Source organism: Lepus europaeus, chromosome 10 (genome assembly GCF_033115175.1).
Source record: "Lepus europaeus isolate LE1 chromosome 10, mLepTim1.pri, whole genome shotgun sequence".
Taxonomy (NCBI): Eukaryota; Metazoa; Chordata; class Mammalia; order Lagomorpha; family Leporidae; genus Lepus; species Lepus europaeus.
Window position 1 is genome coordinate 52,447,243 of NC_084836.1, and position 71,532 is coordinate 52,518,774.

Genomic DNA, 71,532 nt, shown 5'->3' on the forward strand with positions numbered 1-71,532 from the left:
CACCAGAATTCAAGCCTGTGAGGACACGCATTTGTGTCCGTTTGGTTCACGCCTGTATCTCTGTGCCTGACATGTAGTGGATGCTCAGGATACAAGCATTCATTAAATCAGTAATGGCTGATAGTGGGGATTCAATAAACATTTGTTGAATGAATGAATGATGGTGTTAATCAGGGTGTGTTCTTGGATGCCTTGATCTGGCAGCACGATGCAGAGTTCCAGGATTAGTCTGTGTTCAATTGTGGACATTGGATTTCTCAGCTGTGTGGCCTTAAGTGAGTTACTTAACCTCTCTGTGCCTCCAGTCCCTCTTCTGTAAAATAAAATGACAGACTTTACCTCACAGAGCTGCTGTGAGAATTAAATGAGCTAATACAATACATACAAAATGTTTCTAACAGTACCTGGCCAAAAATAAGTATTTATTGTCATTTAAAAAAATCAATTTTATTTATTGATAGTTGGTAAATATGCTATTTATATATATTATATAGTGCCTTTACATATATTTATGTTTCTTATATATGTGAATATACTTTATTTATATTCACATATACTATATGGCCTGTTTCTCTGTATATAGTCACTTATGTAACAGACCAGTACACTCTGACAGAACTTTACGGAACTCCGACCCAGGGATATATCCACTCTTTGCATGTGCCCTAAGAGGGGGAGAGAGAGAAGTGAAGGGAAACAGAATGACAAGCAGAATTCTGGAGTGGGCGGCTGAATTCGACCTTCCGTGTATGACTTCATTTCTTGATTTGCAATAACACGGAGGAGAATGGGCACACCCAGAGCCCGGCACAAAGGCGGACTCCACTGTCGGAGGCAGTCTAGATGATTAACCGCACCTCGACTTTCTCCCTGCAGACACCTGACTGAAAATCCAAGGCTTCCAGCCCTTTATTCATTCAACAAATATTACTTAAGCCCACTACCTGCAAGGAACAGTGTCCTAAATTAGTTTTTATAAGGGAAAACGCTACCTACTCCTTAAGAAAATCCAAGAGTGTTCATGGTACAGAAAGAAAACCCATTTCCTTAGCTCATATTCATATTTTCTAAAATGTGAAAGACTCTAGTGTGGAAAGATCGAGTAAAAGACTAAAAATAACTCCTCCAACTCAATTGAGGCTGTGCAGTAGTTAGTGTGAAATTCGAATGAGGTAATAAGTGTGACAGTTTTGGGAACCATGGGAGATCATGCATTTCATTTTGAAAAGGATACGTGACTGGCGAAGTGTTCCCAATGATCCAATAAATTGACAAGTTCACCATGAAAGCTATTACTCCAGACAGCAGCACCATAACCTACAAAGAAACCGAAAAGATCACTAAAGCAAGGCACTGCGGTTATCACAGTCACCATACAGACACACATTTCATCAGGCATTTTTAAAACCCAGACATAGGCCGGCGCCGCGGCTCACTAGGCTAATCCTCTGCCTTGCGGCGCCGGCACACCGGGTTCTAGTCCCGGTCGGGGCACCGATCCTGTCCCGGTTGCCCCTCTTCAAGGCCAGCTCTCTGCTGTGGCCAGGGAGTGCAGTGGAGGATGGCCCAAGTGCTTGGGCCCTGCACCCCATGGGAGACCAGGAGAAGCACCTGGCTCCTGCCATCGGATCAGCGTGGTGCGCCGGCCGCAGCGCGCTACCGCGGCGGCCATTGGAGGGTGAACCAACGGCAAAAGGAAGACCTTTCTCTCTGTCTCTCTCTCACTGTCCACTCTGCCTGTCAAAAAAAAAAAAAAAAAAAAAAAAAAAAAAAAAAAAAACCCAGACATCAACCATTAAAAACAAGATTAGAAAAAGAAAGGATCAATTTGTGAGGCAGCAAGAAATTTGGGAGTAAAAGAACAGAATGGATAGTGTTTAGAAATTAATTTTGTCCACAAAAGTCAATAGAAAATTCTACAACAATATCCTGTCTCTGTATGTGAATTTCTAGATTCATTTTTCTTATCCACCTAAAGCAAAAATATTCTGCAATGATTTCTTTCATTTTTTAAGATTTATTTATTGGGGCTGGTGCTGTGGTGTAGCCGGTAAAGCCACTGTCTGCAGTGCCAGCATCCCATATGGGCGATACTTTGTGTCTGTCTCTCTTTCTCTGCCTCTGCCTCTCCCTCTTTGTAACTCTGCCTTTCAAAATAAAGAATAATAATAAATTTATTTTGAAAGGCAGAGTTACAAAGAGGGAGGGAAGGAGAGAAAGAGAGAGAGAGAGATAGAATCTCCCATCTGCTGGTTCACTCCCTAGACAGCTATATTGGCCAGGGTTGGCCCAGCCTGAAGCTAGGAGCCAGGAGCTTCATCCAGATGTGCTACATGGGTGGCAGGGGCCCAAACACTTGAGCCATCTTCCAAGGCTTTTTTCAGGTCACCAGCAGGGAGCTGGATCGAAGTAGAGCAGCTGGGACATGAACCAGTGCCCATATGGGATGCCAGTGTTGCAGGCAGCAGCTTTACCCTCTATGCCACGACACCAGTCCCACTAATTTCTTATCAAAAAAATGCAATACATTGACCAGCGCCGTGGCTCAGTAGGCTAATCCTCCGCCTGCGGCGCCGGCACACCGGGTTCTAGTCCTGGTCGGGGCGCCAGATTCTGTCCCGGTTGCCCCTCTTCCAGCCCAGCTCTCTGCTATGGCCCGGGAGTGCAGTGGAGGATGGCCCAAGTACTTGGGCCCTGAACCCCATGGGAGACCAGGATAAGCACCTGGCTCCTGCCTTCAGATCAGCGCGGTGCGCCGGCCACAGTGGCCATTGGAGGGTGAACCAACGGCAAAGGAAGACCTTTCTCTCTGTCTCTCTCACTGTCCACTCTGCCTATCAAAAAAAAAAAAAAAAAAAAAAAAGAATGCAATACATAGGGCCAGCACCGTGGCTCAATAGGCTAATCCTCCGCCTGTGGCGCCGGCACCCCAGGTTCTAGTCCCGGTTGGGGCACCGGATTCTGTCCTGGTTGCTCCTCTTCCAGTCCAGTTTTCTGGATTCTGTCCTGGTTGCTCCTCTTCCAGTCCAGCTCTGTGCTGTGGCCCAGGAGTGCAGTGGAGGATGGCCCAAGTGCTTGGGCCGTGCACCTGCATGGGAGACCAGGAGGAAGCACCTGGCTCCTGGCTTCAGATCGGTGCAGTGCGCCGGCCATAGTGGCCATCTGGGGGTGAACCAATGGAAAAAGGAAGACCTTTCTCTCTGTTTCTCTCTCTGTCTAACTCTGCCTGTCAAAAAAAAAAAAAAAAGAAAAATGCAATACATAGACATTATGGAAAAAACAGAAAATAAAGATAAGCAAAAGTGTCTAAGGACTTATTTTTATTATTATTAAGCCGTTGTTTACTCCTCAATGCCCACAGTGGCTGGGGCTGGGCCAAGAACAAGGCTGAGAGTTGGGAACGCAATCCGTGTGTCCCATGTGGGTGGCAGGAACCCAATTACTCGGGCTATCACTGCTGCCCCTCAGGTTGCACATTAGTAGGAAGCTGGGGACAGGTGCGAGGGCTGGGTATTGAACCTATGTACTCTGATGTGGTGCGCAGGTGTCTTAAGTGCTAAACATCTTCCCAGGAATTCCTAAAATCTCAGCTACCCCCATTTGCTAACCTCTTGGGATATAGCCCTCTAGATTTTTCTCTATTGAATTGCTCGTTTTTATTCTTATTTAAATTAAATAAGCATTCATTAGATGTCTACAAAACTGGGCCAAGCATTGTGAGAAACAAAATATGTACAAAGTTCCTGCCCTCAAAGACTTTAGAGACCACTTGAGGCTCTAATAGAAATTCTAATAATCAAGGCATCCACTTGCCTAACACTATATTAGTCTCAGTGTTTTACCTGTATTAATCCCGTTTAACCCTCACACACACCCATGAATTAGGTGTAAAAACGTTGGCCGGCGCTGTGGCTTAACAGGCTAATCCTCTGCCTTGTGGCGCCGGCACACCGGGTTCTAGTCCCGGTTGGGGCACCGGATTCTATCCTGGTTGCCCCTCTTCCAGGCCAGCTCTCTGCTATGGCCCGGGAAGGCAGTGGAGGATGGCCCAAGTCCTTGGGCCCTGCACTCGCATGGGAGACCAGGAGAAGCACCTGGCTCCTGGCTTCAGATCAGCACGATAAGCCGGCTGCTGCGGCCATTGGAGGGTGAACCAACGGCAAAAAGGAAGACCTTGCTCTCTCTCTCTCTCACTATCCACTCTGCCTGTCAAAAAAAAAAAAGAAAAAGAAAAACGTTACTGCTTTTTACAGAAAGGTGACCTCATTTGCCTGAGTAAAACCCCACAGCCTCTAAGTGGCAGCGCTGAGACTCAGCCCCAGGCTGTCTGCTGGTGGAGTCTTGCTCTTCCCCCACTCTGCTAAGCTGCTCCAAGGCACCTGAAAATGAGAGTGCAACGCGAGATTTTCAGCTGGAAAAACGAGACTTGAGTTGTACCTCAGAAACAGGCAAACAGATGATAGCTTTGATATGAGTGACCACACAGAAGAGATCATTTTAGCACAACTAGATTCAAGAAAGGAGGTAGGGGACAGCACAGGTCAAGGGTGGAGGCACAGAAGCACAGGTGCATTCATGGGTCACTGAACAAACCAATACGTGGAGGTCAGGGGTCAACGGGCTGCACCACTGTGCGCACACACACACACACACACACCAGTGTGCTCACACAGATCCCATGTTATTTAAAGCCAACGCCTGCCGTGCCGGCATCCCATACGGGTGCCAGTTTGAGTCCCAGCTGCTCCACTTCCGATCCAGCTCTCTGCCATGGCCTGGGAAAGCACCAGAAGATGGCCCAAGTCCTTGGGCCCCTGCATCCACATGGGAGACCCAGAAGAAGCTCCTGGTTCCTGGCTTCGATCGATGCAGCTCTGACCACTGCAGCCATTTGGGGAGTGAACCAGCAGATGGAAGACCTCTCTCTTTCTACCTTTTTGTAACTCTGCCTTTCAAATAAATAAATAAATCTTTAAATAAAACACTGGGAAATAATTTTCTATCTTTGAAATGAATTTAGACAAAGTGTTTGTTATGGTTTAAACCAAATTTATGTTCCCAAAGAAAACATGTCATTTTTGAAGACATTTTCTATTCCATGTTGGTTTTACCAGTTTGCTTGTTTAAAGATTGATTGATTGACTGATTTGAAAGGCAGAGTGACAGAGACACAGACAGTGAGAGATCTTCCATCTGCTGGTTAACTCCTCAGTGGTTGCAATGACCAGGGCTGGGCCAGGCTGAAGTCGGAGCCAGGGGTTTCTTCTGAGTCTCCCATGTGGGTGCAGGGACCCAAGTACTTGACTTATCTTTCACTGCTATTCCAGGCACATTAGCAGGGAGCTGGATCAGAAGTGGAGCAGCTGGGACTTGACCTGGTGCCCGTAAGGGATGCTGGCATCGTAGGCAGCAGCTTAACCCGTTACACCACAGTGCTAGGCCCTGGTTTTACGAGTTTTTAAGTCAGCGTAGTCTTAAGAGGACTGCAGGAGTTGGACCTGCTTCATATTTGGGTAAACACGGTAATTCCACGTTTTATTCGTAACAGTGAAGGTCACAAAATATTCAGCGAGTGTTTAATTAGTACATAGGTGTATATGTGTGTGCGTATGTGTCTGTGTTTGTATGGGTATACCTGTTTATAGCATGAAAAAAGATGGAAGAAGGAGCGTGAGAGCGTTAACAGGACTTGCTGCAGGGGCAGGGTGGGGTAACAGGGCGGTCAAGGGTGTGAGAGCAGGAGGGCTGGGGAAGGGAATCCAGGGTAAGAGCAGCGCACAGGCTGTGATTCCACGGCAAAAGCCACACACACGTCCCTGCGTGCAGAAAAACAGGCCCATGAAACGGTCATCAGCAACATGGGATAGGTAATGACCTTGCCGTGGGAGTTTCCAAGGGGCCTTCATTTTCTATGTTTATGTAGGTTCAAAATCTATACAATGAGCGTGTACTATCTATATTACAAGAACACAATACAAACATAAAGTGTCTAAGTTATGTGTGGGCCCTAGCTTGGCACGGCGAGGATAGTCAGCCGGCACTGGAAGATCTGCGGTGGCTTTGCCACTGCCTAGTTGTTCCACCTGGGCAAATCCCTTCGATTTCTGTGCCTCTCTGAAGATCAGACGTGAGCGTGGGTCTGAGATGGGGCGACGAAAACCAGAAACGGCACGAACGATGGAGGAACCAGTAACGCAGAGCTTCTTAGGGACCAAAGCACACAGAACTTACCAAAGCAGAAACTGACCACGGGCCAAATATTCCCCCTTCTCCCAACACTGGCTCAAAGCAGGGCACGGCCACCAGCAACATGGCCGAGGACATCGGAGCCTGGTAGTAGAGCAGCTGCATTGAGTTGACTTGTAATTCATGCTGCTTGGCTCCGACCCACTGAAAAGTACAAGATAAAACCAGTCAGGCACGAAAGAAACACTAGCTCCTGAGCAAAGATGCCATTCCCGCCACAAACACGGAGATACGGGGTGCAGGCTGGGGGAAGAGGGGATGCCTAAGTATTCTCCAAAATGTCCAAGGTCAACCAGCCAGATGCATGCCTTGCAAGCACGGGGCATGACGGGAGCTCTTGAAATTCCATCTTTGCTCATCTGTTTCCCTCTTCATTCCTTAGAGGGGGACAAAAAAAATTCTCTCTTGCCTCCTGAGCCCTCCAAACTGGGGAAAGTAAATGCCTCCAAGGACCCACAAGCATCAGCGATGTTGGGAAAACCAGGCAGGAATGGGGATCTAGGGGATAGGTCGCAAGACAGATGCAGTGCTAGCCTTCAATTCGTTCTAAAAGCAAGACCGGGGGTGGGGCAAGCTAGTGATGGATGACTGACAGACAGAAACCCTGGTTTTACTGCAGGGTGGCTGCCAATGTGTGTGGCTTGAAAGGTGTGTGGTCTTTCCAGGATCTTTAGAGAGCCCAATGGATGCAAGAAGAAACTCTCCTCTCTTCTCTCTGTGGATGTCTTTATTTATTTATTTATTTATTTGTGGGTGGCACTCTCTGTGCCCCACCAACATACCCTGATACACTGGAGAGCCACAGACTCTGAAAGACTGTATCCTGCAGACCTCCAGATACACTGGTGCAGGCCTGGAAGCAGGCTGGGAAGCGTGCTGACAGGTCTGTGTGAGCCGACCTAGCGCAGAACAGCACTGCCAGCTTCTCCTGCGGCCCCCTTGACCTGCGGGCCGAGTATCCTGGGACACACACTCCATGCCTGTGGACTTTAACCCAGCCAAGACCAGCGCAGCAGGCCCCTGGAACCACACTCCTGCCCATCTGGCCCAAGAGTCTTCTGTGACTAGGAAGGACAAAGAACTGATTCTTCCGCTGCCTGCTCCTGGGACACAGCAGGGAGTGGACTCGGATGCAGGTCAGCTCGCCCGCCTCCCCTTCCTCAGCCTGTGCAGGCGGCGGGGGCCTCCACCTGTCCCTGCGGGACAGCCTGGCCTTGGTCTGCCTCCCCCAAATGCTCTCCTAAAGGCACCATCGCCTCCAACGGCCACATCCACAGAACATTCCTGGCTCTCTCTTGCTGTGTGTTTTTGCACAGCCTGCAAATTTCTCTTGCAAGAACCTGCCTTCTTCTTCTTTTTAAGATTTATTTATTTATTTGAATTTGTACTCTTCCCTCGTATGTCATTTTTTTTCTAAAAAAATTTTTCTTTATTTTTAGGAAGAGACACACACAGAGAGCACGATCACCCATTGGCCGGTTCCCTCCCCAAATGGCCGTTATGGTTACAGCTGGGTCAGGGTGAAGCCAGGAGCCTGGAACTCTGGGTCTCCCACGTGGAGGCAGGGGCTCAAGCACTTGGGCCATCTTCCACTGCTTTCCCAGGCACAGGAGCAGGAAGCCGGATCAGAAATGGGGTAGCCAGGCTATGGATGCCGGTGTCTTCACCACTGGCCTGGGCGCTGGCCCCTTGCGTGCTATTTGTGAGTGGCCGCCTGGCCTTCCTTCTTCACCTCTCCATCTCTGAGTGCCCTCACTGCGTAGCTTCCCGGCCCTCCTCCCTGAGAGAGCCTGCCGGGACATGTGTAAACTCAACACTTGCCCTCTTCCCACAGATGGGCTCAGTAGGTAAGGACAGGCCCCGGCCCAGGGGTAGGGCTCCTTTCTTTCCGAAGCTCAGGAGTCAGGGCCTCCTCTAATTCTTCTCCCCCAAACATCTCCACAGTGCCCCACCTCCCCAAGTCCACACCTGCGGCCTGGCCCAGGCCCCCTGTCCGTCCCCTGAGGCGTGGAGAGGCTCCTAACTGCTCTGTTGCCCTGCCGCCCCGCTCTCACTCACACTTCATGGCTACCAGGGTTCTTTTTCTTAAATACAGGCAATGAGCAGGTCCCTCTCCTATCTAAACTCCTTCCCAGTGCCTGCAGAATGCAGACACCGTTCCCTGGAGTGGGTGTTGGGGCTCAGTGGTTAAGCTGCCACCTGGGACTTCAGCATGCCATATCCAAGTACCCAGGTTCAAGTCCCACTTCTGCTTCTTACCCAGCTCCCTGCTAATGCACCCTGGAAAGCAGCAGGTGATGGCTCAAGTACTCGGGCCCCTGCCGCCCACACGTGGGAGACTCAGATGAGGTAGCCTACTGTGCCTTACCATGTCTACACTCGCTTCTACAGTGCTGTATTACAGCTCCTTTTGGTCTTCGTATTCCCAAGACTGAGAATAGAGCAAAAGAGCTGTTTCATGAATGAAAAAGCCAACCGTCTCCCTACATCTAAAGCTAACAGCTCTTTTAACTGCTTTTAATATCCCCACCACTCTAAGAAGAAAGATCTTAGAAACCACATTCAGATACCATGGGCAGATAGCCCACAACCATTCCTCTGTCCTTCTCACTTCAAAATACGGACCTGGGGGACGCAAATCCTCTGCAACAATTTCGAGACCTGTGTGAACAAGGCGGCGCTTATGGTGCAGCAGGGTAAGCTGCCACATGCAAAGACGGCTTCCCATAGGGGAGCTCCAGTTCGAGTCCCTGCTGTTCTGCTTTTAACCCAGCTCCCTGCTAACGTGCCTGGGAAAGAAGCAGAAGACAGCCCAAGTGCTTGGGCCCCTGCACCCACATGGGAGACAGAGATGGAGTTCCCTGGCTGTTGTGGCCATTTGGGGAGTGAATCAGAGGATGGAAGATTCTTTCTCTCTGTGTCACTCTACCTTTCAAATAAATAAAATAAATCTTGCTAAAAAAAATTCATATTGACATGGACAGTGAGTACTCAGAATTCAAATTACATGTAAGGACTATAAGAAACTCTAATATCAAAAAGTTAAATTTCCTGCTATATTTAATAAGTGTTTAACCCACACTAGGAAAAAAAAAGGTGTATTTAATAACAACAAATATTTACTTACTGTATCGAGCAACAAAATTTAAACTCAGAGTTTTAATTTAAAATTTAAATTTAATTTAAAATTAAAGTGCCCCCTCATACAGTTTCTTTTAAAGCACGAAGCAGAGCTTCCTCTGATCATTCTCTGTAGTAAGACACAATATCACGGAGCCGAGGAACAATGGGGCGTGGGTGCTCCATCCTGCCAAGCCGCTGCTCCCTGGCTTACCTTGCTTCTCTGCCACTGACTCATCTATCCCTCTGCAGTGTGTTTTCACCACAGCGCTTCTGAAGTGATCACCAGCAGAAAGGAGAGGCCAGGGCAGCACTACTAACTCCTGACATTCCTAACAAACCCGCCATGCTCTAAAGCGCAGGAAGCTTGTGAGAAAAGCAAAACTGGCTGTGTGTACATTTTGGCTCCAGTTTCCCCCAGGCAGGCACACCCGGAATCTCCAGACCAAGGTTTTCAGTATAGAGAGAATACTGTTACTGTTTCACTGTGCACTAAACCAACCTATTGCACCCCCCAACACACACATACACTGTCTAAGAAACAAAAAGCATACTTGTTGCAATTTGATGGGAATGAAGTAAACCCACGAATAAGTTTTTAAGGAATGCCTGCTACAGACAAGGCACTGTGCTAGGTCAAGAAGTGAAATATCCATGGCTCTGAAATACGCTACTGATACAAATTACTGTGGCCAATAGACAAGTTGTAACAGCAACGCAGTTTGTCAGGCAAAGAAATATCCAATTCTGATTTTTCTTTTTCCGTTCAACTTTCTGGAAGTGTACTTACTCCTTCACAGCAATGTGATCATGAAAGAGTAAATGATACATATACCCAATGAACGTAGGAAATAGAAACTCATACTACTCATTTTTAAAGATTTCCCAGAAAAATAGCACGGTTTCACCCCAAACTCAGACTGTTAAGCGCGGGTAGCATACACTTACAAACAGGTAGGGGTTTGGTGAGCATCACACACCCAAGTTTCTCTCTTTTCTTCTCTTCACCTTGAGCCAGACAATTTATGCAATTATGCTTTCTTTCCAACAGTCTATTGTCTCTATACTGTATTTTCTAAACCTTGGGATACAGCTTCAAAATTTACGAAATCTGCTAAAAAGGCACATAAAGAAAAGAAAAATTACCAACCACTTGATAAAGAGATGTAACTAAAACACCAAGAGCAGCAAACACCATTCCAAGGAAATTAAACTTCACATCGTAATAAGAATTTAGGATTACACCTAGAGTTATAGGAATCTGTAAAGAAAAAGAGGTAAATGTTGTTCAGAGTCAACACCAAAGCCACGAATGAAGCAATCCTTTCACGGTTTCTTACAAGGCTAATCACACAACACATAACTGGGAAACAGTGAATGAACCTGTACACATGTCTTCTTTTCTTCATTTGGGAAAACTGATCGCCTGCTTCCTAAATGTGAAATATGATCATGCTATATTGATGTTCACAATTTAATTCTATTTTTAACTTGGGGTAAAATAATGAGACTATGCATTGCACTTCTGAAGAAAAATGCCACGTGCAGGCACACAGGAGTGTCTGAACACTGCGGGAGTATAAACGTGTAACAACACAAGCATTGAGGCTTAAATGCGAGAAGCCACTAGGTGTGGAGATTATTTCACTGCATCTACTTTTATGTACAGATACAGGGGCTTCTGCAGCATGCGGCTGCAGACACATTTTGAGACATTTAATTTATACTAAATTTTTCCACTTTCATCATATATTGTTTGCTTCTCCTGGGGACGAGGGCGGCTTTTCAGTCTGAACTTCTGCGGGAATTCTGATACAGGCTTGTTAGCCATCGCAACATTTAAAGCTTTCCATCCAATGGCAATCGCTAAAACTCCCCCACGTACACCGTTCTGGGCAAAGAGCCCAGCAGAGGGCCAAGATGGCTCTGCCCCCTCCCCAGGTAAGCCCGAAGCGCACAGGCTCACAGAGTGCGGGCCGTGTGTGCGTTTCAAGAGCTCGGGAGAGCGGCCCAAGGCTGAACGGCGCGTTCAAATCTCCCGGGGCGGAAGGCTGTCCTCGGGAAGCGGCGCGACTCACCAGCGTGAGCTGGATCCTGGTGGAGAAGCGCTTCTGGTACCAGAGGGTCTGGATGGCTATGATGACCGGCGTGGTCATGGCCTTGGCCAGCTGATAGGTGCCGATGGTGTTGGTCTGCAGCGAGAGGTTGGTGAAGACCACAAAGCCGCAGAAGCTGAGGGCCAGGAGGAGGAGCTTGGAGGGCGGCAGACTTTTGGGGGCGAAGATGTCCAGCTTCTGGCAGATGTACAAGCCCAGCCAGGTGACCACGAAGTGCACCAGGGTCAGGCTCATGTTCGGGAAGCCGTGGTGCACGTAGATCCATTTGTTGAGGAACACGATGCAGATGGACACCAGCAGGTTGAACAGAAGCCCGGCGGCGATTCGCCCATGGTCCCGCACTCTGTCCGCCAGCGATGCCATGATCCCCGCCGGCGGAGGAGCGGCGACCCCCGCGAACCCGGAGCTGTCCAGCCTCCGAGACGGGGCGCCGGCCTGCCTCCGGCTGCCCTTCCCCTCCACCGCCGCTGCCTCACAGTGCGACCGGGGAGAGGCATGCACCGCTCGGATCTCCAGCGAGCACCAGCCTCGGCGGCAAACTCATGCTCCGCCACCGCCCTCAGACCCGCCGAGGACGCGGCAGCACGTCCCGCGCCCCGCCCCTTTCCGCGCGTGACCACGTGACTCGGGGCGCTCGCGCTTCCGCCCCGGAGCCGAGGACTGGGCGGGCCCTACCCCTGCGCAGGCGCGTAGGGCTCTGGGCGCGGGGCGGCGCGTCCTCAGCTCCTACCGTGTTGGTCCTTTACCCGTTGGTTGCCTAACGCAGGCTGAGTGCGCCAGGCTTGGGCCCCTTCCTTTTTGATGATTTCCCGTGTGTCAGTTGACCCGATTTGCCGGCGTGGGCTGGGCAGTTGATCAGCGCTAGAGGGACAGGCATGACTTATGGAAAGCATACTCTTACACATTTAAAAAACCCAGACATACAAAGGCATAGGGAGATAGTATGATGAGACTTCATACACCCTTCGTGGAGATCTTAGCAGTATTTTGGCATGTTTGCTTCAAATTGTTACTCCCATAGATTAAATTCCAGTCGCCACGTCTTTTTCACCCCAAATACTTCCGTGAACATTTTCCTGTATTACCATGATATTATTTTCTCTCGTAAGAGGCTTAACAATGCACCTTACCAGCATCAGCCAGCCAGTCCAACTCTCTATAGAGCTGAAAGTGGCTTCCATCTTTGGGTAGATGGCCCCACCTAATCAGCCTCCAGAAAGCTGGTGCAAATTGATATTCACACTGGTGCGTGTATGAGAATGACGTTCTTTACTGTCCCCAAAGCCACATATGACTTATCTTCAATAATACGACGAAGGAGCCAGTTGTGATGCAGCGGGTTAAGCCGCTCTGATTCCAGTCCCAGCTGCTCCACTTTCCATCCAGCTTCCTGTTAATGCACCTGGGAAAGCAGCCAAAGATGGCCCAAGTCCTGGGCCCCTGCACCCATGTGGGAGACCTGGATGGAGTTCCAGGCTCGCAGCTTCTGCCTGCCTCAGCCCCAACCTTGCAGTCATTTGGGGAGTGAATCAGTGGATGGATGGAATTTCTCTCTGTGTCTTTCTGCTTCTTTCTCTCCCTCTCTCTGCCTTTTAAGTAAATAAATTTTTTAAAATTTTTTAAAGATTTTTACTTATTTATTTGACAGGTAGAGTTACAGACAGTGAGAGAGACAGAGAAAGGTCTTCCTTCCGTTGATTCACCCCCCCCAAATGGCCGCGACGGCCGGAGCTGTGCCAATCCGAAGCCAGGAGCCAGGAGCTTCTTCCTGGTCTCCCACGTGGGTGCAGGGGCCCAAGCACTTGGGCCATCTTCTACTGCTTTCCTAGGCCACAGCAGAGAGCTGGACTGGAAGAGGAGCAACCAGGACTAGAATCGGTGCCCACATGGGATGTAGGCGCTGCAGGCAGAGGATTAACCTAGTGCGTCACGGTGCCGGCACCAAATAAATCTTAAAAATGTGATGAAGGGGCCAGCATTGTGGCTTAGCAGGTTAAGCTGCTACCTGCAACACCTGCATCCCACAAAGGCACCAAACAGTGTCCTGGCTGCTCCACTTCTGATCCAGCTCCCTGCTAATGGCCTGGGAAAGCAGTGGAAGATGGCCCAAGTGCAGAGACCTTGCCGCCCATGTGGGAGACCCGGAAAAAGCTCCTGGCTTCTGGCTTTGGCCTGGCCCAGCCCCAGCTGATGTGGCCACCTGGGGAGTAAATCAGCAGATGGAAGATCTCTCTCTCTCTCTGCCCCCTCCTCAATTAAATAAATCTTTATATAAAAAAGCAATGTAATATTTTAATCATCCTTAATTCTTAAGTAGAATGACAGTCTTAATGTTCTCTCTGGTGAAATATTTACTGAGCACCTGGTATGTGCCTGGTACTGTACTTGACACTTGGGAGACAGTGGCAAGTAAACACAGACCATACCTTCTCCTATAGAACTTAGAGGGAGACTGGCCCTGATAAATGAGAACATGGTCCTATGATTGTATAATAAAAGAACCCGATTTAAACTTCAGAAGAGGAGGTCAAATCCTTCTCCAGGGGAATGATCCCTTTCTCAACATTTCCAGTTAATTTACTTGAGAAGGAGAGTTTCCCATGCATGCAATGGCCAGGGCTGGGCCTAGGGCAGAGGCCAGGAGCTGGAGCCCAAGACAGGTCTCACATGTGGTTGGCAGGAACCCAGTCACATGAGCCATCCTCAGGGCCTGCCAGGGTCTACATGAGGGGAGCAGGAGCAGGATATTGAACCCAGGAACTCCATCTGATACAGAACATGTGTGTCTTAGTTACTAGGCTAAATGACTGTCCTTAAGGATATGATTTTTTTTTTTTATTTGAAAAGCAGAGTTACAGAGAGAGGGAGAGAGCGAGCGAGTGAGCTTATACCTGCTAGTTTACTCCCCAAATGGCCTCAACAGTCAGGACTGGTCCAGGAGCTTTATCCAGGTGTCCTGTGTGGGTGCAGGGGCCCAAGCATTTGGGCCATCTTATTCCACTTCTTTCCCAGGCGCATTAGCAGGGAGCTGCAGCAGAAGTGGAACAGCTGGGACTTGAACTGGAACCCATAAGGGATACCAGCATTGCAGGTGGTGGTTTAACCCGCTAAGCTACAGTGTCAGCCCCAAGGATATGATTCCTAAACTAAGAACTGAGAATGAGGAGTTAGTTAGGGAATGTAAACGCTAGCTCTTATAGTCTCCCTGATCTATCTCTCCTGTGTGCTCTTATCATGATGCCACCAAACCTATGATGTCATCAAACTTTCCCAGTTCTCACTGCCCTAGATCCCTTGTCCATTGTAGCTTTATATTGCCACCCTCCCTCCCAGTTTGGATCAATGGCAGTCCGGCTGACTTAAGGATTTACAACGCTTACCTTCAATGTTTCCCCAGTTAAGAGCCTAGGAATTCTCTCTTCATTTGACCTTCTCAATTCATTCTCTCCTAGTCATTATTTAGACTGCTCATAGCATGGATGATAAATTAAATCCTTACTTTCCTGTATTTCTAATATTTGAAAAATATAGATGATCCCTTACAACTTTTAAAAATTTTTTTACTTTACAATGGTGAAAGCAATACACATTCAGAAGAAACTAAACTGTGAATTTTGAATTTGGATCTCTTTCTTGGTTAGTGATATTCAGTAGGCCACTCTCTTAACGGTGGCAGGTGGCAGCCAGCACAGCTCCCAGTTGGCTGTATGAACAATCATACTGTATTGTGTGCTGTGTTTCTCAGCTGTGATGTTTGGTAGGTTAGGTGTAGTAAGTGTATTTTCAACTTATGATGGGTTATAAAGATGTTAACTCCATTGCAAAATTTTTTAAAAGATTTTATTTGAAAGTCAGAATTACAGAGGAGAGGGGAGAGAGAGAGAGAGAGAATTCCATCTGCTGGTCCACTCCTCAAATGACCACAACGGCTAGGGTTGGGCAAGGCCGAGGCCAGGATCCAGGAGATACCACCTGGGACACCTGTGTCCCATATTTGGGTGCCTGGGTTCAAGTTCTGGCTCTCCTGTCAATTCCAGCTTCCTGCTAATTCCTGCTACTGTGCACCCTAGGAGGCATCAGATGATGGCTCAAGTGCGTGGGCCCCTGCCACCCACATGGGAGACCCAGATGGAGTTCCAGGTTCCTGGCTTTAACCTGGACCAGCCCTGGTTGTTGCAGTCATTTGGGGGGAGTGAACCAGCAGATGGAAGATCCTTCTTTCAAATAAAATGAAAATTAAAAAAAATATTTACAATGCATTCTAGTAGCCTACTAGGTTATGTCTATTAATCCTGCCATTTCAGACCTTCCTGGGACTACCCCAGCTTTGAGATTTCCTCCAGTTCTCCAGTGTTTTAAATCCTGTACCTCTCTAGGCAACTGGGTTTGGTTAAGTGGCTTTCTCTACCTCCACTACAGTGCAGGAGCCCTCATTCCAACCACAGTCCTGAAATGTGATGATTATTCTCACTTAAGGATGTCAAAAAGGATGTTCAGGGATGGTACTGTGCATATGAAATGGGATGAAAGGAAAATTCAAATCTAGATCTCTATGGCCCCAGCCCACAGTCCTCCAAACTTACACAAAGTTAAAATAGTAGAGGGAGCCTGCCTACTCCCCCTGTCTGGTCTCAACAGTGCCATTCATCTTTCTTTCATATCTCAACCCACTCCCAACTCCTCCATTTGATTTTTCAAAGGTAAATTTACCTTCATTCATATGTGTAAATTCTAACTACAAACTTTGACAAACAGATGTACCCACACTCTTCCATTTACCACAGATTTCCCTGTGTACATTCCTGGAAAACTTTCCTCTGCTCCAAAAAGGATACTGGGTATTTTTTTTTTTTTTATTTTTAAACAGTTCTGACTGTTCTAGAACTTCATATAAATGGATCACGCAGTATCAGTTCTTTCCTTTTTATTTAGCTCAGTAGTATTCTTATGTATGAACATACTGCAATTTGTTTAGCCATTCTCCTATTGATATATATTAGATCATTTCCAGTTTTTAGCTGTTATAGAACATTTTTCCAAAGAATGTTTATTTATTTGAAAGGGAGAGAGAGAGAGAGAGAGAGAGAGAGAGATCTTCCATCTGCTGATTCACTACCCAAATGGCTACAACGGCTGGAGCTGTGCTAATCCAGAGCCAGGAGCTTCTTTAAGGTCTCCCATGTGGGTACAGGGGCCCAAGGATTTGGACCATCTTCTACTGCTTTCCCAGGCCACAGCAGAAAGCTGGATGGGAAGTGGAATGGCCAAGTCTCGAACTGGCACCCATATGGGATGCTGGCACCGCAGGTGGTGGCCTCGCCACCCACTACGCCACAGTGCCAGCCCCAATCCAGTGTTTCGTTAGATTCACATTTTTATATAAGTTTATGCTGCTCCACCTCTTTTTAATTTTTAAAAAAATTTTTTACAATGAAGGCATAATAAAATGCAAGAATTAGAGACGTTTTGTTAAGTAAAATATTCCATCTTGGCACCAGTGCTGTGGCATGGTGGGTAAAGCTGCTGCCTGCAGTACCAGCATATGGGTACCAGTGCAAGTCCCGGCTGCTCCACTTTTGATCCAGCTGTCTTCTGTGGCCTGAGAAAGTAGTAGAAGACGGCTCAAGTCCTTGGGCCCATGCACCTGCGTGGGAGACCTGGAAGAAGCTCCTGGCTCCTGATCAGCACAGCTCTGGCCGTTGTGGCCATCTATGGAGTGAGCTGTCTCTGCCTCTCTGTTACTGCGACTTTCAAATAAATAAATCTTTTTTTTTTTTTTTGACAGGCAGAGTGGACAGTAGAGGGAGACAGAGAGAAAGGTCTTCCTTTTGCCGTTGGTTCACCCTCCAATGGCCGCCGCGGTAGGCGCGCTGTGGCCAGCGCACCACGCTGATCTGATGGCAGGAGCCAGGTGCTTCTCCTGGTCTCCCATGGGGTGCAGGGCCCAAGCACTTGGGCCATCCTCCACTGCACTCCCTGGCCACAGCAGAGAGCTGGCCTGGAAGAGGGGCAACCAGGACAGGATCGGTGCCCCGACCAGGACTAGAACCCGGTGTGCCGGTGCCGCAAGGCGGAGGATTAGCCTACTGAGCCACGGCGCCGGCCTCAAATAAATAAATCTTAAAAAAAAAAAAAATTTCTCTCTCTCAATCACTTTATCTAACATCAATAAAATCTGAGGCAGAGTCCACACTGCCTCCATACCCCTTTCCAACTGATATTTGGGGACAGTGCTGTGGTCAACTACTACTGTCTGCATTGGGTACATAAAGAACAGCGGCGTCCGTCCATGATTTAAGGCAGACTGCCCCAAGCTTAGTTGATTAGAATCACTTGCGGCATGTGTATGCTGTACTTAAACAGATTCCGTGATCCCAGCCCAGGCTGCCCAAGCCAGACATCGCCAAGGTGACTCAGATCAGAAGCCAGCTCTGGGAGTTAAGATTCCAGGGCATCTTTTTCTTCTCTCTCTCTCTTTTTTTTAAGTTTTTAAAGATTTTATTCAGTAAGATCATATTTTCTATGACAGTCACATTCTCTCTTTTAGTTACCTCCTGTTCATAAGCTCCACATGCTAGCCAATTCAGCATATTTGCTGGTTCAGAAACATGCCCACCATTTACTGTTTCTGGGCTTTTCTCATACTGATTCCTCATCTATAGGAGCTCACTCGCCTTCTTATTTTTTTATCTTGGCAAATTCAGCGCCTTACTCAAATCTCAGCCCCAATGCTGTTACTCAGAGATCTGTTAGCTGGAGATAGTTTCTTCCAGCTCAGATTTGAATAGCATATCTTACATTTATTTTTATATAGTATATCACAGGGCACACATATATATCCCCACTGGAAGGACTAGAATAGATCTTATTCATTTTGTATTTCCCACTGTGTTCAGTGCCTACTGTGTACCAAGACTTACATGCTCCAACCGATCTTAATACATTTGCTGAATAAGTAGATATATCTTCAAAATAAAAGCATAGTATTATTTTGAAAACATTCTTGCCACATTTATCTTAATTTCCATATTTAAAATTAAAAATTTTATGATTAATTTCATATTAAATTTTATGATAAATTATGTACCCAACTTGAAAATGAATCTACTTTCCATTTTCTTTATAATTTTAAGATACCAGTGTACTTAAAATTATAGCAAAAAAAACACAAGAAATTTAATTTCCCTATTACATAATAGACAATTCTTGAATTTGTAAGATCAGAATATATTAATTTTTATATGCTTTTATTAAAAAAAACAATTAGGGAAATACTGATATAATACATTAAATTTTCAAAGTGTTACCATAGTATTCTGAAAAATACAAAATTCAAATGTCTAAATTTTACATTTTTTCCCAGAATGATGCAAAAGAAAATCCTGTAATTACAAATATGTATATTTTAACATATATATAAAAAACCTCCCCATTCACCCTGGAAATTAGTAGGCATACAAAGCTTGGATGAATTACGACTGAATTTCATATCCTAGAGGATCAAGCCCCTGGTCAAGAAGCATCAGCGAGGATTCCCTTAACTTCTGCAGCAATTTCCTTAGTTCTTCCTTAGAAAATACCTGATTTTAAAAGAGAAAAAAGTAATGATGAAAATATGAACTTGTAGTTACCTAATCAATTACTAGCTTCATACAAGAAGTTCCTTTTGAAGGATTTTGTGACCACAGCCTCATCAGTTAGAGAAGCTGAGGGACTATTTCTCTCGGTCTATAACGTCTAGGTGGGTGTTCCGGTGCAGTGGGTAAGCCACAGCTTAGGACACCAGGATTCCATCTGGGAGTGTCGGCCTGAGTCCTGGCTCCTCTGCTTTCAATCAGGCTTCCTCCTGCTAATGTGCCTGGGAGGAAGCAGATGACGGACCACTAAGTTCTTGGGTCCCTGCCACCCACATGGGAGACCCACATGGAATTCCAGAATCCTGGCCCAGCTCTGGTTACTGCAGATACTTGGGGAGTGAACCAGCAGATGGAAGATATCTCTTTCTCTCTCTCTGTCCTTTTGCCTTTCAAACAAAGAAAGAAATAAAAACTTTAAAAAATCAAAGAACTTCTAGCTTCTGCTGAATGCATATACATGTTTCAGAGAAATAAGACACAAACATTAAAACTGGAGCACTACCTTCAGCAACTGAAAAACGCAAACACATCCTCACAAAGCGGAGGAGAGTGTGGAATCAGCACAGTTTCAGACTCACGCGCTCCAGCCCTTACCAGATACAGTTTGTGGCGCTCAGAGGACACCATATCGGCTAGCTGCAGGCACTCCTGGTGCTGGCCGGTGCTGTGCAGGATGGTGTGCAGCAGAAAGCACAGCATGGGCAGGCAGAGCTTTCTCAGCAAAGCCATCTGATGCGTTCTTTCATGGTCTTCCTCGGCATCCTACACAGACACCAAGCAGCCACTTCAACGACCACAAGCCAAAGCAGCCTGATAAAGCGGCAAGTCTAAGTCAGCCCCCTCCATGTCCATGGGATCCAAAGCTGTGGTTTTAACCAACTGGAGACTGAACATATTCAGGGAAAAAATACTATTGAACACAGACACATTTCTCTCCTTGTCGTATCCCCATGTAACAATTACAGAGCACTTCTATTAGGGTTATAAGAATATAGAGATAACATAAAGTTTACAGGAAGACGTTTTGGGTTAGATGCAAATACTGTACTGTTTTATGGAATAAGGGATATGAGAATCTGTGGACTTAGGTATCTGCAGGGGGTCCTGAATCCAGTCCCCAAAGGACACTGAGGGACAACTTTCCTGAATCTAAACCAAAACAGGCAGAAGCTGAGACATTTTTCTAAAGTGTTTCATGCCTGTTAAGAATAAAACAGGAGCTGGCACTATGGCGTATTGAGTAAAGCCACTGCCTGCAGAGCTGGCATCCCATATGGGTGCTGGTCGAGAGCCGGCTGCTCCACTTCCAATCCAGCTCTCTGCTATGGCCTGGGAAAGCAGTAGAAGATGGTCCAAGTCCTTGGGACCCTGCACCCACGTGGGAGACCCGGAAGAAGCTCCTGGATCCTGGCTTTGGATCAGCTCAGCTCTGGCCGTTGTGGCCATTTGGAGAGTGAACCAGCAGATGGAAGACCTCTCCTTCTCTCTGCCCCTTTGTAGCTCTGCTTTTCAAATAAATAAATAAATCTTAAAAAATAAAGAGGGCTGGTGCCGTGGATCATTAGGCTAATCCTCCGCCTGTGGCACTGGCACTCCAGGTTCTAGTCTCGGTTGGGGCACCAGTTCTGTCCCGGTTGCTCCTCTTCCTGTCCAGTTCTCTGCTATGGCCCAGGAAGGCAGTGGAGGATGGCCCAAGTGCTTGGGCCCTGCTCCCACATGGGAAACCACGAGAAGCACCTGGCTCCTGGCTTTGGATCGGCGCAGCGCACCGACCTTAGCGGCCATTAGAAGGTGAACCAATGGAAGGAAGACCTTTCTCTCTCTCTAACTCTGCCTGTCAAAAAAAAAAAAAAAAAAGAAAAGAAAAGAAAGAATAAAACAGGGTTTTATAAGGCAGAGCTTCAATCATGGGCTGTAGAGAACAGGATTTTATAGCAAAAAGGCCTGAAGATGAACAAAGTATACCATAGAGAGCACAGTGTAATCATGAAAATAAAATGCTTCCAAACTTGTGTTTCTAATAAACTTGCTCATGTAGAATAAAAACATGCATAAAAGGGATAAGAGACTAGATATCACTACAGCAAAAATCAGAACAAAAATAATGGCCATTTTGCTAGACAGAGATGTAACCACAGACTGATCTCAGGAGTGGGCGAGCACACTAAGTGCCCTTGGCCCTTAGACTCCCTATCGCCTGTTAATGATCTCATCTCACAGGCTAGATTGTGTCACTTGCTCCTCCTAATGCTGCTGCTGTTACAGTATCAGGGTGCCCTGCAGCATAATCACAATGATTCTCATTCCAGCAGTCTGGCTGCTATCAACCACCCAGAATTCTGCCTGATGGGCCCAGCAATTTGCCACGAGAAACAGGGAATGAGCTTCTCTGATGGAATCTCAGATTTTTTTTTCTCATTTGAATGAACAAAAGCTCTGAAACGGCCTGCACATACATAAAATTCTACCCAGCAGGAATACATAAGGCCTTCTGCGTGAGAAGCACTCATTAAGCCACACGCAGTCACAGCAGTTGACCTATGCTGGTACTACCGGAATCCCGAATCTGAAGACAACGTGTTCATCCCAGCAATGAGGAACCGTTCCTCCAAAGCCTTACTGGAAACCTAAGGTGCTTGGCATTATTTCAAGTACCAGGATCACAGAAATGAAGAAACCAAGATCGCTTCCTTCTTGAGGGTGGCATTCGAACAAGGCTGGACATACAGAAAGTACTGATCTAAGTGCTATGAAGAACGTGACTGCAGGACAAGAAGACAGCAAGTGACAGGTGTGTTTATATACATAGAAGACAGGGTGGCTGGCCTCCCACATTTGACTAGACTGCTGAAAGAAGAGAGCCACCCACGCACTTACAGATGGAGTATGCTAAGCAGAGAGAGAACAGCAAGAGGTTCAGAAGGCTGTGTGGGGAGAACGGCAGGAATCGAGATGGGCGATGGTAAAAGAAAACTCTGTGTGGGCTTCTATGTCAAGAACAGAACTATGGCGGAGCCAGGTGTTTGCCTTAGCGGTTGAGACACTCATGTCTCACATCGGAATGCCTGGGTTCACTTCCTGACTCCAGTTTCCTGATAATGTAGACGCTGGAAGGCAGCAGTGATGGCTCAAACAGTTGGGTCCCTGTTACCTATGTAGGAGACCTGGATTGATTGAGATCCCAGCCACTAGCTTTAGCCCAGCCCAGCCCAAGTCACTGTGGGAATTTGAGGAGTGATTCAGTAGATAGACAGTTTCTGCTGTTTCTCTCTGCCTCTTATTTGTTTTCTTTTTAAAAGAAGAGAGATTGGCATTATGACACAGTGGGTTACAACAGCTGTGTCCCAATATAGAGTGCTGGTTTGTGTCCTGGCTGCTCTGCTTCCGATCCAGCTCCTTGCTAATGCACTTGGGAAAGCAGCTGAATGGGATGTCTTTCAAATAAATAAATCTTTTTAAAAAAATCAATATTTGGCCGGCGCCGCAGCTCACTAGGCTAATCCTCCGCCTTGTGGCGCCGGCACACCGGGTTCTAGTCCCGGTCGGGGCACCGATCCTGTCCCGGTTGCCCCTCTTCCAGGCCAGCTCTCTGCTGTGGCCAGGGAGTGCAGTGGAGGATGGCCCAAGTGCTTGGGTCCTGCACCCCATGGGAGACCAGGAGAAGCACCTGGCTCCTGCCATCGGATCAGCGCGGTGCGCCGGCCGCAGCGCGCTACCACGGCAGCCATTGGAGGGTGAACCAACGGCAAAAAGGAAGACCTTTCTCTCTGTCTCTCTCTCACTGTCCACTCTGCCTGTCAAAAAATAAAAAATAAAAATAAAAAATCAATATTCAGTGTCAATTGTTTCTTCAAAACTAATCCAGAAAATATTTATTTGAACAAATGATAAGGATGCAAGGGCACTTCAAATGGAAGTAAATAAGTTCAGTGAACTTCTTGAAGACCCCTCATATTTTAATGACGTTTGCTTGGTTTAATACTCATATTTAACAAAGTTGGAAAACTGTAGGTGACTGGGGCATACACGGTGGCACAGTGAGTTAAGCTGCTGCCTGTGATGCTGGTGTCCCCTCTCAGAGCGTCTGTTGGGGGCCCGGCTGTTCTGTTCCCATCCGCTCCCTGCTACTGCTCTTGGGAAGGCAGCAGTGGATGGCCCCGGTACAAACTAACATGCCAAATACCCAAGAGCCCCACGTTTCCAGGTTTCCCTGGCAGGAATCAAGATGGGCAATGGTAAAAGAAAACTGTGTGGGGGATGTCTGTCTGCAGAGGCAAGTGGAGCTACTTGTGCTCAGGCCTCCTGTGATTATTACCTGCAGGATCCTTCCTCGCCCAACTCAGCCCATCCAAATCTACCCAAATGCTACATCTTTCACGTATTCTGTCTGAACCCCCTCTAGGTAGAAGGAATCTTCTCTTTTCCTGATCTAAGAAAACACCTGATTTGTGCTTTTCTGCTGGTATTTAATACCTTTGTAACTGGTTCTCAATGCAGCTACACTTAAAACATTTCAAGCGATTAAAATGAATCCCAGCCCTACCTCAGGCAGATTAAACCAAAATCTTTTAAAGAAGCCTTCTTTTCTTTTCTTTTCTTTTCTTTTCTTTTCTTTTCTTTTCTTTTTTAATGCTCCCTAGGTCATTTAAATGGACAGTCTGGCAGAGACAGCCACTGTTTCTCTCTCCACACACACATACACGAACACACACACACACACATGACTTATCTTCTTATGTCTAAATACAGTCAAAATTTTAGGTCTAGAATTTTAAAATATTTAGACTTAGTATCCTGTGTGAACATATTAGATGTGAAGTAACATTTTATCCAAGAATCAAATATTCCTATTGTCGTAACTACAAAGGCTACATAAAATCTGCAGCTGATCCTATTCAGAGACAGAACATCTGAAAAAGAAGACTCAGCGGTTCTGCTGTGTTTTTGTGATGAACAATACACAAAGCTTACCTCCCTGACGTCTACCATCCACCCTCCATCAACAAATAACAAGACGTTATACATCTTCTCTTTCACATCAGCAGTTAGGGCATCCAAATGTCCTTTCCAAATATTATAATCCATCTGCAAAACAAACATAAGGCAGACACATAATGGGCAGAATCTAATTAATAATGCATTTGTAAATTAAAGACAGGAATACACATATGGAACATCAGTCAAGTTGTCATTTCAGTCAGCCAAACATAAAAATAAGTATCAACAGACTGAGTTAAATAAAACACTAAAATGTTAACTTTGTAAATGATTGCTAATGCTGTCTGAAAGTATTTTCAAGATTGATTAATTACCTACAGAAAAACAAACAGATGGCTGTTTTCAAAGTGGAACATCAATAGAAGGTTACCTGTTAACAGAAACATAGTTGCTGAAGAACTGACCTCTTTACATTAGTAACATACATTTTTAAAAAAGACTTAATTTATTTCAAAGGCAGAATTACACAGAGAGATCTAGAGCTAGAGAGAGATCTTCCATCACTGATTTACTCCCCAAATGGCAGCAATGGCAGGGGTTGGGCCAGATCAAAGCCAAGAGCTTCTTCTAGGTCTCCCACATAGGAGTCAGGGCCCCAAGCAATTGGACCATCTTCCACTCCCTTTCCCAGGCGATTGGCAGGGATCTGGATGGGAAGTGGAGGAGCTGGGACACAAGTCAGTGTCAATATGGGATGCTGGCATCACAGGCTGTGGCTTAATCCACTATATCACAATTCTGGCCCCAGTAACAAACTTATCTTTAAAGATTTATTTATTTATTTATTTATTTTGAAAGGCAGAGTTACAGGGAAGCAGAGGCAGAGAGACAGAGATAGAGGGTCTTCCATCCGATGGTTCACTCCCCAAATGGCTGCAACAGCCTAAGCTGAGCCAATCTGAAGCCAGGAGCCAGGAGCCAGGAGCCAGGAGCCTTCCCCAGGTCTCCCACATGGGTGCAGGGTCCCAAGGACTTGGGCCATCTTCTACTGCTTTCCCAGGCCACATAGCAGAGTGCTGGATCCAAAGTAGCGCAGCCGGGACTAGAACTGGCACCTATATGGGATGCTGGCACAGTGGCATGGCCTGACCACAGAGCCGGCGCCAGTAATAAGATACAATAGGAAGGTATGCATTAGGTCCAGCAGTTGGATTCTGATTAAAACACCTGTGTTGCATATCAGACTATTTGGATTCCATTCCTGACTCCAGTTTCCTGCTAAAATAGACATTGTGAGGCAGAATGTTGTCTTAAGTGGTTAAGTCCTGCCATCCTGTGAGAGACTTGGATTGAGATCCTGTCTTTCAGTTTTGGCCTTGGCCCAGCCCTGACTGGTCAATGTGGGCATTTGGAGGAGTCAACCAGCAGGTGGGAACTATCGCTCTTCCCCTATTGGGATCTCTCTCCGCCTCTCAAATACACACAAAAAAGTTTTTTTTTTAAAGATTTTTTGTTTATTTATTTGAAAGGTAGAGTTATTGACAGAGAGAGGTCTTCCATCATTGGTTCACTCCCCAAATAGCTGAAATGGCTGGAGCTAGGCAGATCCAAAGCCAGGAGCCAGAAGCTTCTTTAGGGTCTCCCATGTGGGTGCAGGGGCCTAAGGACTTGGGCCATGTTCTACTGCTTTCCCAGGCCATAGCAGAGAGCTGGATCGGAAAAGGAGCAGCCGGGACTAGAAATGGTGCTGATATGGGATGCTGGAGCTGCAGGCCAGAGGCTTAGCCCACTATGCCACAGCACTGGCTCCCACAAATAATTTTTTTAAAAAACGAAAAGATGCAATAGGTACATTGTAGATTCACTCAACTTACTTCATATTTCTTTTCTTTGTGTTCATGAGCCACTTTCTCAGTAAAAGTTGATTGCGGTATCAAAGTAGGTTTCTGAGGCGCTGAATTCATATGCTTGAACCACTCATTAAAGGTTTCGTGGGCCTCCTAAAAGTAAAAAAAAAAAGAAACCATAAAGTTTTCAGTTTTACTATTCAATAAAGCTTTTAAGTTTTGGTTCTTAAAAATAATTTTATAGTATCAAGAAATAAAATTTCAATTTTTTTTTTTTTTACACACACACAAAATCACTGTAAATGTTTTGGTAGGTCACAAACAACCTCAAATTACATACTGTATTTTCTGGCACCTCCTATTTTAGCACCTTGATCATAACACATACCTTGACATTATCATTCTGTGGTGTGTGCATGTTTACTTTCTAACTTCTTTATTAGCCAGGAAGACAAGGGTGAATGCTGTCCACAAAGTTAGCCATTCTACCACGCCCACTGTGACCATTTATTTGAATGGGTACGCTATTATTTGTCATAATAAATCTAGAATATCTTGCTTTTCTCAGTTATTACCCAAAGCAGAAATATTAAAGTTGAGACACGCATTCATAGATTCTTAAGAAAACATAAGTTCCTGACATCACACACACTATTTACAGTGTCAGATGATCTTGATCGTTGTGCACTGATTAGAGAATCATGCTACTGAAGATAAGGTCACCATTTCATCATGAGCACAGCCACAAGGGAGAGAAGATGAATCAATCACCACTTCTGGAAAAAAACTTCCAACTCTAGGCGTGAATCAGAGAAATCATCCCGAAGACAGGCACGTCTGTGGTTTTACCATCTTACCAAATAAGCTCTAATACACAAATGTTCCCTGATAGCATTATCATCTTCAGCAGGAAGTGGACTGTCCATTCCTTGTTCCTCCCATTGATTATAGATTTCTGCTATGGAATCCTGAGGAATTTTCACAAATACTTCTTTTGCAGCCTCGTGCTTTTTTGATGCTATGAAAAAGATACACAATTTTCAGTAAACATTATGGACTTCCATTTAATAGTTTATAAAGGAGTCAAATTACTGGTTTACAACTTTTGCTGTGAGCTGTGACCACTTCAAGTCCCAAATACTTCTCCTAAAGGTATCAATGATCTTTCTTTTCCCCCAGTATTTCGATGTGATAGTAACACAAAGGATATATTAAACGCAGTTACTTTCACATCCTTTTCTACCATATGGAAAGCAATCATAATCTTTAAAGTCTGATAGCCTTGAGGTTATATGCAAAACTGATTAGGATAATGGAAATTCACTGTTAAATATGTTGTATTTCATAACACCTGGTTTTCTCCACGCCCCCTTCAACTGGAAGAATCAAAGATAAACAACAACAAAAAAAAAACAACTAAAAAATCAAGAGCATATGGATTTGAACAAAAACATTAAGAAAGAATATAGAAACACAGCATACCCAAAAATTTTCTCATTATTGCATTGCCTTGTTTTAGAGCTTCTGCTCTCTGTGCTGGGTCAAACACCAACCAGTCAATTACATCAATCTTTAAGCGGTCCTCCTATGCATTTAAAGGAAAAGAAAATCATGGGCTTTGTCTTTTTTAAAAATGTTCTGCAAACTAGTAGAGTTAACTAACATCTGCACTTCCAGTATCACTTTCTACTAAATTATACAAAATCACAAAAGAATGCAGCTTTCCTTAGTTTATTTTCATATTTAGTAGTTTTCAAATTATAGGAAAAGCTTATTGGATTATGAATCTGGAATTACATTCTGTACACAGCACCAATTTAGTCTTGTGATTCTTTTAAGTGTTATTCTAAAATTTCTTTCTTTCTTAGATTTAACTATTTATTTCTGAAAATAGAAGCTTCATAAGCATTAGTGATTAATCAAATAACCTGCTGAACAAAAAGCCAGCACTCATGTTTTTTTTTCTATTAATGAAGCTTCCTTTAACATGATACCACCGCAAGTAATCTCTTATGTAAGACCTTAACATTTACTGCCAATTTTTATAATTTAGAAGAGCTGGGCTGACAAACATTCTTTAACAATAAAGAGATCAGTGTATTTTAAGGCAGAAGTTCACCTCAGACCCACACAAAGGATGATAAGGAGTTACACAATCAAATTACCTCAGTGGTGCCAGTATCCAGGGCTGGAGCCAGGTCATGATGACTGAACTCACCGTCATCTTTCTTTCGAATATTCTCTACAACAGTTTTTGTGATTGCTGCAACATCCAAATCTGAGGAATTTATTGAAGAGACAAAAAAAAAAGATTAATTAAGTAATCACTGATACCAATATTCTCTGAACTGATAGCAATTCTTTAAAAATATGTAACACAGGAAGACATTATGAAAGAAGATGTCAAAATTAAAAGATATGTACATGTGTTGCAGGATAGCTTCTTCATTCCTAAGAGACCCTTGTTGAAAATTTCATTCCTTCCCCCCTTCCCCCCTGCATCAAGAGAAATAAGGTTTACAACTCAAAGGACAAACGTTACTGTAGTGAAAATGAAGATCTGCGTCCAATGACTGATAGAAGAATTTCTCAATCGCTTTACCTGCTTCTTTAGCCAGCTCCAGGCAATGGTGTCGCTGTTCAAATTCTGTAACACCTTCCAAAAATAATGCATACTGGGCAACAGCTAGGTCTTGAGGCAAGTGACAAGTGTAAAATGCTATGAGATTTGTATGCTTCTCGTTTATTAAAAGCTAAAAAATAGAAAAAGATCACAATAGATCAATAATAAAAAAGTTCTAGGATCAGTAGTGCTTTACAAAAATTCCAAATATATTTAGGAGAGATTCATGCAGACTTGGATTTGTGCTACTGATCAAAAATCACCTTATTTATTTATATATTTTTAAGTTACTTTAAATTTCAGTTCCTCATGGTCCACTGGCTGGACCAGGCTAACGCCAGGAGCCAGGAACTCAATCTAGGTCTCCCACATGGGTGACAGGGACTCAAGTAACAAAGATATCACTTGCTACCTCCCAAGGTATGCATAAGCTGTAAGCTGGAATCAGAACGGAGCGGGGACTTGAACCTAGCCACTCTGATACGGGATGTGGGCTCCCCTGTCAATGTTGTCCTAACTGCTACACTGCATGTCTACCCCAGAAAAATTTTAAATTGAAAAAAAATTATGATAATTAAAAGATCTCTCTGGCCAGCGCCGTGGCTCACTTGGCTAATCCTCTGCCTGAGGCACAGGCACCCTGGGTTCTAGTCCCGGTTGGGGCGCTGGTTCTGTCCCAGTTGCTCCTCTTCCAGTCCAGCTCTCTGCTGTGGCCCGGGAAGGCAGTGGAGGATGGCCCAAGTGCTTGGGCCTTGCACTTGCATGGAAGACCAGGAGAAGCTCCTGGCTCCTGGATTTGGATCGGCGCAGCGCACCAACCTTAGTGGCCATTTGGGGTGTGAACCAACGGAAGGAAGACCTTTCTCTCTGTCTCTCTGACTCACTGTCTAACTCTGCCTGTCCAAAAAAAAAAAAAAAAGATCTCATGATGAATTCTGATGACTTTCCTATCACTGGATATTAAAACAGTATCATTCTGATATTTGTTTTTATTAAACTAGTAAAAAAGGAATTACGTTGTTGTCTCAAAGTTACCTGTATATATGTCTTCAAAACTTCAATAGAAACTTCTTCCTTCACAGGGAAAAAAAGACATAATTCAATTACAAACCATAATACTTATATGAACCAGCAATAAAATTTCATTAAAAATCTGCAATTAAAAGATCTAATAATTTTAATATTTATCATTGAGCAACAATGATACACCAGGCTCAGTTTAGCAAGTTCATACTACCGATTTAACTTTATCCTAACTCTCTGTGGGTCATTACTATTAATGTTCACATTTTACAGAGGAAGAAATTAACACTCGGAGGTTCAGTTTACCCAGAATTGCACAACTAGAAGTTGCAAACTAAGGCTGTGAACTCAGGATTCTAACTCTAAAGCTCAAATTTCAACTAGTGTATCACTCAGCTCCTACATGTGTACTTTGAACAAGACATTATCAAACAAAAAAGGAAACACAGAGCAAATAAACAAAGACTATAAATCTCACAGAGTTCAGTCTGATTTGGTTAGCTCCACTGGTTGATTTAAAATTGGGCACTGGTGAGGATAGTCAATAGATTTATTAAAAACCGAGTAACCGGCCAGCGCCATGGCTCAACAGGCTAATCCTCCGCCTAGGGGCGCCAGCACACCAGGTTCTAGTCCTGGTCAGGGTGCCGGATTCTGTCCTGGTTGCCCCTCTTCCAGGCCCGCTCTCTGCTATGGCCCGGGAGTGCAGTGGAGGATGGCCCAAGTGCTTGGGCCCTGCACCCCATGGGAGACCAGGAGAAGCACCTGGCTCCTGCCTTCGGATCAGCGCAGTGTGCCGGCTGCAGCGCGCCGGCCGCGGCAGCCATTGGAGGGTGAACCAACGGCAAAGGAAGACCTTTCTCTCTGTCTCTCTCTCACTGTCCACTCTGCCTGTCAAAAAATAAATTAATTAATTAAAAAAAAACAAGTAACCATCAGGATTCTGCAGCCACAAACTGGAACCCTACAAGGGCCACCCACAGTGAGATACTCAGGGACCAGATGAGACTATTTGGAAGCCTTCTGACTACTCATCACCATTTCTGGAAAAGAACAATCAAAAAGCAGTGTGTTTTCCTGAGGACAGGTAGATCCCGCTGACATTGCACAGAAGCGTAAACCGTTCATCTTGACTTACTTTGGTCTGTAGTCCCAGAGTCCGGAAAAACAAAATGAGGTGGGTCATGAAGCGGAGGAGGTGTCCAGGCAGATTGTTTCTGTTTTTAGAAAGCCATTTGCTAAACTCGTCCATCAAACCTAAAGGCCATCAAAGCAAAGACTCAACAAGATGAATATAACCAAAAGAAAGAGATAAACATCACCAAAACATTTACCTCCACCCTTGTAAGTGCTTTTAATTCACTCTCATTGTAAACAGCCATAATAATACACTCTACACTCTCTGAAAGTAAACTGTGTTATAGGCTGATATTTATAAACCTTAAAAGATGTAGTCAGTTGAGGTATGCTTTGATAAGTTTCTTGTAAAAATTACTATAAGAAAATGAAGAATAAAGATAAAGTAAAATAGAACTGTATCTTACCATCAATATCTCCCAGAATAAGGAATCTTTGAACTATATGATAATGTTCTTGATTCTCTTCCAGAACTCTCTGAAAAATATTTGTTCACATTTTCCATAAATCTTCCACTGGTTATGCTGTAGTATGTACTCATGGTTAAACTAAAAGTGTAAAACTTTTGAAGGAATATATATATATATATATATATATAAAGAAAAAGTTGAAAAATGAAAGGCCTTAGGAAGATCAAAAGGCCTTAGGAAGATCAAAATAAAGTATGAAAAGTATACTGCCTCTAAAATATAGTCAAGCATATAAATCCAGGATTGAACAAAATCTTTTAAGACTTATTTTATTTATTTATTTAAAGATTTATTTATTTGAAACACAGATTTACAGACAGAGAGGGACTTCCACCTGCTGGTTTACTCCCCAAATGGCCACAATGACCAGGGCTGGGCCAGGCGGAAGCCGAGAGCCAGGAGCTTCTTCCAGGTCTCCCACAGGGAGCAGGGACCCAAGCACCTGGACCATCTTCCCCTTCTTTCCAAGGCACATTAGCAGGGAGCTGGTCAGAAGTGGAGAAGCTGGGACTCAACTGGTGCCCAAGTGGAATGCTGGTGCTACAGGCAGCAGCTTAACCCACTACGCCACAGCACCAGCCCCTTGAATAGTACCTTTGAAAGTAGAGAACTATGATATATAACAATTTAAGCTCTGTGAATGATTAAACTTTTATTCTTTCAATTTAATTCCCATTTACTTTTGCACTCCATGTTCCTGCTTAAGTAAAATAAACTATTAGCTTCTTTCTGCATGAGCAGCATTACTGGAAAATACTTTTCAGGTGCTCTCTTCTGCACATGGCATGAAGAGTAACAAAACAGAGGTCAGCTACAGAGCAGGGTGAGCCATTTATAAGAATCCTGCAAGCTGACTTAAAAAAAAATTTTAAAGCAACTGGGTTTTGGAGGGAGGTCAAATCTATTTTATTTTTTACCTAATAGTCTTAAGTTCTCTTCCAGTATTTTTTTTACATTTATTTTAGTTAAATGGCATGAAGCAGGGATCTAGTTTTGTTTTCTTCCACTGGGAAAAAAAAAATCAAAAAACCTAAATCTATATTATTGACATATATTTGCAAGATCATGGAGGAAGATATATATTATATATATGTATATATGTGTATATATATGTGTGTGTATATATATATATATATCAGTAAGTTTTATCACCTCAGGGCACTGAGAATGGCCTTCAAAAGGGGATGGGAAGAAGCTACAAAGGTTTTACTTATATTTTTGGATTATTCTATTGTTACAAGGATATATGGGGGTCAAGCACTGTGGCGTAGTGAGTAAAGCCGCCCCTTGTAGTGCTGGCATCCCATATGTGCGCCGGTTCAACACCTGGCTGCTCCACTTCCTATCCAGTTCTCTGCTATGGCCTGGGAAAGCAGTGGAAGATGGCCCAAGTCCTTGGGCCCTGCACCCACGTAGGAGACCTAGAAGAAGCTTCTGGCTTTGGATCAGTGCAGCTCCGGCGGTTGCGGCCATCTGGGGAGTGAACCAGTGGATAGAGACCTCTCTCTCTCTGCATTGCCTTCTCTCTCTGTTTAACTCTGAAATGCAAGTAAATAAATAAATCTTAAAAAAAAAAGGAAAAAAAAAAAGGATATATGGGATTACTTTAGTCATAACATATTTAAAGGAGTAGTATTTCAAAGAGACATTAGATTATTTTTAGATCTGGGAAGAAATTTTGTTAATTTCTCATTATCTTAAATTTTCAAAAGGAAAGGATTAAATGTAGCTTACATGCATGTATTTGGAGGAAACCAATTCTAACACAAAGAAACAGAAAAGATGTGTCATTTATGTAATTAAGTTTCTTCCTTTCAAGGAATGCCACCTTGTTGCTGTAGCAAGGAAAAGAAAGGAGGGCAGAATAAAATTCCCCATTTTTTCCTTTCAGCTACCGAGCACAACAGCATAACAGGTGCTCTTTCCTTATGCACCTATCTGTAACATGTTGGTATTAACATTTACCTTTTTATCAGTAGCTTGAAGTTCTTCAAAAATCTTTTCTAAGGTCCAACTTTGAAAGAAAAATAGAAAAGAGAGAATGAAATTAATAATACGAGGAAAGGCTCCAAAATTAACACTGAAAGGAGCAAATTACAAATCACCACTCACTTTGTTTCTAAATATTCTCTAGGGAGTTCTTCAGTTTCATCCAGAGTTACTACTGACGTCCGGATCTCCTGTTCAACCAGGCTGTCCACCATCACCCGGAAGTAGGCCCACACTGTGTCTTCCCAGGTGTCACAGACGGGAAGAAGCTTTGTTGTATTTCAAATAGACGCACAACAACGTATTCAACAAAAAAGAAAGGAAAAGCAATTACCCATTATATGGACCATAATGCCAACTTTACAGTGATATTAAATGTTGTGCTTTAAAAAAAAATAATGCTGAATAACCCTTTTCCTCCCAAAGTATATCTTCTAACTCATCTGAGCTGTTATGGTTTTTTTTCCATACCAGATTCACACAATAGTATCAATTCACTAGGCAGATAAAACATAGCATTTCAATAGATTATTATAGCATCCCCCAAACAGCTGTGAAATGCAGAAGATCGTGGGAGTTTTCAGACACACACACATACACTTCAAGAAGTCACTGTGCCTTATATTTCTGGATAAGTCATCAGGAAACATGTATTCCAATTAAATGCACAACTCTTAAAGTCTTGTTGAATTAACTGAAACATCGTGCTTGCATGAGAGAACAGCAGTTAGAGCAGTGCAAGTCCTAATTCATGATTCCTTCTGTCACTACCGCCCTTAGAAAGCAGCTCAGCTTATGAGATTTGCTACACACAATTATTAGAATATTTCATATAACTGTCTTTATTTCATAGGAAAAAACTGGATATTAAATAGGTTCATACCTGTTTGAGATTCCCACTTAAAGCTGCATAAATTGCTCTCTCATATCTATTAAAAAGCTCCTAGAACACAAAGATAAGCAAATTTGCAAGTTTCTCTTAGCGTGCCAGTTTTCCAGATCATCTAGAATTCTGTGAATCTCTTCTAGTCTGAAGCTATTCACCTCATAGTTTCTAACTTTAGTTAAAGACCTAGTAGAGTGATAAGGAAGGACTTCTTAGTTTGATGAAATAATCAATACTAAAGTTTTCAGGCAAAAGCCAAACATTTATATTTCAAATATAGACTGAAAATGGATCAAATTCTAATGGATGTTCTGATCATATAAATAAAATCAAGTTTTATTCTACATGGAACCTGTATTTAGGTGTTTTCTTCTAGAATGCTTCTAAATACCTCATACTCCTTTGATAAGGTCAAACATCAGAATAAGACATGTATCAGTTCATATCCAATTCCTAAGCAGAATTCATCACATTTCTCAAATCACTCCTTTTACTTTTGGGCATCTCCAGTTTTCACGTCATCCAGACTTCAGACTCTTAACTACATACTGGAGCACATCTCTGCCTTGTTTCCAGTTACTGGTCCCAGTCTAGCTCCGTTCCTTTCCAGTTCCATCAATACTATACTCAGACAGCCCCTTATTGTCTGGGGTTTAAATAATTCTTGGGTAAGTGTTATAGTGCAGAGGGTTAAGCCACCATTTGGGATACCTGCATCCCATATTGGAGTACAGTTATGAGTCCCAGTGACCCTCACTTCTGATCCAGCTTCCTGCGAATGAATCTGGGAGGCAGCGGATTTTGGCTTAGGCTCTTGGGTCCCTGCCACCCATATGGGAGATCCAGGAGTTCTTGGCTCCTGGCTTTGGCTTGGTCTAGTCCCAGTTATTTCAGTCATTTGAGGAGTGAACCCGTGGATAGAAGAAGTGTCTGTCATTCTGCCCTCCAAGCAAATAAATAAATAACTCTCACACTCTCCTACTTTATTTTTTTTTTATAAAGATTTATTCATTTATTTAAAAGGCAGGATTATAAATAGAGAGAGGCAGAAACAGAGATTTTCCATCTACTGGTTCATTCCCCAAATGGCTGAAATGGCCAGGGCTGAGCCAGGCCAAAGCCAGGAGCCAGGAGCTTCTTCCAAATCTCCCACATGGGTGCAGGGGCCCAAGGACTTGGCCATCTTATATATTGCCTTCCCAAGCACATTAGCAGGGAGCTGGATCAGAAGTGGAGCAGCCAGGACTTGAACTGATGCCCATATAAGATGCTGGCTTTTCAGGCACTGGCTCTGAGTATTTTCTCGGAATTCTATTCTCTCATAAGTCCTGGAAGATGGTTTGCACAATTTTGCATGTTGTAGTGATTTAGGAATGCACATGCTGTGTAATAACAGAATTAATTCTATTTCCTTTTATGAGCCTTTTATTCTAGCCTGGTAAGATTACTTTTCTTTGAGTCTTTCAATCTATGAATTCCTCATTTTCATTCCTAACAACCCAAATGTCACTGATTTCTAAAAGTTCAATTCAATTGTCTCCCTAGGGAAGCCAGTTTAAGTTTCAGCTCACTGTCTTTTCTTTAAATTCTTTTGGTAACTCCTTTATATTTTTTGCCTTATATTGATGTTCTTAGTTTTTAGTGTTTGAGTAATTCTGATAAGTAGTTAAGCCTTTCGGCTATTTTACTGAGAGTTCATTAAAAATAGGAACTTTAATCTTACACCATCAGCCCCAGTAGGTGTTAAAGTAATTACACTGGAGTAAAAGTATCAATGAACATCTGATTTCTTACATCTTCTGCCATTCTCCAACAACTTATTTTCCAAATGCGTCTATATGGATTCCCTTCCACAGCTTCTAATTCTGTTCCTATAAAACAGTAAAAAAAAAAAAAAAAAAATCTAGTTTAAAATTAAAATGAGAACCCCTTATTTCAATCATTCTAAAAGAAAAGCTCTAGTTCTCAAAGACTCTCAGAATAAAAGCTACTGAAATACCTCCATTCACATTGGGGTCGTGATACAGCTTCCAGCCTTCAAGTGTGGCAGCTCTCCACGCCTGACCACACCGTTTACAGAGTCGCTGTGCCTTTAGAAACAAGAAAGAGCAGTTAGTAATAATTAGGGTAGTAACAAAAATGTCTTTGTGCATTACCAATATGTGACAAGGTTACATAATTTATGGGCACAAATGTTATAAAATATGGTGTTGGCAATTAGCAATGGCATTTTACTTTACCAACATGTACATGTTTTTATGTAGTCTCTGCTTTTGTTTCTTTTTCTATTAATCCCTTTTCTCTTTGACTTTAGGCTTAACAACAGGTGCCTATGATGCCCAGTGACATTTAATTCTACTAGACATAACTCGTACTAAAAAGTCTACTTATGATATTTTGCTTCTGCTCAAGATGACAAATACGATGTACTGAACCAGCAAGGTATATTTATATGTTTGTTTTAGTTCCATTATCCCTTCCTCATTCTATCTTTTTTCTTTTAAGACTTATTTATTTTGAAAGTCCGAATTAGAGAGAGAGAGAAGGAGAGAGACAGAGTAGAGTGATCTTTCATCCACTGGTTCATTCCCCAGATGGTTGCAACAGCCAGGGCAGAGCCAGGCCAAAGCCAGGAACTTCACCTAGGTCTCCCATATGGGTGGTAGGAACAAGCACTTAGGCCATCTTCCACTGCTTTTCTCAGGCCTTTGGCAGGGACTAGATCCAAAGTCGAGCAGCCAGGATTTGCCCCGGTACCCACATGGGATGCTGGTATCACAGGCGGCAGCTTTACCACTACGCCAAAGCACCAACCCCCTCCTCATGCTTAGTTCACATGGGTTGCCTGTGATCCCATTTTGAAACCCTAGGGGTAAGTACGTACTAAAAATCATCAACCAACAAACTTTCTGGAGGGGCTGGTGCTGTGGCACAGCAGGTTAAAAAGCCCCAGCCTGCTGCACTGACATCCTGTATGGGCGCCAGTTTGAGTCCTGGCTGTTCCACTTCTGATCCAGCTTCCTGCTAATGAGCCTGAAAAAGCAGCGGAAGATGGCCCAAGTGCTTGGGCCCTTGCACCCACGTGGGAGACCCAGAAGAACTTCCTGGATCTTGGCTTTGGCCTGGTCTAGCTCTGGCAGTTGTAGCCACTCAGGGAGTGAACCAGTGGATGGAAGACATTTCTCTCTGTCTCTCCCTCTCTCTATCTCTTTCAAATTAAAAAAAAAAAAAAAAATCTTAAAAAAAAAAAAAAAACTTGCAGGAGATACCAGAAGAGAGAATCCACTCTTTTATCTAGGATTGCTAGCTGATAGGAGGATGTTGAACTTGGAGCTGCTGGTGGCCCTCTCTGGCACAATCTGGGAGTGACTTCCTGGAGTGACACCAGAGGGAGGAGGAGGGCAGAATTGGAGTCTCGGGGAGACACAATATCCTGGTAACATTTCTGGCATCCCAGGATCCTGCTTCAAGCCAGATACAACCCTCTATGCTTCTCAATTCCAGGAGCCAATCAACCTTCCCCTTGTAAGCACACAGTGAGCTAGGTTTCTGTCACTAGAGCTCCAGAGCCTGGTTAACCAGTTAAAAATTATCCTACTCCAGACATCGTTCTGAATTCATGACCTCTCAACCACACGGGAGACCCTGATGGAATTCTGGGCTCCCAGCTTTAGCCTGGCCCAGTCCTGGCTAGTGTAGGCATTTGGAGAGTGAATCAGAGGTGGAAGAATGCTTTTATCTGCTACTCTTTCAAATAAATAAATCCTTAAAAAATAAACCTTGAATTTACAACCTTAAAAATATTATGCTGGGGGCTGGCATTGTGGCATAGCAGGTTAAGCTGCTGCCTGCAATGCCAGTAACTCATATGGGTGCCGGTTTAGTCTTCAAGTACCTGAACAGTGTCATGTTCAATTAGGGTTAGACATATTCTGAACTCTTAAAAAATCATAATTAGAAATAACAGGATATATGAAGGGAATGCCATGCAACATAGGGAGGTAAAGTTTGAATGGTTAGAGTGAATTTCTAAAAATTAGAGTTGTGCAAACTGCTTTCTAAAGGAATCTATATCTTTTTTTTTTTTTTTTTTGACAGGCAGAGTGGACAGTGAGAGAGAGAGACAGAAAGATCTTCCTTTTGCTGTTGGTTCACCCTCCAATGGCCGCCATGGTAGGCGTGCTGCAGCCAGCGCATCGCGCTGATCCAATGGCAGGAGCCAGGTGCTTCTCCTGGTCTCCCATGGGGTGCAGGGCCCAAGCACTTGGGCCATCCTCCACTGCACTCCCTGGCCACAGCAGAGAGCTGGCCTGGAAGAGGGGCAACTGGGACAGGATCAGTGCCCCGACCGGGACTAGAACCCGGTGTGCCGGCGCCGCAAGGCGGAGGATTAGCCTAGTGAGCCGCGGTGCTGGCCCTGGAATCTATATCTTATTACCAGAAATGTTCAAACAGAAGGTTAGATCCAGAAATACCATGGATGGGATTACTGCACTGACAAAGCACACTAGGTGGCCACAAAGATTATTTTCCATTTTAAAGAGCCTATGCCTTTTTGAAATTTGATATGAAGGATACACTTGATTTACCTCATCTGTCATTCCAGCACGGATTAGAGTGAAAAGATATTTGAGTAATCTAACTTCATCTTCTCTATCCAGATCATCAAGGGGCATCTTCTGTCTTATAGGAGCATCAGGATCCTGTTAAAAACAAAAACAAAAACCATTATCTAAAATTCCTTGTCCCTATACATTTTTAAATATCAAGAGATGAAAAATCTATCCCAAGTTTAACCACAGAAATAAATTCATTTACAATTTAGTTAATAAACAAGGGTATGAGAATGTCACAAGGGAGTGATTGTGTAAGTAACAAAAGGAATGATTGTGTCCAGAGTTACACAATCACCCCCTGCCCTCCTTAAAACAGACTCTGTTGTCCCACAATAATGCATGCCTAGATTAGGCAAGGTATTCTGAGAAAGACCACTATCCTAGCCCAGCTCACCTAACACTAAAAGATTACTTGAGTTCATTCTGTCACAGCAGCTATGTGGCTAAGTTAATTCTAAACAGAATTAGACCAAGATGGAGGAAGGACACGGAGAAAAAAACGGAAGGCATTCATTCTATGAATAGACAGTATTTGCTTGGTACTTTCTGAGAATATATGGAGAGACAACTTATTAAGAACTTAGTGAAGATTAATGTCTAATGCCCAAGAAAAAAATTTAACCAGATTTCTGATAATTAAAATTCCCTAAAACAGTAATTCCCATGCACTATCTTTCACATGACTTTCAACATTTAGGATAGTAAACTGCCCTCACTTTAGTGGTGAACAGCACACATGATCCTCAAGAATTTTAAATGAAAACTATTTGATGTGACTTAAGAAAGGAAACAGTTTTTATTTCAAATGTGACTGACTGTACAGTACTACGCCTATCAATTTAGAAAATGGAAAGCATAATAAGTCAATTGGCTACTTTCACAAATACTTTGCAGACGCAATCATTCAATTTTGGAACATGGTCTCTCTTTGGCAAAAGGAAATCACTATTTTCTAGTAGTTAAGAGTAAATGATTTTCAGCTGTTGCTTACTACAAGGTAATTTAGCTACAATTTATTCCAAGCCCTAGTAGTTTCCGAACAATTTTTATCAAAAACCATCTTTGTTACCAAATGGAATTACATTCATTTTTTCAATTGTTACTTATTTCTCTCTCCCTTCATTACAAACATTTCACATACCCGCTCCCCGCACCGGCCACAAAGCTCTATTTCTTTACATGAGAAATAAACTGGCTCTTGTTCTTTTCCAATCCACTGTTACTCCTATTACTCATATCCTAGAATAACCTTCCTAACCTCAAGCTAATTCATAAGGCATTATTTTTTCCCCTGCTTTTTACAGAAAAAAGCTTGCAAGGGTCACTACCTTATCGTTGAAGGATTCAACCTGTAAAACCACATTAATTTGTTTTAAATTAGGCAACTTCCCATGTCTTCTTTTACCAATGCAGAGGCCATGGGATATGTTGAAATACATTCCATAAAGTTCAAATTCAACTCCATTGTATTAGAGTAAAATGTTCAGGAAACTAAACAAAGACCCAAAATAAGAAAAACTCCCTTTAAAAAAATTCACTTAACTCTGAAACACTTACCAATTCAGTGACAAGAGGACGGACACTTCCTATATAAGATGCTAGCTGTCGTTGCTTTAAGGTGTGCAGAGTATTTTCCCTGAAAGGAAAAGGAGTGATTAAAAAAATTTTATTCATTTGAAAGGGAGAGACAGAAATAAAACTTGTATCCACTAGTTTACACCCCAAATACCCACAATAGCTGGCACTTGGCCAGGCTGAAGCCAGGAGCTAGGAACCTCATCTAGGTAACATAGGTGACAGGCTCCCAAGTACTCAGACCATCATCTGTAGCTTAACTACTAGATCAAAATGGAGTGGCTGGGAATTGAACCAGCACTCCTATATGTGATATGGGTATCACAAGTAGAGGCTTACTAAATGCACAAAAGGGCTGACACCCCTCTCCCTCCATCTTCTTAATGGTGTTAATGAAAAAAATGTTTTAATGATTATTTATTTGAAAGGCACAGTGACAGAAAGGAAGAGACAAAGAAATCTTCCACTGTTGGTTAACTTCTTGTATCAATACTTTACCCTTTTAGGGACTTTGTAGTTTCAATTTTGTCCAAAGTATTTGTCCCCCAGATTTCTGGATGGCTTGCCACCTTCATTTCTTTCCTTTTTTGTTTCCCCCCAAGATTTATTTATTTATTTGAAAGGTAAAGTTACAGAGAGGCAGAGGCAGAGACAGAGAAAGACAGAAAGGTCTTTCATCCACTGGGTCAGTCCCCAAATGGCCAAAGCAGCCAGAGCTGGGCCGATCCGAAGCCAGGAGCTTCTTCCAGGTCTCCCACAAGGGTGGACAGGGTCCCAAGGACTTGGGCCATCTTCTACTGCTTTCCCAGGCCATAGCAGAGAGCTGGATCAGAAGTGGAGCAGCCCAGCTGGGACTCAAATCAGAGCCCATATGGGATGCTGGCACTGTAGGTGGCAGCTTTACTTGCTCAGCCAAAGTGCCGGCCCCTCCTTTTTTCTTCTAAAAATTTTTTATTTTTTTGAAAGACAAAGAGTTTTCAACTGCCGGTTTCCAACAGCTAAAGATGCTGGGATCTCAATTCAGGTCTCCTGCATGGCTGGCAGGAACCTAATCTTTTGAGCCACTGCCTCCCAGGGTCCACATCAGTAGACAGCTGGAGGCAGGAGCCGGAGCCTGGCATCAAACCTAAGTAAGCTGGTATGGGGCATGGGTGTCTTAACTGGCATTTTAATCCCTGGGCTAAATGCTTGCCCCAATCACCTTTATTTTCTAAGAGACTCTTATTATTATTGTTATTATTATTATTATTGACAGGCAGAGTGGACAGTGAGAGAGAGAGACAGAGAGAAAGGTCTTCTTTTTCCGTTGGTTCACCCCCCAGTGGCCACTGCAGCCGGCGCGCTGCGGCTGGTGCACCACGCTGATCCGAAGGCAGGAGCCAGGTGCTTCTCCTGGTCTCCCATGGGGTGCAGGGTCCAAGCACTTGGGCCATCTTCCACTGCCTTCCCGGGGCACAGCAGAGAGCTGGACTGGAAGAGGAGCGACCAGGACAGAATCTGGCGCTCCGACTAGAACTAGAACCTGGTGTGCCGGCGCTGCAGGCGGAGAATTAGCCTATTGAGCCGCGGCGCTGGCCGAGACTCTTATTATTTGACACACTTTAGAAATCCTTCCCTGGCCACCTGTTCCATTTAAAGTAGGACTCACTGTCATTGTCTATCCATTAACTCTGATTCATTATTTTCTCCCAAAGAAAAATTCTGACAATATATATTTATTCAACTCTCTTAATTATAAATTCCATGAAGACAGAGCTCTTCTTTTATCTGTTTTGCTCACAGACTAAACAAAGAAAGATAAGTAAACAAAACCAACATTATGTGACTTCAAGAACAAAAGTTTAGGGGCTGGGTTTACTGTGCAACACTTTAAATTGCCACTTATGTCAGCATCCCATTTCAGAGTGCTGAATCAGGTACTGCCTGCTTCTGATCCAGCTTCCTGCTAATGCACATGGGAAAGCAGCAGATGATGGCCCAAGAATTTGGGCCTCTGTCACCTGAGTGGAAGACCACGACGGAGATGGAGTTTTTGGTTCCTAGCTTCAGCCTGTGGCCACCTGGAGTGAACCACTGGATGAAAGATCAATATTTCTCTCTCTCATGCTCTGCCTTTGAAATAAACAAACAAGTACATAATATAAATCTTTAAAAAAAAATAAAAGATTAATGACTTACCAATATACTGATTTTGCATAAAACTCGATATTATCGGAAAAATCTCCAATCTCATCTTTGGCAATACTCTCTAACCAATCTACCACCAGCTAGGAAAGAAAAAAAGATTAGTGACATCTATTAATATTTTATCTGTAATGGTATCCTTACTCTAATAGTTTCTGATTTCAAAAATGTTAAGAAAGATCTGTGTAAGGAAGACAAGAGGCAGAAAATCAAGTTTACAGGCAAGGGGAGTGGTGGTAGGGGTCAGGCCTGTGCAGGGTTACATGCACATTTTTCCAACTGTTAGTTTCTCTCTCTCTCTTTTTTTTTTTTTTTTTTTGACAGGCAGAGTGGACAGTGAGAGAGAGAGAGAGAGAAAGGTCTTCCTTTGCCGTTGGTTCACCCTCCAATGGCCACTGCAGCCAGCGCGCTGCGGCCGGCGCCACCACACTGATCCGAAGGCAGGAGCCAGGTGCTTCTGGTCTCCCATGCGGGTGCAGGGCCCAAGCACTTGGGCCATCCTCCACTGCACTCCCTGGCCACAGCAGAGAGCTGGCCTGGAAGAGGGGCAACTGGGACAGAATCTGGCGCCCCGACCGGGACTAGAACCCGGTGTGCCGGCACCGCAAAGCGGAGGATTAGCCTATTGAGCGTGGCGCCGGCTAGTTTCTCTTTTTAAAGATAAATAAATATTGTGGCAAAAGAATAAAATTTTCCTAATTCATTTTAATTAAAAATAAAAAGATCAAGTAGGAAAAAAAGTCAAGACAAAACTTTTAAATTAAAAAACCTTCACACTTTACTGTTCCTATCTTTCAAGAAGTTTAAAAATTCTAGCCATACCTGACTTTGCCGGACCAGTGAATCCCTCTGAAATAATGCTTCCACAACTGTTTTCTCACTGGCATTAACAGCCTATAAAAAAATAATTTAAAGGAAAGAAAGAAAAGATGCTTTAAGGACATTATTCCAACAGAAAGGTAAAAGCCAATCAGAAATAAGCATATCTAATCATCCACACATAATAAGCATTTTACCACATACTAAATCTGTACGTTCATCTTTGAAAAACACAAAGTGCAAACTGCTAGATCAATCTGCAGCTGCTTCTATTATTTTTATTCATTAATCTCAGAATTTAAAAACTATTTCCTCAGAGGTATGGTGTCAGGGAAAAATAAACAAAGATAAATGAAACAAATAAAAAACTGTAATAAAGAACTGGATGAAGTCAAGAAGGGCTGGTGAAAACACTGGGAAAAATTTTTTTAAAGATTTATTCATTTATTTGAAAGGCAGAATTACAAAAAGAGAGAAGGAGAGAGATAGCAAGAGATATTCCATCTGCTGGTTCACTCCCCAAATGGATGCAACGGCCAGAGCTGGGTCAGGTTGAAGCTAGGAGCCAGGAGCTTCATCCTGGTTCCCATGTGGGTGAGAGGGGCCCAAACATTTATGTCACCTTCTGTTGCTTTCCCAGGTGCATTAGCAGAGAGTTAGATTGGAAGAGGAAAAGCCAGCTTTGCAGGCTGCAGGTTAACCCCTGACACTCAATGCTGGCCATGGGAAATATTTTTAAAATAGGTAGGAAAAGCTTCCTTTACCAAGATATACATAATGCTAATGGAAAACAAGACAGATGTGATAAAAATAGAAAGGAACCCTTCAACAAATTTGAAAGACAAATAAAAAAAGAGAATCTCTAACATACATGAGAAAGAATAAATAGGAAAACAATAAGAAAATGAGCAAAGCTATAAATACAGAATTCATGTAAGCAATATGAATGGAGACAAATGAAAATATACTTTACCTCACCAGTGATCAAGGATGTCAAAACGATGAGAAACCTCACACCCAAGTGGTAAAATCAAACTATTACTAACATCCCATATCAGAGTAAAACACATTTTCATACATGCTAGTGAGAGTATAAACTGTACAGACAATTAGGTAGGCAATATCATAATCTCAATGTTTTACTCTCCAACATAAACAAAAAATTTATTTTATGAGATCATATCTTTTATTTAATTACAAAAATTTTTAAATGGTGAACTTCAAGATGAAGATCAAGAATCAAATCCTATTGCTAAACACATTTTTTTTTAACTTGTAAGCATTTATAAAGTAAAAAAAAGTAAAACTTACAGTAACTGCGAACATATTTTCATCTTCTATTGAAGACTGTATTCTGTCTCTGAGGAAATATAACAAAATGAAAAAGCCTTGTTTCATACAAATACATGAACTTATCTTTTAAGCTATATGTAAACAAACGAGTTTCCCATTAACATAGTCACTGCACTTTAAGTATAACGTGATAAATGCCTTCTGAATAAGACACCTGAACAAAACAGTATTAAAAATACATGCTGTAAAACTAGTCATTTTTTCCTATTTTATTTAAGTTATATAAATTTCATGTATTTCATATAGGAACATAGTGACACTTCCCACCCTTCCCTTCCTCCTGCTCATGCTCCCACTCTTCCTCCTCCCTCTCATATTCCCACTCTTAATTCTTTCAAAGATCTATTTTCAATTTACTTTATACTTATAAGATTAACCCTACACTAAGTAAACAATTCAACAAATAGTATGAAGAAAACACTGTTCTTCAACAACAGAAACAAAGGCTGTAAATGATCAAGTTTCAAAATGTCAATTTCACTCTAATACATTATATTTTAGGTACTCTATTGGTTACCACAGATCAGGGGAAACATAGGGTATTTGTCTTTTTGGGACTGACTTATTATGGCTTCCAGCTGCATCCATTTTGTTGCAAAAGACACCCCATTCTTTTTTATGGCTGAGTAGTATTCCATAGTGTATATATACACCATAATTTCTTTACCCAGTCATCAATCCAGATGTTGATGGACATCTGGGTTGATTCCATATCTTAATTATTATGAACTGAACTGCAATGAACAAGGGGGTACAGATAACTCTTTCAGATGATGATTTCATTTTGTTTGGGTAAATTCCCAGGAGTGGAGTAGCTGGATCATATGGTAGGTCTATATTCAGATTTCTGAGATATCTCCATACTATCTTCCACAGAGGCTGCACCAACTTACATTTCCACCAACAGTGGATTAGGGTACCTTTTTCCTCACATCCTTGCCAACATTTACTGTTTGTTGATCTCTGTATGAAAGCCATTCTAACTGGGGTAAGATGAAACTTCATTGTGGTTTAATTTGCATTTCCCTGATGGCTAATGATCCCGAACATTTTTTCATGTGCCTGATGGCCAATTGAAATTTCCTCTTTTGAAAAATGCCTGTTCAAGTCCTTTGCCCATTTCTTAACAGATCATTTACTTTGCTGAGTTTCTTCAGCACTTTATAGAATCTGGATATTAATCCTTTATCAGTTTCATAGTTTGCAAATATTTTCTCCCATTCTGTTGGCTGTCTCTTCACTTTGCTAAGTGCTTGTTTTGGAGTGCAGAAACTTCTCAGCTTGCTATAATCCCATTTGTCTATTTTGGCTTTGAATGCCTGTGCTTCTGAGGTCTTTTCCAAAAAGTCTTTGCCTATACCAATGTCTTGCCGAGTGTCCCCAATGTTCTCCTTTAGTATTTTGATGGTATCAGGCAACAGTTCAGATCCCTGATCCATTTTGAATTGATTTTTGTATATGGTGTAAGGCAGGGGTCTTATTTCATACTTCTGCATATGGAGATCCAATTTTCCCAGTACCATTTGCTGAAGTGACTGTTCTTTCTCCAGGGAATCATTTTAGCTCCTTTGTCAAAAATTAGTTGGTTGTAGATGCATGGATTGATTTCTAGAGTTTCTATTCTGTTCCAGTGGCTTACATGTCTATTTTCATGCCAATACCAGGTTGTTTTGATTATAACTGCCCTATAGTATGTCTTGAAATCTGGTATTGTGATGCCTCCAGCTTGCAAAACTAGACTTTAATGGCTACCCATTAATGCATACATCTTCACATATGGTAAAAATAAAAGAGATAATATGAGTTTCTCCCAACATCTTCTCATTAACATGAGAAAACAACAGAGTGAGAGCTGAAGCCACACAGCTCTAAGAGAAGGAAAATTTGGTTAATATCTTTCAAATTTCCTTATTAAATAGTTTTATCTGTCAGTTCTTATTCTATCCTCTCCTATGTACTGCTGTATTTTTAACATTTTCTTTAAATCTACATATTCTCACCTTTCCTCATAATTTACTATAATGAACATATTAGAAATGCTAAATAGCAGAACCCTATTTCCAAGCATATTCTACTCCAACTTTTAAATTAATTCACCAATTGGTTTCTTTCCTTATGTTTACTTCACTCATGGGTTCCACAGGTTTACCTATACAATGAAGCCAGCAGTCTCCACGTGACCATCTCCTGCTGAAGAAGCCACAGCATGCTGGCTGTTTTTGAAAACTTCTGAAGTCCAGGTGTTGCTCGGCTCACTATTTTACTTAATATGTTCACCTGAATTAACAATACAAATGTACAGAGGTTAATTTCCTACAATTCCAAGTAACAAATAACTGTATTCTTAAAGTCCAGTGTTAAGGCAATATTTTATGTAACAGACATATTATAAGTTTTTCCTATCTATTCTGCTTTTAAACTGAATGTAGTATAACATTCCCAGTAGAAAATGGAGCAAGTTGTTTATGTAAGTATATGTGTAAAAGTCTATATATTCTAGATCTCAGATTCAACAATAGTAGTCTTAGGCACATTTTTTCCTCCCTGTATATCTAATCAGAGCAGCTGGGACTCAGACTGGCATTCATATGGGAAGGTGGCGCTGCAGGCCAGAATGGTAGTCTTAATCCTTTGTGGGACTAAGGTGAATGTGAAAATCTATTGTCAGGTATGAATATTCTCTCCAGAAACATGGACAAAATTGCTGAGTAGGTGGCTAAGAACCCAGGGTAAGGGAAACTTCTCAAAGGTTATAACTAGTATCTCCTTATTAAGAAGTAGAAGTACTATCATTCAGACCATGAAGAATCACAACGGGTTTTCTTATCCTCCCCACCCCCAAAGAAAAAAAAGTTTTCGTGGGGGCTGCTGTTGTGGTGTAGCAGGTAAGGCCACTGCAGGCGACACCAGCAATCCTTTTGGGCACTGGTTAGAGTCCTGGCTGTTGCACTTCTATCCAGCTCCTTGCTAATGTGCCTGGGAAAGCAGGGAGGATGGTCCAGGTATTTGAGCTTCTGCACCCACGTGGATTAACCTACTCCTGGTTCCGGGCTTCAGCCTGGCCGAGCCCTGGCTGTTGTGATCATCTGGGGAGTAACCCACCAGATGGGAGATCTCCCTCTCTGTAACTCTGCCTTTCAAATACATAAAATAAATCTTTAAAAAAAAATTATTCACAAACTAATGCCTTAACACTAGCTTTATTTATTTATTTGAGAGGTAGTTACAGACAGTGAGAGAGAGAGACAGGGAGAAAGGTCTTCCTTCCCTGGTTTACTCCCCAGATGGCTGCAACAGTTGGAACTGTGCCGATCTGAAGCCAGGAACCAGGAGCTTCTTCTGGGTCTCCCACGCAGGTGCAGGGGCCCAAGCACTTGGGCCATCTTCTACTGCTTCCCCAGGCCACAGCAGATAGCTGGATCAGAAGAGGAGCAGCCAGAACTAGAACCAGCGCCCATATGGGATGCCTGCACTACAGGCAGAGGATTAACCTACTGCACCAAGGTGCCGGCCCTTAACACTAGTATTCTAAAAAAGTGCAGGGCCAGCACTGTGGTATAGCGGGTAAAGCCATCACCTGAAGTGCCAGCATCCCACATGGGCACCCAGCTGCTCCTGGAATCCTGACTCCAGTGATTCACTGAGTGATTGTTATGGTTTCTGTTATTTAACCAATTTTTTAAAAAGATTATTTATTTATTTATTTGAGAGGTAGAGTTACAGACAGGGAGAGGAAGAGACAGAGAGAAAGGTCTTCCTTCCATTGGTTCACTCCCCAAATGGCCGCAATGGTCAGAGCTGTGCTGGAGCTTCACCAATCCGAAGCCAGGAGCTTCTTCCTGGTCTCCCATGCAGGTGCAGGGGCCCAAGCACTTGGGCCATCTACTACTGCTTTCCCTGGCCATAGCAGAAACCTGGATTGGAAGAGGGGCAGCCGGGACTAGAACCGGCACCCACATGGGATGCTGGCGCCGCAGGCGGAGGATTAACCTACTGCACCATGGCGCTGGCCCCTAACCAACTGTTTTTATAATAGAGGAATTCAGAGATAGAATAATTAGAACCGTTAAATGCTCATAAATGTTGGCTAGCAAGATTATTATTTCTATTGCTTTCAAATCAATAGCGTCTTGAAGCCTTTTCTCCTTTTTAAAAATTAGATGTTATTTTTCATAACAGATTTAGGTTCAAAGCAAAAATGCGCAGAGAGTAAAGGACCTAAATAATCCCGCCCCACCCATACTCAGCCTCCCTCATGATCACTATCCTGCACCTGTTCTCATCAGTGACACTATACTGACACTTCTTTATCACCTAGAGCCCAGAGTTTATGTTAGCTCACTCTGGGTTTTGACAAATACCTAACAAGTATCCCATAGTTTGGCATCATACAGAATAATTTCATTGCCCTAAAAATCTTCCATGCTCTACCTAGTCATCCTTCCCTCTTCACCAACCACAGCAACTACTGATCTTTTACTATCTCCATGGTTTTGCCTTTTCCCGGCTGTCATTTAGCTGAAATCAGCACACAGTTTTTTCAGACTGGCCTCTCTCTTAGCAACATGCATTTTAGGTTCTTTTGTGTCTCTTCATGGCCTGATAGCTCATTTCTTTTCAGCACTGAAAAATATTCTACCTACTGGATGTATCAGTTTATTCCTTCACTTACTAAAAGGTAACCTAGTTGCTTCCAAGTTTTTGTGAATAAAGCCACTATAAATATCCATGTGCAGGTCTCTGGGTAGCCTAAGTTTTCAATTCATTTGAGTAAATACCAAAGAATGGCATAACTGGATCATATAGTTAAGAATATATTTAGTTTTGTAAGAGATGGCCAAACTGTCTTCCAAAGTCGCTGTTTTACTTCTCATTCCTACTAGCAATGAATGAGGGCTCCTGTTGTCTCACATTCTCGTCAGTTTTTGGTAGTGTTTTGTATTTTTGCCACTCTAACAAGTGTGAAGTAGGATCTCATTTTAATTTGTAATTCATTAATGACATATGACATGGAATAATTTTTAACAGGTCCACTTAATATTTGCACATCTTTTGTTCATTTAATAGCATTATTCATTTCCTTATTGTTGAGCTTTAAGTGTTCTTTGTAGGGAGCCAGCATGGTGGACAGTGGGTTAAGATGCTGCATGCAATACTGGCATCCCATATACAAATGCTGGTTTGAGTTCCAGCTGCTCCACGTCCCTTCCAGCTTCCTGTTAATGTGCCTGAGAAGACAGCAGTGGGCACATGTCACCCACGTGGGATACCCATCTGAAATTCCAGGCTCCTGACTTCCGTATGGCACAGCCCTGGCCATTGCAGCCATTTGGATGGAAAAATCTCTCTCTGTCTCTCTCACTCTGCCTTTCAAATAAATAAAAGATTCTTTTTTGAAAAATTGTTCTGGCTGCACTCTCCGCCATTTTTGCCACTAAATTCCTAGACATCCCCTTTCAGCACACAATAGATATTAGCAGGTTAATGCTGTTTAGCAAACTAAAAGTACTAAAGTTTGATGATAGGGTGAAATCAGCTCACCTGACTAACACAAATGTTTTCGTACTCTTCCACAAGGTCAAAAACTGTAGTTGAAGAGTGCTTCAAAAAAGACTGCAGGAAATCAGAAAACATACTCATGGATGCTAAAATACATTAAAAAGAAAAGGAACAAAGAAAAGTTACATGACATACTCTTAGATAATTTGGCTTGAAAAATTAAAAACATAGTTTTTAAAAAGAATTTACCACTGTAAAGAAAGAAAATTTACCACTGTAAGTATTTTTAAGTGTACACAGTTCAGTGACACTAAGCACATCCACAATGTTGTGCTACTATCACCAACTTCCATCCACAACACTCATTCTTAACTTGCAAAACTGCAACTCTACACATTCAGCAATAACTAACAATTCCTCACTATCGCCAGTTCCTCACAACCACCATTCCACTTTCTGTCTCTATCAATCTAAGTCTCTCATATAAGGGAGATCATATAGTGTCTGTCCTATTTTGACTTGCTTATTTCATTTAGCAATGTCTCAAGGTTTATCCATGTTAGCAGGTGTCAGAATGTCCTTCCTTTTTGGCTAAATACTACTACTACATTTTATGTAAATAGCACACAATGGATGGACACTCAGTTGCTTCCACTTTTTGGCTACTATGAACATGAGTATTTAAATATCTCTTTGAAGTCTTGCTTTCACATCCTTTGGGTATATACACATAGGCAGAACTATTGGATCATAAGGTAATTCTTTTTTCAGTTTCTTAGGAAACTGCTTTACTGTTTTCCAAAGTGGCTGCACCATTTTACATTCCCACCAATAGTATACAACAGTTTAAATTTCTCCACATCATTTTCAACATTTGTCATTTTCTCCGTTTTTTACAGACCTCCTAATGGTGTAAGGTGGCATCTCATTTTAGTTTTGATCTACATTTCTCTAAAGATGAGTGATTTCATCTTTTCATGTGCTTACTAGCTATTTGAAAATCTCTAGAGAAACGTCTATTCAAAATTTTGGCCCATTTTCTGAGTTACAGCAGTTACAGGAGTTCTTTTTATTTTTTGGATTTAAGCCCTCTTTCAGCTAATTTGCAAATATTTCCCACTATTCCACAGGCTGCCTTTTCACTCTGTTGATTAGATTCTTTGAGGCATAGAAATTTAAGATTTTGGCATAGTCCAACTTATCTATTTTTTCATTTGTAACCTATTTAGTTTTGTAAGATCCCAAAGATATAGTAGTCATTAATGTTTCCTATTTTGTCAACAATTATAAAAACTGGGCCACATTTTAAAGCATCTGAATTACATTTTAAGCACAGCATAACAAAACGGCTAAGAATTACAGTAGCTACCCACTGCTATGTTCAGGTAAGGGAAAATGCATTTGCTCTACTAATATTTGAGTTCTCATCCTTAAAATTGAATTCTTGTATTTTACAGAATAAGTAGGAAGTATTTTTGGGGAACCCAAGATTCAAGTATATATTACTGCAGACACTGCAAGAAAATGGTGGTTACCATGGTGTTAAGGGCAAGGCTCTGGAATCAAACTGTTTAGTTTCAAATCCTGGTGCCACTACTTCCTAGCGGGCGATTTTCTGCAAGCCAGTTAGCCAATCTGAGCAGTGGTTTCCTTTCCTCTAAGATGAGAACGATCATTCTAACTATTTAATGGATCTTGGTAAGGATTCCAGGAGTTCATGTTCGGAGAGTGATAACCACACAATTAACATCCATAAGGTAGCTGATGATGATGATAAACTGAAGAACATGATGTGTAGGTACACAGACACTAAAAGCAAATGGTCTTTTACAAAAGGAAACGTTAGTAACAAACCTAAAACTAGCAACGTTACAATACTTTCTGAAAAAGCAGTACTGCTGTCCAGGCTAATAGAGCATAACACAGCAGCAATGTTAGATTACAACTAAGCCTAACCAACAAGGTAAGTTCTTTTGGTGGCACAAATAAGAATACAAATAGGGGACCTGCAATGATTCAAAGGCTGCTGTTTATGCTAACAGATACAATGGCAAGACGCTGCTCTGACAACCCAGGAGGGCTTCTCAGGTTCTCACACTTCCAGAGACAGTCAAGAGCAAAAGCAATTCGCATAATGACAAATATACAGAGGGAAGACCCAGCAAAGACTTTCCTGATAGGAATCGTCCTCCCATGGAAGGAAAGAGGAAGAGGCCTTAGAAAAAACCAACCCTGCCGATATCTGTACATTGGATTTCTAGCCTCCAGAATTGCAAGAAAATAAATTTCTGTTTTTTTAAGCCACCCCTCCCCTAAAAAGAAAAAATAAAATCATGACATTCAGGAACAGGAGGAGAAAACCTCATGACATTAGTCAGGAGAAGAACCGCTTTATCGCAAGGCTCCAAGCCACTTTACCAGCCTCGCCAGGATCATCCTCACGTAACATGACAGCGCTGAGATTCACGTCCTCTGTGACACTGTGGGCGTCCACGCCTGTGAACAGCCCTAAGCGCTGGGATGAGAACGCAGCCGCCCAGTTACTGTCATCCAGATTGGTTATCTTAGAAGGAAAAAGATGCAGAAAAGTGATGGAGCTATTGTCATTGAGTGAACAATTGCTTTAAAAATGAATAAGGTTCAACCACATTTTAAAAACATTACTTATGTGTTTTTTATTTTTAAAAGATAGCCAACATGGGTTATTATGTTAAGGAATTTATGGATTTTTAACGTTTTCTTCTTTGTATAACTCCATGCTTTTAAAAAAGTTAGTAAGGATTACATTTTGTAAAATTAAGCTAATGTTAGCAGATAAAATTAAGTCCCACTTCGTAAGTACTGTAAAGGATGGGAGAACCAGTTTTCTTCAGCAGTTAAAAACAGATGAGGGCAGGTATTGTTGGTGCAGCTTGAGATGCCAGCATCTCACATCAGAGTCATAGCTACTCCACGCTTTTGATCCAGTTCCCCAGGATCACGCCTGGGAGGCTGCAGATAATAGCCCAAGGCCCTGGGTTCCTGCCACCCATGTGGGAGACCTGGATGGAGTTCCTGACTCCTGGCTTCAGGCAGGCAATCCTGGCTATTCTGGACATTTGGGAACTTATCCAGTGGATGGACGATCTCTCTGTCTCTCCCACTGTCTTTGTCACTCTGCCTTTCAAATAAATAAATAATTTTTTTTTTTTTTTTTTTTTTTTTTTTTTACAAAAAGATGGAGGGGGCGGGTGCTGTGGTACAGCAGGTAAAGCTGCTGCCTGTGGTGCTGGTATTCCATATGGGTGCCAGTTCAAGTCCCGGCTGCTCCACTTCTGATCCAGCTCCAGGCTAATGTGTCTGGGAAAGCAGTGGAAGATGGCTCAAGTCCTTGGGCCCCTGTACCCATCTGGGAGACCTGGATGAAGCTCTTGGCCCTTGGCTTTGGTCTGGCCCAGCCCTGAGCGCTGAGGCTGTTTGGGGAGTAAACTAGTAGATGGAAGATCTCTTTCTCTCTGTGTCTGCCTCTCCCTTTCTGTAACTCTGCCTTTCAAATAAGTAAATCTTTTTTCAAAAAAGTTTTTCCAAATCATGCATGAGCAACAATAAAAATGTTATCTTTAGATCAGTCTCCCCAAGATAAAAAGCTAATGATGGGTTCTGAGACACAATGTGTAACAAAAGGCTGGGCCAATTTACAGCAGGTGCTTGCTTACTGGTTCACTTCCTTCTCAGTACTCATCATTAGTGCAGGGTTCAAACGGAAAAATCTTCAACAAGAATGGCTCACAATCAAATCTTGGTAAGCAGATAGGGCAAAAATATTAAACAGCAAATGATTCAAATTCCTTTAGGAAGCCCACTCCTCATGGCCAATATTAAAACGGGCCAGGAGGGAGCCTTTGCACAGCAGTTAAGCTGCTGCTTGGGATGTCTGCATTCCATATTAGGGTGCCTAGGTTCACCTGCCCTGGCTCCACTCTCCATTCTGACTTCCTGGGAGGTAGCAAGTAATGGTTCAAATGTTTGGGTCTCTTGACACCCATGTGGGACATCTGGATTGAGTTCCTAGCTCCTGGCTTTGCCCTGGCCCACCCTTGGCCATTGAGGGCATGTGGGGAGTGAACCAGTAATGAGAGAGCTCTCTTTATCTGTCTACTTTTCAAATACATAGAATTTTTAAGTTATTTATTTAAATAAATTGGGAGAATACAAGGAACTTCATAAAGTTTGTAAAAACATACATTATGAAAAATTATGCATGGATTTCAAATTATTTTGTACCAAAGTAATTTTTAGGGGCCAGTGCTGTGGCGCAGTAGGTTAAAGCCCCGGCCTGCAGTGCTGGCATTCCATTTGGGTGCCAGTTCCAGTCCCAGCTGCTCCACTTCCAATCTAGCTCCCTGCTAATGGGCCTGGGAAAGCAGCAAAGGATGGCCCAAGTCCTTGGGCCCCTACACACATGTGGGAGACCCAGAAGAAGCTTCTGGCTCGTGGCTTTGGATCAGCTCAGCTCTGACCGTTGCAGCCATTTGGGGAGTGAACCAGCAGATGGAAGACCTCTTTCTCTCTCTCCCTCTCTCCCTCTCTACTTCTCTCTGTAACTCTTTCAAATAAGTAAAATAAACCTTTAAATAATAATAATTTTTAAAAAATTTTGTTTTACCATGAACTTTTTGAAGTATTCTCATACTTTTGATGATTAAGTAATTTCCAAGTACTTTATAATACACATTTTCTCCTGTGGTAGCCTTTAAGAGAGCAACCTTTTAACCATTAATCTTGCAGTGCTGAAGCAGTACAATAATAAATACCAATTTCTTTTGCTTAAATTCAGAAGCAGCCAATTCATTCATGTTTTAAAGTAGAGGAAGATGCACACTGACAAAATAAATCTGGTACATTAGTATATATGAGGGTATTTTCAAAAGTTCATGGAAAATGGAATTAAAAGATAAGTATTTTGGTACAAAAAATACTTTAAATCTATGCACAGCTATTTAATAACATATATTTTCCATGAAATTTTTGTTCAACTTACTTTTTTAAATGCTTATTTTCTTTCTCTGATAGGCAGAATGACAGAGAAAGTCAGGCAAAGATCTCTTGTCTGGTGGTTTACTCCCCAGAGTCCTACTAATAGCCAGGGCTATGCCAGGAGCCAAGAACTCAATGCGGGTCTCCCGTGTGGTGGGGAGGATTCAACTACAGGAGCCATCAGCTGCTGCCTCCCAGGGTGCACGTGAGCAGAAAGCTGCCATTGGGATGGCCGGAACTAAGTCGGGCACTGACATGGGATGTAGGCATCTTCCCTGCTACGTCAAATGCCCGCCTCTCCAGCAGTTTTCCAAAGATGCTTCAGTTTAACAATCTAAAAATTCACAAGACTGCCATACATTTTAAAGACGCATTTAACCTTCTGTGATGAGAAGTTCAACACACAAAAGCATCCTGCAGAAAATACTAACTCAGAGAATTTCGTGCGTGCATAAAAATCTCTGTGCCTTTTTAGTAAGCACAGAGCCAAGGATGGGAATCATTTTAATTTTGTCCCCTACTCCAATAAAAACCATCTGTGTCCTTCTCAAACAGAACTCATTCTTTTTTGTTGGGGTATTTTTTAAAATTATTTATTTATTTTATTTAAAAGGCAAAACAGAGAAAGCATAAGACAGGGGGAAGGGGGAGAAGGAGAAAGAAAGAGAGAGCTCTTTCAACTGCTAGATCCCTCCCCAAATGGCTCCAAAAGTCAGATCTGCGCCAGAACAAAGTTAAGAGCGAGAAAGAAGCTCCATCTGGGTCTCCTATGTGGGTTACAAGGGCCCAAGTACTTTGGCCATCAGCTGCTACTTTCCCAGGCAATTCGCAGGGAGCAGGATGGGAAGTGGATCAGCAGGGACTTGAACCAGCACTGATACAGGATACCACCGTTGCAAGCAGAAGCTTAACCTGCTGCACAACGCTGGCCCTGTATTTTTAACAAGTCGGTGAAATAATTTTACACCACAGCAATCCCTGAAGTATATCTCATCTATTTTATTCCAGTTTTCTCTTATCCCCTCGTTCAGAAAAATAAACTCCTATTCTTCTCGTGTGCTCTCACCACACGGATCACTTCTGTGACCAGGTGTGGGGTTTCCCCACACACCAAGTGAGCAGTCAGTTCTGCAGCACATAGTGGCTGGGCATCCCCTCATTCGGTTCAGTTCTCACACTACCTGGAGGTCCTGCCAAATCAGGCCGAGACACAGAGTCTGTCTCATGGTATCCTTTATCTACTACTCATGCTACTACTGAAGCTTTTCCGTGCTTCAAGGCAGGGTGTGGTTTTTACAGCCATCAGAAACCAAGCCTCGAATGTATTTACTTTGGTTAGCAAACTGCCACATTAAAATATTTTATCTAAACGTAGATGATGCAGCTGTCACAGTCTTTAGTTGTGACATAAGATACTTAAGGGCTTTAGTTTTTCAAGTGTCTAACTCATTATATCAATGCATATAACATAGAATTACATTTATGATGAATATGACTTCAGTTTTCATTAAAAGGCTTTTAACGTGGGGCCTGCACAGTGTGTAAACCCGCCACTTGCAGTGCTGGCATCCCAGCTGGTTCGAGTCCCGGCTGCTCCTCTTCTGATCCAGGTCCCTGCTAATGTGTCTGGGAAAGCAGTAGAAGATGGCCCAAGTCTTGGGGCCCCTGCACCCACGTGGGAGACCTGGAAGCAGCTCTGGGCTCTTGGCTTCAGATCAGCGCAGCTCCAGTCACTGTGGCCATTTGGAGAATGAACCAGTGGATGAAGTCCTCAATCTCTTTCTCTGCCTTTCTAATAAGTAATCTTTTTTTTTTTTTTTTTAAAAAAAAAAAAGCTTTTAACTCAAATATACTTGTATAAAAAGGGAAACATTTTCAGCCCCATTTTTCCACTTACCATAGACAGATTTCCCAAGAACCCTGAAGACTGTGTAAGTCGAGGAGACCTCCCTCCTGTTCCAAGGATGCAGGAAACATCTGGGTGCTTTAGTAAGCTTCGGTTCAATGGAGTAACTATAAACCAGAGATTAGTCAAAAGAGCCCAAGATGCACAAGCATTCATCATCCAGACAAAGTAAGCCAACAAACAACAAAGATTTTTCAAAATTCAATCATTTAGATCCTAACTGAATATTTTCAATATTAACATTTCCATGAAATGAAGATACAATCTATTCTAACTTTGAGATTATGGTATTACTGAGCCCACTGGGAAAATGTACTACAAATAGAGATATTTTCATTATACAGTAACTGAATAGTTTAAAAAAGGATACTTATTTTATAATGAATTTTTTGTATGATAATTTTATAAAATATACTGAGGTAGTATGCTGTACCAGGCCTAGGCTTTGGAGTAAACAAACCAATATTTGAATCCTGGGTCCATTATTTACATCCTTATTATCCATATTAACTTCTTAAAGTCTCACTTTCAGTTTTGGTAAAACAGATAACAAAAATCTTACAAGGCTGTCGAAATGAGCTGGGAGTTCGAGGGATAATCTGATTTCTTGGTGTGGTATTAACAAAATTTTCATCTTGGGATGTTCGAACTATAGGAAGAGTTAAGAAAATTTTCCTTGCAAAGAGATCACTGAAGTTAGAATTAACCAAATTTTTACTACACAAAATACATGAATACAGTTAAGGACAAGGTTTTTTATAGCTACCATTTAAACAAGTAATTCCTCATGCCATTTAAATTCTCAGACGTCAATATTAGGTAATTACACATTGACCTAAGTGTTCTTTGATTTCAAATAAAAAGAGAAAATTTTATCTCAGCAAAAGCTTACTAAAATATGATAGTAGTAAAACAGAACATCTTTGTTTCCAGGAAAACATAAATCTTAATCTCATTGAACTTCAGCAATATATTTATCAAGAACATTATGTGTGAAATGAACAAACCTAATTTCTACAGCATTTTATTATAGCTAATACTGTTCACAAAAAGAAAATTCTATCACACTGATTCCAAACATGTCGCCATTGGTAATGTGATGCTTAAAATGCAAAGGATACTTAAAACTCTCTTTTGAGCACTCTGTTTCTTGGCAGTGCGCGTCACCTCTGCCTCTCGGATCACAGGGGATGACAAGTCTCCGAAGCCACCCCTAAAACAGTATAATCAAGCTCGGGTAAATGAAATGACAATGCAGCACGCACAAAAGGAATATCAATAAGAACGGAGCAGAAGCCCCCAAGCCAGCCCAGGTATGGGTCACTCCAGCAGCTAAGTCTTGGATCTTTGTTGTTTGCTGAGAATGCCCTCTCGCTCCGAATCCTGCTTGTTCCTCCAAACCCCACTTGAAGGTCTCCTGCACAAAAACTTGGCTGACTTTCCAGCACTATGCTATTTTCTCCTGGGAATTTGTTTTAACACTGCTTTAGATAATTGCGGCATCAAGGTAAATTTGTTCTCTCCCTGTTGGGATACGGAATTCCTGAATTGCAGGAATTATCTCTTGAAAGGATCTTCTGCAGTCTCCAAAATGCAGAGCCGCCTGTCTTGCATAGGAGGCTACGGTGGGATCACACGCGGTCAACAGTCTTCTGGAACAGTCACAGCCACAGACATGCCCCCCTAAAACAGGTACCACCTTACGACCCTTCGGCTGCACAAAGCACGCACTCTTTCACGTCCGCACACTTCGGAGCCTGTTTCTTTCCCAGAGACCCACATGCGTGCCCCGGCTCACAGGTGAACACCTGCTTAGCCCTCAGCCTCACGGAGGCTGGAGACACCCAGGTCCGCGTCGGTGACCTGGCTCTTCCACCCAGTAGCTTCCTAACTTTCACCGAGTTACTTGTCTCTTTAGCCCCAGTGTTGCCCACGAAGGGGATGATGCTACTTCCGCTCCTAAGACTGCTCTTCAGATTAAACAAGCTAACAATATACACCACTAGTCCAGCGGCTGTCACAGAGGAGGCACCGTGGTGATGTTCTGCGGACGAATAGCGTACTGTTACTGTACAAACACCTGCTAGAAAGTTACCTTGAGAGGTCTTCCTGATGACTTCCAGAGACGGGCTGTTACCTGCTCCATTTTCCCCACAGTGCAATACAAAACACTTATTCCTTTCCTTGGGGGGGTTATCGCTGCCACTACACGACGAATTCCCCGGGGCCAAGGACCTTGAATAACTCATCTTTCTTGCAAGACGCTGCCCCCGCGCCCAGGTCGTAAGGCGAACTCAGTACCTATCTGGTGCTGGCCCTTGTCTTCAGAAACTCGGGGCTGGGATCTCAGTGCCGTAGCCGACCAGCTTCACCGTCTCCGGCGGATTGCTCGGCTTCTCGAAAGCATGGCCACCACCTACCCCGCCCACCCGCGACACCAAAGACGCTGCGGGAAAGCGCCGGACAGATCGCAGGGCCGCGGTGCGAGCTGCGGGATGACCATCCACAGCCCTTCTCCAACCCACGCCGAAAGGCTTTCCTCCGTCAGGTGCCAAATCTCCCGGTCCGGGAAAGGCGTCCAAGGGCCAGCACCCCGGACCTCTTCGGCTTCCTCCCGGAATCTAGTTTCATCTATTTCGTTCCGCCAACAGCAAGAGGGACAAGACTCCCAGCCCAGCTGTCACCCCCAAAACTCACCTGTCCATTTCTACAGTCTTCTCCACCCAGGACCTCGCCAACTCGGCCTTGGGTTAGCCACCGCGTTTCAGCCTTCCCGCTCTCCGGAAGTAAATCCTTCAACCCGGAAGTATACCCTTGCCAAGCTAGCCCTGAAAAAAAGGGTGCGGGAGAAACATTGTTCCCATCTTGCGCATGCGCAACTTCCGTTTAAGCCGCAGGCCGGGCGAGCGCAGGCGCGCGAGAGGGCGCAGAAGGCGGGGCCTGGCCAAGTTTACCGTGACGCACGACCCGCTACGTTGCCTGACCGGCATTTGTGGGCGTGGCCCAGGCGCGGTAGTATCCTACTGGGAAATGTGAAATACGTTGATAGTCTGGACAATGAGAGCTCATTTCCTGGTTTTCTCTTCGAGACAGAACCTGGCCTTGGAATTCAGTTGTGCTGGTTCTGCCCCGCACCTCACAGGTTCCTGGGTTTCTCAGTGCACTCACTTCTGAATTGTGGTGAAACCCCACAGGTTTTGAAACTGTTTTACATAATTGCTGTTTGCCCTTTACTCGGTATTTTTTCCTTAGTAAAGAGAAAAGAACCATCTGTCTTAAGAAGTCGAAAAGCACGCATAGAAAGTGACGGTATTGTCTTCTATTTCAAAGTGCTGTTTAGGCAAATTAATAAGAATAATCATGTAGGATATTCTGGCCCTGAAAAAATTAGTCAAAATTCTGGTTTTGCTTTTTGCAATTTGAAAGCAGTGACTGGCTGGTTGGTAACCAGATTACAATAATAACGGTAGATACCTTAGTTCATTGATCTAATAACCCCGGTGATGGTGTTGTGTTCCAACTGCTAAATAAAAATTATAGGAGGCTGTTGTGTATTTTAAATATTTATTGATGTCATTTGAAAGGCAGAGATGCAGAGAGACAGAGATCTTCCATCTTCTGGTTTCACTCTTCAAATGGCCTCAGTGGCCAGGCCTCTGGGAGGCCAAAGCCAGGAGCCAGGAGCTTCTTCCAGGTCTCCTACATGGGTGCAGGGGCCCAAGGACTTGGGCCATCTTCCACTGCTTTCCCAGGCGGTAGCAGAGAGCTGGATGGGAAGATGAGCAGCCAGGTCATAAGAGATGAGGACAGCGCAGGTGGAGGCTTAGCCTTCTGCGCCACAGCGCCAGCCCCAGGAGGGTATTGTTCAGACTAAGCCCTAGGGCCCCCGCAACAGACCAGACTCACCAAAACACAGTCACTCACACTGAAGTTAAACAGCATCAAACCAAGCCCAAGTTGTTCTCTGACCTGAGATTCAGGAGAGAAGTGACAACTGGATTTCCCACACGGACCAATTTCTTTTCTCTTCTCTTCTCTTCTCTTCTCTTCTCTTCTCTTCTCTTCTCTTCTCTTCTCTTCTCTTCTCTTCTCTTCTCTTCTCTTCTCTTCTCTTCTCTTCTCTCTTCTCTCCTCTTCTCTCCTCTCCTCTCTTCTCTCCTCTCCTCTCTCCTCTCCTCTCCTCTCTCCTCTCCTCTCCTCTCTTCTCTCTCCTCTCCTCTCCTCTCCTCTCCTCTCCTCTCCTCTCCTCTCCTCTCCTCTTCCTTCCTTCCTTCCTTCCTTCCTTCCTTCCTTCCTTCCTTCCTTCTAAGATTTATTTATTTTATTTGAAAAGCAGAGTTACAGAGAGGCTGAGGCAGAGAGAGAGGGTAGGTGGGGGTCTTCCATCTGCTGGTTCACTCCCCAATTGGCCACAATGGCCAGAGATGCACCCATCTGAAGCCAGGAGCCAGGAGCTTCTTCTGGGTCTCACACATGGGTGCAGGGGCCCAAGAATTTGGACCATACTCTACTGCTTTCCCAGGCCATAGTAGAGAGTTGGATTGGAAGTGGAGCAGCTGGGACTCGAACCATGCCTATATGGGATGCTGGCAATGTAGGCCACAGCACCAGCCAGAGGCTAATTTCTTTTCCTTTCTTTCTTTCTTTCTTTCTTTCTTTCTTTCTTTCTTTCTTTCTTTCTTTCTTTCTTCCTTCCTTCCTTCCTTCCTTCCTTCCTTCCTTCCTTCCTTTCTTTCTTCCTTCCTTCCTTCCTTCCTTCCTTCCTTCCTTCCTTCCTTCCTTCCTTTCCCATAAGGGAAAGGGTTTATTGGTGGGGCAAACCTGACAGACTGGAGGGAAGGGACAAAGAAGGAAAAAGAGAGAGAGAGGAGAGCTTAAGATTGAGAGAGAGAGAGAGATCAAGAGAGAGAGAAGGAGACATGTTCAGGAAGAGGTCTTGTTAAACATTTGTGGTGGGGGGTGTGGGGGGTGGGAAGGGAAGTAGGAGCAGTGAATCCTATTAGGCTGGGAGGGTGGAGCTGACACCTGTGGTTGGGCCATGTGGTCACCTGGCTTCCAGCAATGGCAGCAGCGCGCGGGGGTGGGGGGTGGGGAGGTGTGTGTGTAGAGCCTAAGATGTTGTCAGGGTGTAGATCGTACCATAGATAAGACTGCGCCATTTTACCAACATTCCCCCATTTTGTTTTTTATAAAGCAAGAGTTGTATGGGATTATATTAGCCCCAAAAGTCCAGGAGGGGTGGAGGGACAACAATCTGTCTTTAGAGCTACTTCCTGCTGACATGGGGCGAGGAGGTAGTCTTCGCTGGCATGGGGCGATGTCTCAAGCCACTGTCTCCTGGGTGGGGAGCCGAGTATATCCCTGTAGCAGCATTTGGTTGAACACCTGGTTAGTGAAGGCGATGGTTCATTCCACTATCACTTCCTGTACACACTTAAACAGACATGGTAGTATAAAGACAGGGTGAGAATAGCAATCAATGGTCCTAGGAGTGGCATTAACCAGGTAATGAGAGGATTTCATAGAGGAGAGGAAATGAGGAGGGTTGTCTCTGGACCCTTGTGAAGACTGTTGGATGGACATGTTTGAAGCTGATCCTGACAAAGACTGGGATGCTGGGTCTTAGTCCACCCTAACGAGAATGAACTGGGTCCGAAGAAAGGTAAGTGCGCCACTCGCCCGTTCCCCAGCCTCCCGATCCAGGAGACAGTCAGACGCAGCGGGGAGTCAAGTCAAGCAAGCAAGAACTCGGTTTATTGGAACGTAGCAAAGCCTTTTAAAGCACAAGACCACATGATTACTGAGGCAGGGCTTAAGGACCAACCAATTACTTAAAAGGTCATTTTACAGGGCAACTTTTTACAGGACCAGCCATATGTCTGTACACTCATCATCATTTGTCACCTCCCCTGATGCTGCATGGCCAATCAGCTTTGGTGGTAAACGACTTTGGATACTGCCCTCCTTACTTCCTTTGGGCGCCATCTTTGAATTTCCCCACACTGGGAGAAGGACTGATTGTCTCTTGTGGGTAGAGGGGTTTGTCTGTGGAGAAAATCCTGAACAATCATACAACATTAAGTGGGGAAGAGGACCATCAATACACACAGGTCAGGAGTAGAGCCATTGATATTAGAGTAGAGGCTATGATTACAAAGGAATGAGGCCCCAGGTGGGCTAGACAGGGTCTAAAACAAAGGACAGAGTCATTATTAGAGGAGCTAAGAGAGCTGCTGTCTAAGCCATGAATAAGCTCTCTGATTGAGAGGCAAATAGAACCTGACAGAAGGGGCCTAATAATAATCTGGTGGGCTTTAAGGCCTTGTTAGTTAGGAGGCCCAGGCCTATCTGTCTCTTCACATAGGGTGTATCCTAAGGGAGGTGTGAACCTCTTGGGGAAGGTACCCTGTTGACTTCCATTACCTAGCTGGCCAGGTAAAGTCAGGTGGCATCTCTAACAGGAAATTTACAGTTCTGCCTGCAACGTTACTGACCAAACTTGGCTGTCCACTCCTCAGCGGTGGTTGCTTTGGAAGCTGGGCCAAGTGAAGGGCTTTTCAGCTTGGTGCCAGCAAGGTCTCCGGCTCTGACCTGAAGTCCTTAGACTCCAGGGCCAGGGTCAATTTCAGTCAGCTTGATCATGAGGGTCCCCCGGCTTTCCTCCTTACCAAAAAAAATCATCTGACATTGGCCAATTATTTTCAGTGTTCTGTCTTCTTGTTCCTGCCTTACAAGGAAAGCAGCTTTGAAATGGCCACTTTACTTTTTGTTGTGTTTCTCCTTTCTTCAACTCTTTCCTGCTGTAAAGTCAACCTCCTCTGCTTAATTCATTGGAACGTATCCTGTTTTATGGAATAGGGTGTCACCTGATTCTGGAATCTTGAAGCCAGTTAAACCTTTGGATTTGTTGCAATTTTGTCCTTTAACACCAGCATCGCCACGTATTACACAGGTGGTCTTTTTCTTCATTCCACCCATGGAGAAGATAATTTGCAGGAGTTCTAGATCTCATGAATAAGATCCTCTAGTGACTAGAGTCTGTCTAGTCAGATGATGCCGTATATAGCAAGTGTGTGTTTACTTGCTGTTGATTTTGTCGTAATCGCACCGTGGGCCACCTCATAGGCTGATTGCAGGTTTGAATACCTCCGTGCCATCCATACAGGGTTCCACGACTCTCTGCAAGTCAGGAGCAGCCTGGCGGAGTTTAACAGGGGTGTTATTAAAGGTCTGGTAGAACGGGAGAAATTGCACACCTTTCACACCGTTCAGCTCACATCGTTGATATCTCTGATCCTGATGACAAAAGACAGCTTGGGTTCTATAGGTACACAGAAAATGCCAGCTTTTCTGGCCAGCCCAGCCATTTGAATCTCAGTTCTGTACATCTGCATGTATTCCTTGTTTTACTTTGGACTGGTTCATAGCCAGAGCTTCCTCTTGGCCTTTCAAACCATCTTTTGGGCAAATTTCTTTCTTAGGCACTTGATCTTAAGCTTTGTGAAATTCCTTCACTTTTTCTTGAGAATTTCTGGCGCAGTAGGAACCTTCTTTTTCTTTTCTTCAATAAATCAGTTGACATTTTGCCTTAGGCATTTATATTCAGCTCTAATTCTGGGAAATGTTGTTCCCGGGAAGACTTCTCCATACCTTAGCCACTGTGAGACTATTTTGGATTGTTAATGGCTTGATCAGATATAAAATGGTAGGGCTTTAAAAATGTTAATATTTGGGAAATTTTCTTCTTTGCAAAATATTGCAAACATGTTATTGCAACTTCATATTATTTTTATCTAGATTTTATCTAGAGAAGTAGAATTTACTCCTGTTCTTGAAATTGAACTAAATTGAACCAGAAACCCAAAGAATAGTAAATAGCAGTGAAAAACAAATTAAACACAAATACTAGTTTTTGGCTGAATTATGAACCACCATGTATAATTTTGTAAAAGATTAATTCATTTATTTGAAAGGCAGAGTTACAGAAAGGCAGGGGTATAGGCAGAGAGGAAGAGAGAAGTCTTCCATCCGCTGGTTCACTCTCCAAATGGCTGCAGGAGCCAGGAGCTTCTTCTGGGTCTCCCATGTGGGTGCAGGGGCCCAAGGACTTGGGCCATCTTCTACAGCTTTCCCAGGCCATAGTAGAGAACGGGATGGGAAGTGGAGCAGCTGGGACTTGAATCGGCGCACATATGGGATGCTGATATTGCAGGTGGGGACTTTATCTGCTATGTCACAGCGCCATCCCCACCATGTATAATTTTTAAACATGGCCAGCGCTGTGGCTTAACAGGCTAATCCTCCGCCTTGAGGCGCCGGCACACTGGGTTCTAGTCCCGGTTGGGGCGCTGGATTCTATCCCGGTTGCCCCTCTTCCAGGCCAGCTCTCTGCTATGGCCCGGGAAGGCAGTGGAGGATGGCCCAAGTGCTTGGGCCCTGCACCTGCATGGGAGACCAGGAGAAGCACCTGGCTCCTGGCTTTGGATCGGCGAGATGCGCCGGCTGCAGCGGCCATTGGAGGGTGAACCAACGGCAAAAAGGAAGACCTTTCTCTCTGTCTCTCTCTCTCACTATCCACTCTGCCTGTCAAATAAGTAAATAAATAAATAAACAAACATGGCTCAGCTCAGAAGATGGTATTACTTGAAGGTTAACAATATGAACTTTTTTTTTCTTTTAAGATATTTATTTATTTTAAAGGCAGAGTGACAGAGACAGAGAGAGTGGGATCTTCCACCAATCAGTTCACTACCCAAATGGCCTCAAAAGCCAAATATAGGCCACAGTAAAGCCAGGAGCCAGGAACTCTGTCTGGGTTACTCACACAGGGTTCAGGAACCCACGTATTTGGGCCATTCATTCTCCATTGCCTTCCCAAGAGCATTAGCAGGGAGCTGGATCGGAAGAGGAGCAGCTGGGACTCAAAGCAGTTGCCTGATTTGGGATGCAGGATTTTGAAAGTAGTGACTCAATCTGCTGTACCACAATGCCAGGCCCCAGGAGTACAATCTTGGATGTCAGTCTTCCTGGGTTTGAATCTCAGTTCTGCAGTTTATTACCTATTGAGTTGTTCTAAACCTATGCTTGTAAGTGTATTCTCTTAGGGTGATGATAAAGACTAAATGTAAAAACAGTAATAGAAAAAGTAATTAAGAACTCAACTCAAGCTGTTAGAGTTGGATTGCCAGAGGTCACATCTACCAGGCAATAACTATGTGACCTTAGGCACAAGTGTGTGTCTCAGTTTCTATTTTTTGGATATAGTAGTAGTACCAGATCATAGCTTATTATGAGGATTTAGAGATTTGATATATGTAAGGGCTTGGAACAGTATAGGTCCTTAAAATATAAGTGACATGTGTTCAAATATTATCTCTTGGGGGCCAGCACTCTGGTATGGAGGGTAAAACCACCATCTGCAGCATCAGCATCCCATATGGGCACCGGTTCAAATCCCAGCTGCTCCACTTCCGATCCAGTTCTCTGCCGTGGCCTGGAAAAGCCACAGAAGATGGCCCAAGTGCTTGGGCCCCTGCACCCACACAGGAGGCCTAGAAGAAGCTCCAGGCTCCTGTCTTCAGATAAGCCCAGCTCTGGCTATAGCGGCCATTTGGGGGAGTGATCATAATTATCATCAGTTCATTTGGCAACATCAGCTTGGGACATGATAGATGTGTTAGCAACATAGATTGAATTGAATCAATTCCAGTCATTTTTTTTTCTGTGATGCTGCAACATTATCAGAAGTATTATTTTGTTCTTTGCAAAGCTCAAAATGCTTTATATTGATAAATATAAATGATTGCAGAGTCAGCTTTTGTTCTCCGTGTGGAACAATTCAGTGGACATCATCCTGAAGAAGCCTTTCTTTAACCTTTCACAGATGTTTATTGCTTACCATATGCGAGGCCTTACTGTGCTTGGACCTGGGAGGTACACGATGGGGAAAGGAGACGTTCAGTCATTTAAAACACTGGAGGGGGAGGCTGGCACAGTGGTGTCATGGGCTAAACCTCTGCTTGTGGTGCCAGAATCCCATATGGGCACTGGTTCTATTCCCGGCTGCTCCTCTTCCAATCCAGCTCTCTGTTATGGCCTGGATGATGCAGTGGATGATGGCCCAAGTCCTTGGATGCCTGCACCTACGTGGGAGACCTAGAAGAAGCTCCTGGCTCCTGGCTTCGGATTGGTGCTGCTCCAGCTGTTGTAGCCATTTGGGGAGTGAACCAGCAGATGGAAGACCTTTCTGTCTCCCTTGGTATGTCTGCAACTTTGCCTTTCAAAATAAGTCAATAAAATATTTTTCTAAGAAATTGGGTAAACATTTAATCAAACATACACAACTGATTACAACATGAAATGCACATGTAGTCTAAATCACTGTTACAGATATCAAATAAAAGTTGGCCATTGTTTTCTCAAAATATTCTTACTTAAGATGTATTAGGCAAAAAAATTGTTGTATCTTGCAAACTGATATTAGTGCTTGGTTGCAATGTCTTATTTTCTCCCTTGATATTGACCAGGTCTCTTACTTATCTACTTTTAAAACTTGTGGTAATATATGCACATACACACAGCTTGCCACTGTAGCCACTGTTACGCGTGCAGTTCAGTGGCACAAATCCGACCCCTAACAGTAAATAAACATCATCGATATGGGCAAAATTGGGCTTTGAATGCATTTTGGGAGGAAACTTTCAAATACTTACAGGCACCAAAAAGATAGGAAACAATATTTAAATTACAAAACGTTCATGAGTTAGGGAAGGAAAAAAATATTTGCAAATCCTTTTTAAATTTTGTACGTCTTCAGTGGTCATTGTGGCACAGCAGGTGGAGCTGCTGCTGGGGAAGCGTGTGCCCTGTATCAGCGTTGGTCTGAGTCCTGGCGCCTCCACTTCCTGTCCAGCTTCCTGCTAATACACCGTGGGAGGCAGCAGATGATGGCTCAAGTGCTTGGGGCCCTGCCACCCACATGGGAGACCCAGATGTCATTCTGGGCTCCTGGCTTCCACCTGACCCAGCCCTGAGTGTTAGAGGGCATTTGTGAAGTGAACTGGAGTATGAAAGTTTTTTTTTTTTAAAGATTTATTTATTTGTTTGAAAGTCAGAGCTACACAGAGAGAGAAGGAGAGGCAGAGAGAGAGAGAAAGGTCTTCTGTCCACTGGTTCATTTTCCAATTGGCCACAATGACCAGAGCTGTGCCAATCCAAAGCTTGGAGCCAGGAGCTTCTTCTGGGTCTCCCACGCCAATGCAGAAGCCCAAGGACTTGAGACATCTTCTGCTGCTTTCCAGGCCATAGCAGAGAGCTGGATTGGAAGAGGAGCAGCTGAGTCTCGAACCAGTGCCTATTTGGCAGGCTTTACCTGCTATGCCACAGCGCTGGCCCCAATAAATTTACTTTAATTATGAAATTGTTATTTAAATATTGACATTTTAGAGTTTTTTTGTTTAAAAAGATTTATTTATTTGAAAGGCACAGCACCAGAGAGAGAGGAAGAGACACACAGAGAGGGAGAGAAAGAGAGATCTTCTATCCATTGATTCATTCCCCAAATGGTCACAACAGCCAGGTCTGGGCCAGGCCAAAGGCAGGAGCCAGGAACTCTAGCCAGGAGCCCAAGTACTTGGGCCATGATCTGCTGTCTTCCCAGGCTCATTAACAGGAAGCTGATCAAAGCAGAGCAATAGAGACTTGAACCAGCGCTCTGAGATGGGTTGCCAGCAACAGAGGTGGTGGTGGCTTAACCAGCTGCACGACAATGCCAACCCTAGAGATTTTTTTAAACATGAAATCATAAGCATATTATTACTTCCTAGAATTTTTTTTAACAGGCAGAGTTAGACAGTGAGAGAGAAAGAGACAGAGAGAAAGGTCTTCCTTCCGCTGGTTCACCCCCAATGGCCGCTATGGCCAGTGCAGAAGCCAGGAGCCAGGAGCTTCCTCCTTGTCTCCCATGCGGGTGCAGGGCCCAAGCACTTGGGCCATCCTCCACTGCCTTCCCGGGCCATGGCAGGGAGCTGGACTGGAAGAGGGGCAACTGGGATAGAATCCGGCGCCCCGACTGAGACTAGAATCCAGGGTGCTGGTGCCGCAGGTGGAGGATTAGCCTAGTGAGCCGCAGCGCCGGCCTACTTCCTACAATTCTAACAGTAAGGGTTCGCTCAATACAGGTTTTTCTTTTCTTTCTTTTTTTCCCCCTAAGATTTATTTATTTATTTGAAAGTCAGAATTACACACAGAGAGAGGAGAGACAGAAAGGTCTTCCATCTGCTGGTTCACTCCCCAATTGACGGCAACAGCCGGAGCTGTGCTGATCCAAAGCCAGGAGCCAGGAGCTTCCTCTAGGTCTCCCACATGGGTGCAGGGGCCCAAGGACTTGGGCCATCTTCTACTGCTTTCCCAGACCACAGCAGAGAGCTGGATCAGTAGAGGAGCAGCCGGGACCAGAACCAGCGCCCACATGGGATGCCGGTGCTTCAGGCCAGGGCGTTAACCTGTTGCGCCACAGCGCCGGCCTTGTCAGTACAGGTTTTCACTGTGGCCTGTGCTTCTAGCGTCTTAAGGGCAGAGCAGTCAGTGACATTTTTGAAGTAGAGGTAGATTTGCTGACAAATGGTTTGCCAGACAAATAAATCAATTGCAGTGACTCTTCTTTTCAGACTTCTCAGACCTTATCAATAGTGGAGATGATCTTGGGAGCAGCTGAAAAACCAAAATGGTCATCCCCTGTTGAGACAGGCCGCTTCAATGGTAGACCAGTACGCTGTTCTTGCAACTTATGCATTTTGCTTTCCTGGTTTCATGCCCTTCTCTGCTTGGCATAAAATCCTGTAAATCTAACACACATTCACTGGCAGACAGACTTATTAGGCCCCTTGGGAGAATATTGTTTTGCCATTTTCTCTAAATAGCACAATTTATATTCCATTTACATTTTAGTATGCAAAGAAGGTGGCTGCCATGAACCTTACTCACAAATTTGATGGGGCAAGAAAAGTCACAATGAAACGTTTTTCTTGTGTAGTTTTGGTTCTGAGTACTCTTCCTGCCCGGTTTGATGGATCGAGGGCAGGAAACTCAACCTCACACAGCACAGGTGTTGTCTTTTCTCTAGGATTTGACAAAAGTTCAGGGGAGTGGCTTCTGTATAGCTAAGAACACAGGCAAGTGGCTATTAGCCTTTAGGGCACAAATGCAGTCTTTGTTCCGACGTCATGTCGTCTGAGGATGAGAAGCAGTACCATCCGCAAAGCTAGTGAGATGGAGGAGGGTGACGGGGCTTAACAGGAATGCAGTCATCTCTTTGGGACCTTTGGGGGACCAGTCCCAGGCCCCCAAACCTCGTGGGCATCAAAATCTTCAGATAATCCAGTGCCTTATATAAAATGGTATGACATATGCATATCTTCCCATAGACTTTATTTTTAAAAATTTTATTTGATTACTACCTAGTAAATTTTCATATATTGTCCATTGTATTAATTCCTTTTTCTCTTTAAAAATTTATTCATTTTTTTTTTGAGGTAGACACACATACACACCCACACACCCCACCCCCACCCCCACACAGAGCGCTCCCATCCTTGGTTCACTCCCCAGATGCATACAATGGTTGGGGATGCAGTCCAGGTCTCCCACGTGGGTGGCAGTGTATTAGTTAGCTTTTCTTTACTATGTAACAAACACCTGAGAGGAGCCATTTTGGAAGGAAGAAGGTTTATTTTGGCTTGCAATTTAAAGGTTCACAGTTGGAGACTAGGTTGGCCCCACTGGTTCAGGAGTCTGGTGAGCCTGCAGGATGGTGGGACAACCACCAGATGACAGCCAGGAAGCAAAGAGGTATAAGGAGCAGGCTCTTCACTTACTCTCAGCGTGGTCTCCCCAGCAACCTAATCCAACCTAATCACTTCCCAGAGGCCCCACCTGCGGATCGTGTAGCTGGATTGAACCATAAGTCCGGTAACTGTTAGCATCTGCAGGAGTTTGGGAAGCCAATTTCTGTTCAAATAGGCAGGAACCCAACTACGTGAGCCCTAACTGCTGCACCCCAAGATCTGCATTAGCACAAAGCTGGAGTCAGTCCCACAGCCAGGAATTAAACCCAGTCACTCTGATGCGGGACATGGATGTCTTAGCCACTAGGCTGAATGCCAACGCAAACCCCTCCCAAATGCTTTTGATCATGTCTAGATTCACGAGAATACCTAGGCAGTATAAATCCCAAGTGGGCAGTTGTCACACTCTATTGTTTAGGAACTAGTGACAAGAAAAAGACGTGTGCATCTTCAATACAGATGCAGATTTTTTTCCTGAGTATTTTCGATTTGTTGTTGGTGGAATCCATGGATACAGAAGACCAGCTGTTCAGGGAGAGCAAACACACAGCGCTATGTGAATAAATGATAACTTTTTGAGAAACAATGTAAGAAATAATTAAAATGTTGAGTGGATAATTAGTTATCACGTTTGCAGCTCTGTCTATAAGTAAGAATCCAGTAATTTTTAAATTTATTTTCACTTTG

At 43.5% G+C, this 71,532-nt stretch overlaps 2 protein-coding genes across 4 annotated transcripts in view; both read right to left on the bottom strand.

The window, feature by feature from the left end:
* The window catches only part of SLC35E3 (solute carrier family 35 member E3), a 17,790-nt gene extending 5,733 nt beyond the window's left edge, over window positions 1-12,057 (bottom strand). The window contains exons 1-4 of the mRNA XM_062203268.1: window positions 11,445-12,057; window positions 10,517-10,627; window positions 6,232-6,390; window positions 1,235-1,317 (exon numbers count right to left, since the gene is read on the bottom strand). Of these exons, the coding sequence (XP_062059252.1) occupies window positions 1,235-1,317; window positions 6,232-6,390; window positions 10,517-10,627; window positions 11,445-11,846 (755 nt within the window). The 5' untranslated portion in view covers window positions 11,847-12,057. The remainder of the gene's footprint in view (window positions 1-1,234; window positions 1,318-6,231; window positions 6,391-10,516; window positions 10,628-11,444) is intronic.
* Window positions 12,058-18,765: 6,708 nt separating this feature from the next.
* Window positions 18,766-59,809, bottom strand: NUP107 (nucleoporin 107). 3 transcript variants are annotated; one of them, XM_062203269.1, is made up of 28 exons: window positions 59,699-59,808; window positions 58,123-58,214; window positions 57,564-57,650; window positions 56,993-57,108; window positions 52,498-52,642; window positions 50,122-50,225; window positions 46,730-46,857; window positions 44,539-44,587; window positions 43,231-43,302; window positions 42,403-42,491; window positions 40,207-40,285; window positions 38,623-38,736; window positions 36,033-36,123; window positions 35,828-35,904; window positions 34,031-34,090; window positions 33,271-33,416; window positions 33,124-33,172; window positions 31,096-31,165; window positions 30,690-30,808; window positions 29,564-29,602; window positions 28,508-28,658; window positions 28,071-28,183; window positions 27,388-27,490; window positions 26,763-26,923; window positions 25,933-26,058; window positions 24,092-24,205; window positions 19,715-19,882; window positions 18,767-19,063 (listed from the first exon to the last, which is right to left on the bottom strand). In XM_062203269.1, exons 1-28 carry the CDS (start codon window positions 59,704-59,706, stop codon window positions 18,956-18,958), a joined length of 2,778 nt encoding a protein of 925 aa, XP_062059253.1. In that variant the 5' UTR covers window positions 59,707-59,808; the 3' UTR covers window positions 18,767-18,955. The 3 variants fall into 3 exon arrangements, with proteins under 3 accessions (XP_062059255.1, XP_062059253.1, XP_062059254.1); XM_062203271.1 differs by lacking the exons at window positions 58,123-58,214; window positions 59,699-59,808 and having other exon boundaries at window positions 18,766-19,063; window positions 56,993-57,134; window positions 57,562-57,635; XM_062203270.1 differs by lacking the exons at window positions 18,767-19,063; window positions 19,715-19,882; window positions 24,092-24,205 and adding an exon at window positions 24,417-24,488 and having other exon boundaries at window positions 59,699-59,809.
* Window positions 59,810-71,532: the final 11,723 nt, after the last annotated feature.

Bases quoted from the DNA above. Each gene is read 5' to 3' on its own strand.
- NUP107 (XM_062203269.1), bottom strand. The intron at 46,858-50,121 runs GTGAGCTGATTT...TTGTTAATTCAG, and splicing joins AAAACATTTGTGTTAGTCAG to GTGAACATATTAAGTAAAAT. The intron at 27,491-28,070 runs GTAATTTGATTG...TTAAATGCATAG, and splicing joins TGGATACTGGCACCACTGAG to GAGGACCGCTTAAAGATTGA.